At 39.5% G+C, this 72,089-nt stretch overlaps 3 protein-coding genes across 5 annotated transcripts; 2 read left to right on the top strand and 1 right to left on the bottom strand.

The window, feature by feature from the left end:
- Positions 1 to 6,745: 6,745 nt before the first annotated feature.
- Positions 6,746 to 24,736, bottom strand: LOC124290393. The gene is made up of 9 exons (XM_046727098.1): positions 24,654 to 24,736; positions 21,215 to 21,373; positions 20,809 to 21,041; positions 13,604 to 13,739; positions 12,536 to 12,541; positions 9,783 to 10,623; positions 9,374 to 9,672; positions 8,292 to 8,490; positions 6,746 to 8,245 (listed from the first exon to the last, which is right to left on the bottom strand). The coding sequence occupies exons 2-9, from the start codon at positions 21,324 to 21,326 to the stop codon at positions 7,201 to 7,203; spliced, it is 2,871 nt and encodes a 956-aa protein (XP_046583054.1). The 5' UTR covers positions 21,327 to 21,373; positions 24,654 to 24,736; the 3' UTR covers positions 6,746 to 7,200.
- An 11,088-nt stretch (positions 24,737 to 35,824) lies between these two features.
- Positions 35,825 to 50,203, top strand: LOC124290413 (RNA exonuclease 4-like). 2 transcript variants are annotated; one of them, XM_046727114.1, is made up of 5 exons: positions 35,825 to 35,919; positions 36,987 to 37,485; positions 39,033 to 39,121; positions 44,199 to 44,350; positions 46,364 to 46,493. In XM_046727114.1, exons 2-5 carry the CDS (start codon positions 36,988 to 36,990, stop codon positions 46,366 to 46,368), a joined length of 744 nt encoding a protein of 247 aa, XP_046583070.1. In that variant the 5' UTR covers positions 35,825 to 35,919; position 36,987; the 3' UTR covers positions 46,369 to 46,493. The 2 variants fall into 2 exon arrangements, with proteins under 2 accessions (XP_046583070.1, XP_046583071.1); XM_046727115.1 differs by lacking the exons at positions 35,825 to 35,919; positions 36,987 to 37,485; positions 39,033 to 39,121 and adding exons at positions 47,183 to 47,271; positions 48,947 to 49,096; positions 50,074 to 50,203 and having other exon boundaries at positions 44,210 to 44,350; positions 46,364 to 46,557.
- A 7,618-nt stretch (positions 50,204 to 57,821) lies between these two features.
- LOC124290410 (DNA-binding protein HEXBP-like) lies at positions 57,822 to 70,718 on the top strand. 2 transcript variants are annotated; one of them, XM_046727111.1, is made up of 5 exons: positions 57,822 to 57,950; positions 63,778 to 63,936; positions 64,841 to 64,966; positions 67,912 to 68,131; positions 68,904 to 70,718. In XM_046727111.1, exons 2-5 carry the CDS (start codon positions 63,792 to 63,794, stop codon positions 69,034 to 69,036), a joined length of 624 nt encoding a protein of 207 aa, XP_046583067.1. In that variant the 5' UTR covers positions 57,822 to 57,950; positions 63,778 to 63,791; the 3' UTR covers positions 69,037 to 70,718. The 2 variants fall into 2 exon arrangements, with proteins under 2 accessions (XP_046583067.1, XP_046583068.1); XM_046727112.1 differs by lacking the exon at positions 64,841 to 64,966.
- Positions 70,719 to 72,089: the final 1,371 nt, after the last annotated feature.

Here is a 72,089-nt window from a genome sequence, read left to right on the forward strand (position 1 = left end):
TGCTGACTGCAATGTACACACTGAGACATATGGGTCGTGTTCATAACACTAATCACCAGCCCAGAATAATGTACAAAGCATTGGCATACTATATACAGCAGGATGACAATGGTAATTACAGTGAAGGACATACATACATGTAACATACAAATATATCACAACAAACTATACATCAGGTGTACATGGTGTGTTTTGATTTAAAATATTAACACAGACTGATAAAAATAATGTTATTAAGATGGAATTTGAATTACAAATCCTATTGTTACTAAAAATCACACAAAATCAACCCTATGAGAAAATGGCAAGATTTTGTAAAAATAAAAATCTTTATGAGTTATATTATCTTAAGTACATAAACTATCTACAGAGATACTACGGTAAAATTAATAATAACATTTATGATGGAGCAAAACATAATATACTATGACATACTATTTCCCTAAGGCACATTTACAACAATACTATGCAACACTGTAAATTACTTCCTAAAAGCCCTGTATCATCAGTAAGCATGTCTCTGCATGCAGTACAAACTTATTATATACTGAGCCCTAATCTTTAATCTCAAATTAGCTCTTAAACCAGTAATAGGCCTTGTTACAAATGAAGTGTTTCCACATGTTCAACTCTGATGATTACCTGTACAATGTGGATGTTAGGTTTGTATAAAACATTGAGTAACATGTGAGTACAATAAACAAATAGTGTCACTGTTATACGTATTGATGTCCATAGAATGTGGACGGGATTGACACCATTGCTGCAACCTGAAAGTATATATTTAGACCTTGGTATCTTGTGACATTAAATACTTTGTGACTGTTAACTGTAGCAGGTGCTAGTATTATATATCACTCATAGGGTAAAAAGTTGTAGTAACTTTGTTTGTATGCATGCACTTTTAACTTTTCTTCTGACTGGTCACTTTTGTTTTGCTGTTGGCAAAACTACCATACATCTTCCTTGTTGATGACGTCACACATTGATAACATAATGTCATCAGGCTGACATTGGTGTCATTTCCCAGCAACTTGACATTTCAAATGCTTTTCTTCATTTTCTTTCTTTCTTGAGTGAGTGAGTTTAGTTTTATGACGCTTTTAGCAATATTCCAGCAATATCACCACTTAGTAATCTGTTCCTGCAGATCAATAAGACAGATTATTCTCTGGAACTGACATTTCATATGCATACTTCTCAATCACTCAGGACAGACAATCCATAATTCCTGTTTGCACATTGGTGACTCTCCAACCCTGAACTCTGGGACAACATTCCCAGCAGGTGACAGTGAGGATGTAACTTGAGATCTAATACAACTTGGATATACTTAGATTTGGCACAGATAGATGCCGGTACACAACACAAATGAATAAAATAGATTTTCAAACCACAGTAAAGTTATAAAGGTAAAGAAAGACGACTTGTCAGGCCAAAGAACTATGGTTCGAAAACTTGTCAAAAACGGCTCATTGTAATTTGAATATTGTTCACAAATATGTTAAAACTTTGTGTAGTTAATTTGTGCATTTCAATAAAAACACATCTAATGATTATATACAATGTAAACATTTTCAGTAAATTGTTTCAACAGTTGAAAGAATGGGATGTAGCAATAAACAATGTTTTCCTAAAGCTTGAATTTACCATGGTATTACATCAAAGGATAGCACCAAATCAGTGGAACATTTTCAGCTGTGCACCAAAACGATTATGTGCTTTATAACATCGATCAAATTTTTGACAAAGCATTTTATAAATTGTTCAAAGACCATGTCGATCTTAAAGCTATAGGTACTGTTAATCTATCCTTTAGAAGTCATCACAGTCATAATACCAGCAACACCCTAAAGCTCCATTCCTCACGAGAGTGACTAAGTGAGTGAGTGAGTTTAGTTTTACATCACACTCAGCAATATTCCAGCTATATGGCGGCGGTCTGTAAATAATCAAATCTGGACCAGACAATCCAGTGATCAACAGCATGAAGCATCGGTCTATTCAATTGGGATACGATGACATGTGTCAACCAAGTCAGCGAGCATGACCACCCGATCCCGTTAGTCGCCTCCTCACAAGAGGAGCTCATAGTCATTCCCATTATTGTTAAAAATGTTGTATGTTCTAACATCTATGAACATTGAAATTTGTTGATATGTAGATTCAAAGAAATTGTCAGAGTCACAAACAACAAACATAGCACTTGTTCCTGGAATGAGGAAGTAACCTTCCTCGTGACACAGCTGCATTAGTGCTTAGATGAATATTTCATAGATCACCAATCAAGGTCATGAAGGGGGTGGACAAAATATAAGCAGTGAATTGAAACAAATAAACCCTGTAATTATGAAACAAAAATAACACCAAGCAAGAAAGAAAACATAAAAAGCATACAAAAGTAAAAAGTGCAAATAGTCCATATGAATAATGGAAAAACATGTGATGATTTTACACTGCAAATGAAATGTATGTATTTGCACTATAAATTGTGAATATAAAATATGCCAATAATGACTCCACCAAATATGTCAGTTGCATGCATATCTACAAACAGCAGTAACTTTAGTTATAACAAGACCCTAAGGAAACAAAGGAGATATTTCTCTGAAATATAACATGTATATTTTATAGTTTAAGGCAGTTTAAGTTTCATATTGTCAGAAGAACTTACTTTATTAAAATAAAAAAACTAAAATATAAAAAAATATATAAAATTTGGGGTGAGAATGTGACATAGCCGACAATTGCACTGCGTGAATCTCATCCATCACAATATTACACAAAGGAGATCAAGAGAAATAGCAGGACGACGTATCCTATCTCCACCACATTGACCAAGAAGCAATCACAGATCAGTTGACAGAAACACATTCATCGTTCTGGTCCATAACTACATCAACTGACCGCATATAAATTCAATAATTGCATGTCATTACTCATGTTATTAAGATCTTGGTCTGTTTCATAAATGTTTTTTTTGCAACCTTTTCTCTCACTTTAATATAAAAAGCAGCTGTAAATGAGGATGCATCCTGCTTGTTGGAAAACAACACTTAAGATGTCTGACAATAACGGCAAAACTTTTGCAAAATATTCCATTCATGATAAAAAATACTTTACAACAACACAGATCTTTGACACTGACCTTCAACACTGATCTTCGACACTGATATTTGACACTGATCTTCGACACTGATATTTGACACTGATCTTCGACACTGATCTTCAACACTGATATTTGACACTGATCTTCAACACTGATATTTGACACTGATCTTCAACACTGATCTTCAACACTGATATTAGACACTGATCTTCAACACTGATATTTGACACTGGTCAACAGCGACATCTTACTCACAGCATGAACAATTAAAGTAAATCAATAAATTAGATTGCATTTCAAAATGAACATATTACCATACATCAACTGTACAATTTTACATATGTTATGAAACACTGGGCATGGAAAGAAAACCCCTGGCAGATGTTGTACTGACTCTGATGTGGAGGAGTAGTTATGGATGTCAACTTCTCATGAGGAACACAATGTGTCAATGAAGGAATAAGCACAACTCCAACGTGTTCCTTATAAAAAAAGGAATATATGCTGAATATATGCTTGTACCTTGATCAGCTCAGATAAAGGTGTATGCATTTCCACAATATTCATTATACTGACTGACTGAGTTTGGCTTTATGCCGCTTTTAGCAATATTCCAGCAACATCATGGCGGGGACACCAGAAATGGGCTTCACACGTGTACCCATGTGGGGACCCAGGCTTGACGTGACGAGCCAACACTTTAACCACTACGCTACCCCACCGCCCCAATATTCATCATAAGTGTGAGTCGCTTTTGGCAATACTCCAGCAATAACACATTGGAGGACACCAGCAATGGGCTTCACATATTGCACCCATGTGGGGAATCGAACCTAGTTCTGCGGCATGATGAGCACAAATTTTTACCGATAGGCTACCCCACCGCCCCTCATACCCAAGAAGCTCACATCCAAAATTTCTCCACTTTATGTGTATCACTTCTAAATGTCATTTGAAGATATGATGTGGAATATCTCTGACAATGTGCAAATTATGTTAGGTAATACACCAGAGTTTAACTAAATATAGACCTTCTTGTCTGGTATATGTACTGAACAAAACAAGTAAGGGTCATGAATAATTTAGGGGAAATTTTAATGTGCTCAATCTTTCCTATGAACAAAATTTCCCTTAAAAATACTCACAAACTCTAACTTTTATGATCCATTATATGATTTCCTGGACCTTAATTCATTTATACCATGGAGACTCTATCTATTATCAAAACACAGCAGAAAGCATATGGTGACTTCACAGATGTCTCCAGTTCTAATGTACATTAAGATTATATAATCACAATGATGGGTCTATGTTCCCAACATATTTAAATATATTGGGAAATGAGTTGAGAAGCTTCACATTGCCAGATACAGAAGATAAGCATGGATGCTGGATTTTTCTCAAAGTATGACATGAGGCAGTTTTTCAATTTAAATTTTTCAACCCGTAATTGTTTTCCATCTGGAATGATTTTTGAAACCAAATGATTGATGAATTGGAAGATAATTTTTCCATAATGGAAGAACAAGTTTACAATGGTCTGACCAGCAGGTACACAAATGGGAAAAATGTTAAAAGCATTAAAACCAATAGACAAAGCACTGAACCTTGTCACACCCATAGTATGTGTTGTTAAGGAAACACATCTTTGTCATTGCAATGATTTACTATAGTGTAACACAATACTTTGTCCATACAAAACTAAATCAGATCAGGTTACATGGTGCAGGCTACATTTCGGATCTAAAATAAAAATACACATTAAAATGCTGAATGTTGACAGCTTCAGTGAGTGTATTAATTAGAAAAGCAAATGGACAGTCTATTTATCTTGTCTATGCATGAGACTGGCCTGCCTTTAGGTAATCATTTAGAGGAATGCTCAATATTTACATTATATAGTTGAATCACCTACTGTAAATGAGACTATGTACAGATTTGAACCCACTTGCCTCAAGCATTCTCTCTTGCTGAGAGAGGATCAATTTCCATACTTTAAAGGTCACATGCAACGTAAAACACAACTTTGCAGATTCTGATACCTTTCAGTATGGACTTACCGAAACAAATCATCAAAAATGCAAAATCAACTTATAAAGTTGAAAAATAAGGCGATGAAAAAAACCGCGCGAAATCGGAGTTCAAACAATTCACTAATTTTCCCCCAGCGCTTGGAAGCTTGGAAGCGGGTTGTCCGGTGAATACTCGGTGAAGGCTTTGGTGTGAGCTATTTTTCTAATGTTTTGTTGATATTTCACAGGCGCAAGCTTTTTATATGTTATGACAGTAGATTACCGATTTAACTGTTTATATAATTTCACTTGTCTATTTCACCACACGTTCTTCTTACCGAGTCACTTTTATCAGTTCGATACTTAAAAGCAATGTCATTATTTAGCGTTGACAGAATTTCTAACTGGGATATAGATATGTCGTTGTCACAGACTCAATGTCTGTTTTATTGACACCTATGTGTCTGCCTGTCTGTTAATGGCAATATTCCATACACAAATTCGATCACTGACCACATGCAATTTGAACTTAACACCTATCAGGCTATACACAATAAACAAAACGCATTGATTTATGGCCCGAGTTCACATTATGTAATTACACAGACAGGCAGGTGTGATACTTGTACACATGACATGTTATGATGTCTGTTGATTGCAATATGTTATACACAAAAAATGAGCATGTATTTACAAAACCCAACATCTCTATATATACACACACAATGAGCCATGAGGGCATCTGCAAATGCAGCCGTTACACTTGACTGCACACCTACCCGCTCTGACTGGGTTCGGTAACACGGCTGCTTCGTTTCTAGCGAAGTAAACCCAAGTACAAAATATTGCACTTTTGATTTGCGATTGTATGCTTATAATTTCGTTTAAATGTTTTTTTCATAATCACCAATGTATATTATATGTCATGAATAAGTGATAATTGTGTTTTAATTATGTTTGATTTTTTGGTTGCATGTGACCTTTAACACAGACCTACACAGACATAGCACTCAAACATGTCAAATAAGTAGTAATGAAATAATATTCTTTCAGATATCTGAAACATTTTTTCCCATCATAATAATACCCGCAATTGATTCTACAACACAATTTGTAATGGTGTTAAACATTCAGCACTCCAGTATGTAAATGAATCTAATATATCAACATGATCAACAAACTAAATAAGGCAAACCCTGTACCATATGAAGGAATAATTACTGCTTTACGCCGCATCAGCAATATTACAGCTATTCGTGTACTGTATCGAAAAGTAAGAAAATACAAAATAGTATAACAATGTTCGGGTCATGACCGCACCAAGGGAAAATTCCATTCTAAAACTGGTTGTTGATACTTACATATCAATATGTTACTGAATCATTTCCGTTTTGGAAAAATATATTAAAATGTGTGAAGCACATACATATATGATGACCATTAACAGTATTTACACAATTTTTGTTGCCATATTTTCCGTAATAAGCATTTTTTTCACCAGTCACTTGGTATTTCCATATCAGTACTTTGCTGTTTTCTGTGTGTAGTGTGTGATGTACACAAAATAATATGAACAGTCACACAAAGTTTCAGTCCAAGTTGGAAGCTTATAAAGAAATGTATCTCTCTGTATAAAAGTTTAATGTAACCATGGTTACTCATCGGGTCAAGTGAAGGAATGGACAATTGAACTTATTTTGCTTTTGAAGAGTTCTTCAGTTGTGTTTTCAATATGTCAGCTTAAGTTAGAAGGAATGCCAATAAGATGGAGATTTCAATGGTTTAGTGAAACTTTAGTTCAGGTATGGTACTGACAAACCTAGGATCGATGATATCCTTTGATTCTGGCACTGGTTCAGTTTGCTGTATTGTGGTGCTTTAGATGACCTAACTACTTGTGTACCTGTTAAAATATATAAGTGGTCCAATGTGATTCAAATGATGACCTGGTGTCCTTGTATCCCAATGGGAATCATCAGCCAGGAGAATTAGACATCCAAGGAATCTAAACATGGATGTAATAATGATCATTTCAATCATCATTATCATTAAATAAAATCATTAAATTGTTATCCCTGATCACACTATACTCTCAGTCTTGTTCGACTTTGGTCCACTTTTTTCCGATTTCGCCATGTCGTTAAGCACTTCCCATGATGCCTGTCTGGGGAAGGATTTGTCTGGTGGTGGGACAAACTTGATCTTTCCCCCAGAGTCAGAGCTGCTGGAGGAGGCTGCAGAGTGGGGGTACTGGCCACTTCCAACCACACTGCCATAGTCTGACACAGCACCTGGAGGCTGCATGTAAGGTTGGGGCATGTAGGTCCCAGGTGGGGCATAGCCTTGGGGGACGTACTGAACTCCTCCGGGTGGATACTGAACACCCCCAGGTGGATACTGAACTCCGGAATATGGATTTGGTTGTTGTGGCTGCTGATGGCTGAACACAGAACCAGTGACCGACGCCGATTCTGTGTTGTCTGAATTCCTCTCGTGGTCAGTTATAGCACACAAAATGTCCCAGCTCGATTTGCCGGACTTCCCTGGCTGGCCAGGTGGAGCTTGTGGAGGATGTTGAGGAGGGGCTGCTGCTGCTGGCATCCTAGGAACTGGTGCATACATCACTGGTGGGACAGGCTGACCCCCAGGCATCATGGCCCCGGGGTAGGGCTGCATCATCGGCATCCCCCCTGGTGGGATATAATGAGGCTGACCTGGGTAAGGCATTGGACCCCCGGGGACCATCTGGCCAGGGTAAGGCATGCCACTTGCTGCTGTAAATGCTGGGGTCTCTGGCTGGCCAGTCTGTGCGTGAGACACGGGATCACCGGCAGCCTCACGGTCAGGCTGATTTTTAGCACTTAGCGCTTTTCCTTGGAGCGGGTTTAGGTTTAGGCTGAGGTTTAGGTTTATCAGCTGCTGATTTCGTTTTTGTTTTCGGGGTGGTAGGTTCGGAGCGTTCATCTTTCTCTTCTTCATCCTTTGAAACAGACTTCTTGGCTCTGGGTTTCTTGGAGGCTGTAGAGGAAGTACTTTGTTTCCGGGCTGCAGCCTTCCTAGCAGTTCCTTTCTTGGGAGCAACAACCTTACCATTCCTCGTCTGAGAACCTGTCTCACGTAATGTCTGTGTAGAAATCTCCCGTGATTCATACTCAAGGTCCCCAAGGGACCTGTAGCCCTTTCTCAGAGACTCCTTTCTGGACACTCGGCGGCTATCAAAGTCATCATCTGAGTAGGCATCTATGTCATCATGCATGTACGACATGACAGACTCTCCAATGGAGCTACTTCTTTCGCGTCTCCCACGACGACCATACAAAGATGACCTTGAGGCGTACAGTGACTGTCGAGATGCTGATCGCTTCAGTGCTGAAACAAAATAGAAAACCGTCATCATGAATATGGTGGGTGTAAGAAACGTGTAACTTCATTTGTAAATGAGCGAGGAAAATGAGCATGTTTTACACCTTGATGTGGCAGGAAAATCACACAGAGTTAGGAGTGAATATGATATTTTGCTGCTTTTAGCAATATTCCAGTCAAATATTACACCTGCAGTGGGTTTTATATATACTTATGGGAAATCAAACCTGAGCCTTAAGCATGACAAGCAAACACTTTAACTACTCAGCCACTTTAGTGAAAGCAGCCTGCACCATAATGAAAGACTGAAGATAAAGTATCTCACTACGTATATTGTAGTGAGACAATCCCATGTCAGTTTGTCAGTTTGGTCATAATCCTGACCATGAGTGGCAAGAGTGAGTGAGTGAGTGAGTATGGTTTTATGCCGATTTAAGCAATATTCCAACAACATCACTGCAGGGGACACTAGAAATGGGCTTCACACATTTTACCCATATCGAGCATCAAACCCGGGTTTTTGGCGTGACGAGGCAACGTTCTAACCACTAGGCTATTCCACCTTCCCATGAGGCAGGAGACGAAATATACAAAAGTGTTCATTAAATTGTTTTGTAAACAAAAACTTTCAAATAATGTCTTTCAATAAAAACAGACAATGTTAAAAAAACATACTTTCAATCAAGAACACCCTTTTTGCTAGTTTCTCAATTAATGTTATGCTAGATTAATCCATGAAAACTCAAATCAATTGCTCCGTCTGTTATAAATGTCCTCATGTATTTCAGTTCCCATCTCAAGTAAATCAGACAATGGGAGATACTGAATTAGCAAGATTAAGTTTATAACATCTATGATATGAGTATATTTCTGTCATTAAAACACTCACGTTGATAATTGGAATCTAGGTCATCATCCCTGAAGCGAGAGATCTGACTGGTTGGCGTTTCTGGCCGTCCAATTGATTCATTGTCATCAAGGATAGACCCTGTTGAAGGCCTTGATGCCCGCCCAATCCTGGGAGATTTTCGGGAGGATTTTCGAAGACCACTATTTTTCTGGAATCCTCCTGCTGGTCTTCTTCCCTTCTCTGACTCCGGAGCCAGGCTCTCTTGATCATAAGCATCATATTTGGGATGTTTCACTCCAGTTTCACCCTGTTTTCTCTTCTCCTTCGGACTCTTGCCCCTGTTGGGCCGTAACGTATGCTGCGTGTCATGCTTCGGATTGGTCCGGTGTGGGTCAGACACCTTGACAGCAACAACCTCACTGGGTGAAGGAGGGTCTTCTCGATCTCTCATGACCCTGATATCACGGTCATCAAGGTCACCACGTTCGATCTGCTGGATCTCCTCTGAAGATGACGACGGCCTGGGAGCTCGGCGGATGCTGGCAAATGCTGAACGCTTACGTTCAGGTGACTTTGGCACAAAGGGAAGAGGAGGTGGCGGTGGGATCCCCTTCTTCTGGGTGTTGTTAGAATTGTTTTTGGTTCTGGAGTTGGTGGCAACTGGTTCATCAACAGAAGATGTCTCAGTAACAGAGTCTTGTCCAGAACTGTACGAGGAAATCCTCTTAGCTCTCTCGTCAGCTTCAGCTTCAGTAGCTGCAAAAGTTGCCCTGAACTTAGCATTACTGTGCAGTGCACTAAGAATAGGAGACTTAGGTCCATCAGAAGCAGGTTCCTCCTTCTTGGGCACATTCCTTTTCGCACATCATCATAATCAAATGACATGGATTTCTTAGGGCTCGTGGAATAACTTTCAATGAGGGGAGCTTTTCGTTCTCCAGAGCTATTGGAACTGTCAGCCTCATTATCCACTTTATAGTTATCTTTATAACCACGTTTATTGATATACTCGTCATTTTCACTGAGCAACAGCTTCTTGTTGGAACCTGGTGTGTCATTATATGTGGTGTCTCCATTACGGGCATCATTATCATAGCCATATGTTGTGTTGGAATGGTTTTCCAGATTCTGCTTGTACTCCTCTTCCCGCTCGATCTGACGCTTGCGGCGGTAACAGCACACGACGAGGATGGCAAGGAAGACTAAGAACACAACGATTCCACCCACAATTCCAACCACCATGCCCACTGCCATAGGGCTGGAATCATTTTCATTGTAGCCTTGTTCAGCTGGAACAGAAATAGGAACATGAAAATACTGAAAGATCAATGAACAGGACCAACTGTACAACACATTTAACTATCTTTAACAGAAAATGCTTTCAACAACATTTAAATGAAGTCTTTGACTGGCTTTTGGAGGCTGGAAGATTACATAAGAGTACTTTTTTATCACAACTTCTTTATTCTTCGTAATGACATTTCAGGGCAACCTCCTTTCTCTTCATTCATCAGATGAGTGAGTGAGTGAATGAGTGAGTTTAGTTTTACACTGCTTTTAGCAATATTCCAGCAATATCATGGCGCAGGACACCAGGAATTCACCAGATAAAGGGGCAAGACATGGTGAGTGCATGAGTGAGTGAATATGGCTTAACACCCCTTTTAGCAATATTTCAACAACATAATGGTAGGACACATGAAATGGGCTTTATACATTGCACCCATGTGGCGAACTCTTTAACCACTCAGCTACCCATCTACCTTGTGCAAGAAGTAGCCCTGAAATGTTGTGTAATTGTAATAACGAAGTTGTTGACAATAAAAACAACATAAATTACACAAAAATTTGATAAACATACCATAATGAAACGAATTATCAAATATAGATGCTGCTTCCATGGATATGAAGATAGTAAGTGTGCACTTCCTGATTATTTGGTTTCAAAATGAAAATGCAAAATGTTCATAACAGTTTTAACTAGTATGTCCTTTTGATAGTGCCAGATTTGGAATCTTTACCTGAAATAGCTTAACATGATCAGAATAGAATTATTTTGTCTTGGTTTGCATAATTTAGTGCTTTTAAGATATTTTTACTCTTCTGGGCCAGTGATAGCCATAAAAATAGAATAAGATGTTAAAATACAAGTCTTTACTGAGGGACCAGTTCAAAAGTTTGATGTGTGATACAAATTTAAATTCCGTAAGTTCAAGGTGGGTGTTAATAGCCCTGCAAGTTTTCCTATTTACCTGATTACTCAAAAAAGCCAAAAATTCAGTCCTGGTTCAATGATCCTATTTCTACTCTGACAATGTCGGCAGGTAACTCTGGAACACTAGTTCTTGGCACCAATGGCTTCATGAACTAGTACACTAAATGAATCGCAAGACATGCTGTGAGAAGATAAATCTGATGTTTTCACTGCACAGAAACATGACACTGTTATTTGAACCTTAAAAGGAATTCAAAATTTTCAGCATTACGGTTTTTAGCGGTATATGTACAAACTTAAGGAATTTAGTTTTTTATTCTGCATTGAACCATTGAACTGGCTCCATATCAATGTGTATATTCAAAAACTGATTGATTGATTGTTGTTTAACGCTGCACTCAGCAATATTCCAGCTATATGGTGCTTATAATCAAAGAAACATTAAGACAAATTTACTTCCAGATAAGGCTTTTACCACTAAGCTACCCAACACCCTATAAAATACTGAGTGAGAAAAAACAAATAAACTAAATGGAAAATGATCAAGGCATGTCTGAACATAAAGAAGAGGAGATTTCCTTGCAAAACATCGCAACAAAAGAAATGTCGTTCTGGGTGAGAGAAAGCAAATAAACAAAAGGGAAAATGGTCAAGGCGTGTCTGAACATAAAGGAGAGATTTCCCTGCAAAAAACATCGCAACAAAAGAATTGAAGTTCTGTGTGAGAGAAAATAAACAAACAACAGGTTAAAATGAACAAGGTGTGTCTGAACATAAAGGAGAAAAGATTTCCGTGCAAAACATCGTAACAAAGAATTTTCACAAACATAATCACAGCACCAGCATGCAGCTTAAATGACAACCCTTTAATGTCACCAAACATAAAATAATATCATTAATAATAACAGTAAACTCGTTGCTAGTTATACTGTTGCTAGTAATTCCTACAATACAGGGATGTTCTGTAATATTACCAGTTTTCATACCTGAAACTAATAAAACATATAATATGGTTAAGAAACGGCCTTGTTCTGATATAAAAGTAGGCATTAGGATATTACAATTCATAAACAGCCATTATGGTTTCAGTTCTCACTGTATCTCAGTCCATCACTAACTCTGTTCAGACGAAATCAAAATATCTATCCATTATGTTGGGTATATTATACTGATGTCATGAGTGAGTTTAGTTGTACGCCGCTTTTAGCAATATTCCAGCAATATCAAACGAGAAATGGGCTTCACACATTGTACCCATGTTGGGAATCGAAACTCGGGTCTTCAGTATGACAAGCGACCGCTTTAACCACTAAGCACCATGCTATGTCTGTTACAAACAAATGACTGACTGACTGAGTTTGGTTTTACGCCGCTTTTAGCAATATTCCAGCAACATCATGGCGGGGGACACCAGAAATGACAAACAAATGAATACTGATAACACTGTGTCATCATTGCAGTGAGTGAGTTTAGTTTTACGCTGCTTTGAGCAATATTCCAGCAAAATCGCAACGTGGGACACTAGAAATGGGCTTCATAAACTCAAACCTGGGTCTTCAGCGTGAGTGAGTGAGTATGGTTTTGCACTGCTTTTAGCAATATTCCAGCAATATCGCAGCAGGGGACACTAGAAATGGGCTTCACACACTGTACCCATGTGGGGAATCAAGCCCAGGTCTTCAGCGTGAGGAGCGAACACTTTAACTAGTAGGCTATCCCACTACACCTGTCATCAGCTCGTACAAATACAACATAGTGTCACAGGGTTGGAAATAACTTTAAGATTGATAGTGTACTCCGGTACAGTGGCACTTGTAAAGTCACTTGCCCTGATAATTTTTCCACTATACCGACCATTTTCTTGCTGATTTATTAAATAAACAACATAATTAACATGCGAAAGTCAACTGGACACCGGTACAGTGTGATATACAAATTTGCTTGCCAGACAGACAAAAACACTGGACTCGGACGTCGGGCAATGGGTTATTTCCACCCCTGTGTCAGGCACACTCATTATCATAATAACACTGAAAAAAGTTCAAATCACTTACGTTTGTAAGCTCTAAGGTTCAGTGTGAAGGCATAGTTGTTGCTGTTGATGTTTCTCCGCTCCAGACGTAGTGTTGCTCTTCCTGTTGATGACATCATGGAACCAGGCTGTGGCGTCCCACAGGTGTAGCTGGAGCTCTTCATGGAGGGAAATGATAGATATGGTCAGGTGAAGGTGCAAAGGGGTTTAACGTCACACTTAAGATTATTTCTCTCATATGATGATGTGAATGCGTGTGCATGTGTGGCTGCTTGTACTAGCCCAGACTTAAGACTGAGGTACAACGCCACAGTGAAGCATGAATACCCCACTCAGACACATTATTCTGACTCTGAGCCGACCAGTCCTTGTTGTACCCATTCATGCCGAGCGCCAGGCAGGGACCAACAAGTACCATATTTTAACGTCTTTTGGTATGACGCGGTCGGGGATCAAATCCGCAACCTTCCAGATATGGTAAGAACTATACGGCGAGATATGTACGAGGAATGTCTACGAAAGTAAGTATCCATCTGTACCTCCTCCAGAACTATACGGTGAGAACGGCGAGATATATACAAGGAATGTCTACGAAAGTAAGTATCCATCTGTACCTCCTCCTGAACTATACGGCGAGATATGTACGAGGAATGTCTACGAAAGTAAGTATCCATCTGTACCTCCTCCCTGAACTACGGGCCTCGTGAGATATCACCTCCTGAAGATATGCGAGGAATGAAAGTAAGTATCCATCTGTACCTCCTCCTGAACGAAAGTAAGTATCCATCTGTACCTCCTCCTGAACTATAAGTATCCATCTGTACCTCCTCCTGAACTATATGGGCGAGATATAATGAGGAATGTCTCACGAAAAGTAAGTATCCATCTGTACCTCCTCCTGAACTATAATGGGCGAGATATGTACAGGAACGAAAAGTAAGTATCCATCTGTACCTCCTCCTGAACTATATGGCGAGATATGAATGCAGGAAGTGTATCCATCTGTACCTCCTCCTGAACTATAATGGTGAGCGAGATATGTAACGAGGAATGCTCCACGAAAAGTAAGTATCCATCTGTACCTCCTCCTGAACTATCGGGCGAGATATGTAATGAGGAATGTCACGAAAGTAAGTATCCATCTGTACCTCCTCCTGAACTATACGGGCGAGATATGTAATGCGAGGAATGTCTCACGAAAGTAAGTATCCATCTGTACCTCCTCCTGAACTATCTGGTGAGATATGTAATGAGGAATGTCTACGAAAAGTAAGTATCCATCTGTACCTCCTCCTGAACTATAATGGCAGATATGTAATGAGGAATGTCTCACGAAAAGTAAGTATCCATCTGTACCTCCTCCTGAACTATATGGCGAGATATGTAATGAGGAATGTCTCGAAAGTAAGTATCCATCTGTACCTCCTCCTGAACTATCGTGGGCGAGATATGTACGAGGAATAACGAGGAAATGCGAGGAATGTCACGAAAGTAAGTATCCATCTGTACCTCCTCCAGAACTATATGAGATATATCGAGGAATGTCTACAGTAAGTATCCATCTGTACCTCCTCCTGAACTATCGCGAAGATATATGCGAGGAATGTCTCACGTAAAGTATCCAGTAAGTATCCATCTGTACCTGTACCTCCCTGAACTATACTGGCGAGATATGTGCGAGAGAATGAGGAATGTCCTGAACGGTAATCCGTCTACGAAAGTAAGTATCCATCTGTACCTCCTCCTGAACTATACGGCGAGATATGTACGAGGAATGTCTACGAAAGTAAGTATCCATCTGTACCTCCTCCTGAACTATACGGCGAGATATGTACGAGGGAATGTCTCGAACTATGAGATGATAATGTAGAGGAATGTCTACGAAAAGTAAGTATCCATCTGTACCTCCTCCTGAACTATAATGGGCGATATGTAATGAGGAATGTCTACGAGAAGTAAGTATCCATGTACCTCCTCCTGAACTATAATGGGCGAGATATGTAATGAGGAATGTCTACGAAAAGTAAGTATCCATCTGTACCTCCTCCTGAACTATAATGGGCGCGAGATATGTAACGAGGAATGTCACGAAAAGTAAGTATCCATCTGTACCTCCTCCTGAACTATAACGGGCTTAGATATGTAATGAGGAATGTCCACGAAAGTAAGTATCCATCTGTACCTCCTCCTGAACTATATCGGCGAGATATGTACGAGGAATGTCTCACGAGAAAGTAAGTATCCATCTGTACCTCCTCCTGAACTATAATGGTGAGATATGTACGAGAATGAATCTCTACGAAAGTAAGTATCCATCTGTACCTCCTCCTGAACCTCCTGAGGAATGTCTCACAGTAAGTATCCATCTGTATGAACTATAATGGCGCGAGGAGGAATGTCGAGGAATGAAGTAAGTATCCATCTGTACCTCCTCCTGAACTATAATGGCGAGATATGTACGAGGAATGTCCACGAAAAGTAAGTATCCATCTGTACCTCCTCCTGAACTATATACGGGCGAGATATGTACGAGGAATGTCTACCACGAAAGTAAGTATCCATCTGTACCTCCTCCTGAACTATACGGCGTAGATATGTGTATGAGGAATGTCTACGTAAAAGTAAGTATCCATCTGTACCTCCTCCTGAACTATAATGGGCGAAGATATGTCAGAGGAATGTCTACAAAGTAAGTATCCATCTGTATCTGTACCTCCTCCTGAACTATACGGCGAGATATGTACGAGGAATGTCTACGAAAGTAAGTATCCATCTGTACCTCCTCCTGAACTATACGGCGAGATATGTACGAGGAATGTCTACGAAAGTAAGTATCCATCTGTACCTCCTCCTGAACTATACGGCGAGATATGTACGAGGAATGTCTACGAAAGTAAGTATCCATCTGTACCTCCTCCTGAACTATACGGCGAGATATGTACGAGGAATGTCTACGAAAGTAAGTATCCATCTGTACCTCCTCCTGAACTATACGGCGAGATATGTACGAGGAATGTCTACGAAAGTAAGTATCCATCTGTACCTCCTCCTGAACTATACGGCGAGATATGTACGAGGAATGTCTACGAAAGTAAGTATCCATCTGTACCTCCTCCTGAACTATACGGCGAGATATGTACGAGGAATGTCTACGAAAGTAAGTATCCATCTGTACCTCCTCCTGAACTATAATGGGCGAGATGTACGAGGAATGTCTACGAAAAGTAAGTATCCATCTGTACCTCCTCCTGAACTATATGGGGAGATATATGTAATGAGGAATGTCTATTTAAAGTAAGTATCCATCTGTACCTCCTCCTGAACTATACGGGCGCAGATATGTAATGAGGAATGTCTACGAAAAGTAAGTATCCATCTGTACCTCCTCCTGAACTATAATGGCGAGATAGATATGTACGAGGAATGTCTACGAAAAGTAAGTATCCATCTGTACCTCCTCCTGAACTATAATGGCGTGAGATATGTGCGAGAGGAATGTCACGAAAGTGTCCATCTGTACCTCCTCCTGAATGAGTAATGAGGAATGTCCACGAAAAGTAAGTATCCATCTGTACCTCCTCCTGAACTATATGGGCGAGATATCCGAGGAATGTCTACGAAAGTAAGTATCCATCTGTACCTCCTCCTGAACTATACGGCGAGATATGTACGAGGAATGTCTACGAAAAGTAAGTATCCATCTGTACCTCCTCCTGAACTATACGGCGAGATATGTACGAGGAATGTCTACGAAAGTAAGTATCCATCTGTACCTCCTCCTGAACTATACGGCGAGATATGTACGAGGAATGTCTACGAAAGTAAGTATCCATCTGTACCTCCTCCTGAACTATACGGCGAGATATGTACGAGGAATGTCTACGAAAGTAAGTATCCATCTGTACCTCCTCCTGAACTATACGGCGAGATATGTACGAGGAATGTCTACGAAAGTAAGTATCCATCTGTACCTCCTCCAGAACTATATACGGTGCGAGATATGTACGAGGAATGTCTACGAAAGTAAGTATCCATCTGTACCTCCTCCTGAACTATACGGCGAGATATGTACGAGGAATGTCTACTAAAGTAAGCATCCATCTGTACCTCCTCCTGAACTGTCTTTCAGGATCACTGGAGTGCTGCAGTCTACCAAAACAGGACTCTTTGTTGCCAGACCTCAGTCAGTATCCAACGGTATGTGATGACTTGCTGATGACTTGCAGAGTATTCAGTGTATGTCATTTCAGTCCAATGAGTGAGTGAGTGAGTGAATTTAGTTTTACGCCGCACTCAGCGTGACGAGCGATCACTTTAACCAATATTCCAGCAATATCACTTTAACCATTAGGCTAGCTCACCACGCATCAAGTAACACTAAATAACAAGGCAACTGTAACAGTCATCAGAGGTGTCAGTGCCCTTTTCCTTGATATAAAGTGAGTGAGTTTAGTTTTACGCCGCACTCAGCAATATTCCAGCTATATGGCGCAGTCTGTAAATAATCGAGTCTGGACCAGACAATCCAGTGATCAACAGCATGAGCATCGATCTGCGCTATTGGGAACCGATGACATGTGTCAACCAAGTCAGCGAGCCTGACCATCCGATCCTGTTAGTCGCCTCTTACGACAAGCATGGGTTACTGAAGATCAATATTCTAACCCGGACCTTCACGGGTGGTAAGAAAAAGATAAATACATGTATTCTTATGTTTGCAATAAAGCTACAGTATATTGTACCAACATAGCTGCAAGATAATAAGGTAACACAGCAGCAGTATATTCCTGTAATATAGCTACAGTATATTGTACCAACATAGCTGCAAGATAATAAGGTAACACAGCAGCAGTATATTCCTGTAATATAGCTACAGTATATTGTATGGCTTTATCGTGCCAAGAACGCTATCCATTGTCTGATTATATTGTATGTCATTATAGTTGAAGTATAGTATTACGGTGTACTTGCAGTATATTGTGGAAACATAGTTACAGTATGTTTTGGTAGCATAGCTACAGTACATTGTCACGGCAATATAAGTGGAATATAGTTGAAGTATTTAGCGGTAACATGGCTGAAATACATGTGGTAACAGCTGCAATGTTTTGTGGCAAAAACGTTGCAGTACATTTTTTTAACATAGTTGCAGCATTTTGTGGTAAAATAGCTACAGTGTATTGTGGTTACACTGTTGCAGTATATTGTTACAACATAACTACAGTGTATTGTAGTTACACTGTTGCAGTATATTGTTATAACATAACTACAGTGTATTGTGGTTACACTGTTGCAGTATATTGTTATAACATAACTACAGTGTATTGTGGTTACACTGTTGCAGTATATTGTTATAACATAACTACAGTGTATTGTAGTTACACTGTTGCAGTATATTGTTATACATAACCACAGTGTATTGTAGTTACACTGTTGCAGTATATTGTTATAACATAACTACAGTGTATTGTAGTTACACTGTTGCAGTATATTGTTATAACATAACTACAGTGTATTGTAGTTACACTGTTGCAGTATATTGTTATAACATAACTACAGTGTATTGTAGTTACACTGTTGCAGTATATTGTTATAACATAACTACAGTGTATTGTAGTTACACTGTTGCAGTATATTGTTATAACATAACTACAGTGTATTGTAGTTACACTGTTGCAGTATATTGTTATAACATCACTACAGTGTATTGTAGTTACACTGTTGCAGTATATTGTTATAACATCACTACAGTGTATTGTAGTTACACTGTTGCAGTATATTGTTATAACATCACTACAGTGTATTGTAGTTACACTGTTGCAGTATATTGTTATAACATAACTACAGTGTATTGTAGTTACACTGTTGCAGTATATTGTTATAACATAACTACAGTGTATTGTAGTTACACTGTTGCAGTATATTGTTATAACATCACTACAGTGTATTGTAGTTACACTGTTGCAGTATATTGTTATAACATAACTACAGTGTATTGTGGTTACACTGTTGCAGTATATTGTTATAACATCACTACAGTGTATTGTAGTTACACTGTTGCAGTATATTGTTATAACATCACTACAGTGTATTGTAGTTACACTGTTGCAGTATATTGTTATAACATAACTACAGTGTATTGTAGTTACACTGTTGCAGTATATTGTTATAACATAACTACAGTGTATTGTAGTTACACTGGTTAGTATATTGTTATAACATAACTACAGTGTATTGTGGTTACACTGCTGCAGCATATTGTTAAAACATAACTACAGTGTATTGTAGTTACACTGTTGCAGTATATTGTTATAACATAACTACAGTGTATTGTAGTTACACTGTTGTAGTATATTGTTATAACATAACTACAGTGTATTGTAGTTACACTGTTGCAGTATATTGTTATAACATAACTACAGTGTATTGTAGTTACACTGTTGCAGTATATTGTTATAACATAACTACAGTGTATTGTAGTTACACTGTTGCAGTATATTGTTATAACATAACTACAGTGTATTGTGGTTACACTGTTGCAGTATATTGTTATAACATAACTACAGTGTATTGTGGTTACACTGTTGCAGTATTTTGTTATTACATAACTACAGTGTATTGTAGTTACACTGTTGCAGTATATTGTTATAACATAACTACAGTGTATTGTAGTTACACTGTTGCAGTATATTGTTATAACATAACTACAGTGTATTGTGGTTACACTGTTGCAGTATATTGTTATAACATAACTACAGTGTATTGTAGTTACACTGTTGCAGTATATTGTTATAACATAACTACAGTGTATTGTAGTTACACTGTTGCAGTATATTGTTATAACATAACTACAGTGTATTGTAGTTACACTGTTGCAGTATATTGTTATAACATAACTACAGTGTATTGTAGTTACACTGTTGCAGTATATTGTTATAACATAACTACAGTGTATTGTAGTTACACTGTTGCAGTATATTGTTATAACATAACTACAGTGTATTGTAGTTACACTGTTGCAGTATATTGTTATAACATAACTACAGTGTATTGTAGTTACACTGTTGCAGTATATTGTTATAACATAACTACAGTGTATATTGTTATAACATAACTACAGTGTATTGTAGTTACACTGTTGCAGTATATTGTTACAACATAACTACAGTGTATTGTAGTTACACTGTTGCAATACATAGTTGCAGCATGGTAGTCCAGTAGACTCACCCCAGTTGAAGTGCCCTCAAGACTGACGAAGAGAACCACATCACAGTCATCCATCTGGAAGTTGCCAATACTCAGATCAAAGTGGTCTCTGTCATCCGCCACCCGGAACTGTAGCGTGCACGCCATGACGGACGATGAGGCACCGCTTGTTTTACCAATAATCTGCACGGTCGTGTCAGTTTCTACGTCCAGGAAGCCAGCAAAGCTGCAGTCAGCTGACTTGTCCATGGTATCTAAAACAAGACAGCCAACAATCAGGTGCCACACTCCATAGAACAATTGTTTTAGCCTATATTTTATCAGATAATAAAAGAGTAATCATTTGTTTGCCATTGAAGAATTAATACACACACTTTACAAATCACCAGGTTCATACTTCATAAGTTTGAAGTCCAACGTGACTCACATGAACTTCTGGCTGAGCTGGCTTGAGCAGCCTCCAGGAACATCAACAGCAGTAATAGTGTTGCAGTCATTTTGTATCTTGCCTCATCAACATTCAACGACAAATACCACATCTCAGTCGCATACTAGTCTCCAGATTATCTCAGTATTTCGAGGACACCTGAAATGATAAGGGACGAAAAAGAATTTTCAGAAAATAGTATTAACAAATGTCAACATTGTCAGTGCATTAAACACTGCATCCTTCTGAGGCAAGGGAGATAACTGACATCAAAACCCTTGTCAAGCTACACTGGACTTTCATTGTTGATTGTTAATAAGCGCCACCAATGGCTGTTGTGAGTTATGTCCCTCTTTACATTCCACAAATTGACCAATCAGATTCTACCTTTAAACTTACTTACATTTGCTTCAAATAAATGATGCAGATCAGTCAGGACAATTTTATCAATGATCAAGATCTTTATCATAGTAAAAGGGTCATGAAGTTGATAAAGTTATTTGAACACCTTGATTGAAAACATGAAAATATTTTGAAAATATCAAGTTGACAGTGACACATAATGTGCAAATACTGCACTGTCAGTCGCCATGTTCTTTATGACTCGAATATTGTTTTTCTTACTCTAGTTGAGCCATATACTCCACAGTTAATCAAAACTTGAAACTGAATATTTACAGTTACCTCCCTTGACTCAGGAAACTGTCAACGCTCATGGTTAACACTGTCAATGTGGATAGAAATATGATGACATACTGAATCAAACTGCTCAACCTAACCTTTCACCACTTTTATATGTAACAATACCAAATGTTGTGTACTTAGTTCAGGGTCATTTGTCTGGATTGTATCCACCATTTGTCCGTAAGGTATCCACCAAATTGTCCGAGTGGTATCCCTTATCTGTCTGTGTGGTATCCACCAATTGTCTGAGTGGTATCTATCATTTGTCTGGATGGTATCAACCAATTCTCTGTGTGGTATCCCTTATCTGTCTGGGTGGTATCCACCATTTGTCTGGATGGTATCCACCATTTGTCTGTGTGGTATCCATCATTTGTCTGTGTGGTATCCACCATTTGTCTGTGTGGTATCCACCAATTGTCTGTGTGGTATTCATCATCTGACTGTGTGGTATCCACCAATTGACTGTGTGGTATCCACCAATTGACTGTGTGGTATCCACCAATTGACTGTGTGGTATCCACCAATTGACTGTGTGGTATCCACCAATTGTCTGTGTGGTATCCATCATTTGTCTGTGTGGTATCCACCAATTGACTCTGTGTGGTATCCACCAATTGTCTGTGTGGTATCCACCAATTGTCTGTGTGGTATCCACCAATTGACTGTGTGGTATCCACCAATTGACTGTGTGGTATCCACCATTGGTATCCACCAATTGACTGTGTGGTATCCACCAATTGACTGTGTGGTATCCACCAATTGACTGTGTGGTATCCACCAATTGACTGTGTGGTATCCACCAATTGACTGTGTGGTATCCACCAATTGACTGTGTGGTATCCATCAATTGACTGTGTGGTATCCACCATTTGACCATCCACCATTGACTGTGTGGTATCCACCAAATGTATGTGTGGTATCCACCTTTTGTCAGTGTGGTATCCCTCATTTGACTGTGTGGTATCTATCATTTTTCTGTGTGGTATCCACCAAATGACTGTGTGGTATCCACCAATTGTCTGTGTGGTATTGTTTGTGTGTGGTATCCCACCATTTGTCAGTGTGGTATGTGTCATATTGACCAATTGTGTGGTATCCATCATGTGACTGTGTGGTATCCACCAATTGTCTGTGTGGTATCCACCAATTGTCTGTGTGGTATCCATCATTTGACTGTGTGGTATCCATCATTTGTCTGTGTGGTATCCATCATGTGACTGTGTGGTATCCACCAATTGACTGTGTGGTATCCATCATGTGATCTGTGTGGTATCCATCATTTGTCTGTGTGGTATCCATCATTTGACTGTGTGGTATCCATCATGTGACTGTGTGGTATCCACCAATTGTCTGTGTGGTATCCATCATGTGTCTGTGTGGTATCCATCATTTGTCTGTGTGGTATCCATCATGTGACTGTGTGGTATCCACCAATTGACTGTGTGGTATCCATCATGTGACTGTGTGGTATCCATCATTTGTCTGTGTGGTATCCATCATTTGACTGTGTGGTATCCATCATGTGACTGTGCGGTATCCACCAATAGCCTGCATGGTATCCACCAATTGTCTGTGTGGTATCCCTCATGTGACTGTGTGGTATCTACCAATAGCCTGCATGGTATTCACCAATTGTCTGAGTGGTATCCCTCATTTGACGGTATGGTATCCACCAATTGTCCAGGTGGTATCCACCAACTGTCTGCATGGTATCTAGCAATTGTCTGTGTGGTAACCATCAATTATCTGGATGGTATCCATCCCTGGATGGAATATATCATTTCTCTAGATGGTATCTAGACAAATATCCAGAGTCCATGTATGGGTATTATCCATGTATGGGTATTAAGCATGTCTAGCATCCATTTGTTCTTGTATCCATATTCTTCATCCATGTTTAGGGAAATGCATTACAATGGTCAGTGAGGAAGCGATTTAATAAGACTATATTCATCATCAGTATCACTCACTCACTCATTATCATAAAGAATCCACCATGTGAAACGGTTGTGGTTTCTTCACAAAAAAGTTCCAAGTCTTATTAAGTGGAAACCATATTCTGTTCCTCTATATCTCTTTACATTACACCATTACATGGTCAAAACACCTTTCTAGACAATTGCAGGACCACCAAAACAGCTGAAACAAAATTCAAAGACTGTTTCTCACTAATTAGGATGTTATTTAAAGAGCTTATAAAATCACTATATTTGTAGCCTAAATACATGTATCAATAACACTTCCTTGATTGGTCCTACCAATGGCAATACCTCACTCAGTGTCTTGAACGAAACCACTTTGATCCCAGCTTTTATGTTTATAATAACTGCAGTGGTTTACCGTTTCCTCCTGGTCTGATGTATCAACTAGGGACCTAGGGAATGTATCTTCACATTCCAAACGTGTGTCGATTACTCATACCGTGCACATTCAAACAAACCACAAACATTTCACGTGTATTACACAAAACAATGGATCAGTAAATTTACAATAAAAAAACAGGTGAGGCGCCTATTGTCTATGTTTTTAATTATCTAAAATTCATATGAACTAAAAGTCAAACATTTGAGGAAGTTGTGTCACTCTTGTGTTATGTCTATGACCCGTTACGGCATAAGTCTCTTGCTTATTATTATTCAGGTACATAATGCCACGAGCAGACCAGGTACGTTGACAGGAAAGTGACGGTAGAGTGTGTCCCCACCCCATGGCATAACTGCCCCACCCAATATCCAATCTACGAAACACTCACCTTGCATTATGTCGCGTCCATTGTAGTGGCCTATTTCCATAAGGACGCCATTTTGTTGTCCGATATCTGTCGCCTACCTGTAAAGGCAATACTAACCGAGAAATACAGGTGTGCCGAAATATTTACTGAAAACATTGCAAGAGCATGAACCAGTCAAATTTACTATTACTCTTTTACATACATTAGATGTATAAAGTTATTGCAATTCTTATAATTTAATACGTTCTTCATTTATTAATCAAAACAAATGGAACAAGTATGTTGAATTGGTACAGCCTTGCATACCTGGACGTGAATAATCTACGCGTGACAGTAGGCCTCGTGTCACATTGTCAAACACTTCGAAGGTTTCAGTAGAAGGGAGATAACTGCTGCGGTCATTGTTGAAATTTCACCTTACTGGGGAGTCCCCCTTTCCGTTCCGTGGGAACAGGACATGGTTCGATGAGCTCTTTGGGTGATACCAAAGCAGGAGAAAAGACGCACATAAAGTATACAAAAATGTAAACAAGAGTGATTGGGCTATAACTCGTACAGCGACACAAACGGCATTACGAGTAACAGTTTTTCTATTAACGATAATATATAGCTAATATTATTATAAATAAAATAAAGAAATTATCGCTTAGAAATAATGATTAGGAAAGAATTGTTTATTTGAGTTTAAGTTGATTGCTTGCTTGTATTTTCCGGAGGGGTTAGTGTGATCTTCTGACACGTCCCAAGTATTAATTAATCTATGTGACGTAGCTGTGACGTTGTTGAATGCGGCATGACACAGCATTCATTCGCTGAGTTATGGAGATTGTGTGAACATCTGTGTGGGTTTTCAGTTGTACACCAGTTCCTTGTTAAATAGGCTAGGAGAAGAGAATTATGTTTAATCCACGACATGAACATCATAAGTACTTGTATCAAGACAAAGGCATGTACATGACTATTGTTTTTGTTTTCCGAATCTTCTAAAACACTCAGGGCTCCACGGAAGTCCAGCTAGGGAAGGTATGCGGATGTACACGCGTCTTTTACAAATCGTTGAATGTTTTGGGTTTTTCAATGTTACACATTCAACTTTACATTTACTAGTTCTGACACGATGCAGATGCAAACACCAGGGAAAACTCTGCCATTGTGAAGTTTATGTATAAAGAAAATCGGATAAAATCATATACTGAGACGGCCATATAAGGTTTATTTTGGATAATGCTATATCAGTAAAGTATACAGATGCCATAGTCTGTTTGCAGTGAAAACCTACCGGTGAATTGCACTTTAAACAAAAATGTAAATCGAATAAAGTGATATTAAGATTGCGAATCCTCATGATTCTACCCTACCAATTGAACATTTAAATCATAGATTTTTATTTTCAACTTATGAAAAAAGTTGTTTAACAAACAATCATAGTTTCAAATAGCGTATATTGGTTTGTATTACAAGGGGGTAAGCGCAGTAGTTGGAACAGTGACACAAATGCACGTGCGGTACGTGATGAGCGTTACTTTAGACCAACCCTACTTGATCTCGGTGTTTCATTTTATGTGCATACCCCCTTGTAATACAAACCAATAATACCGATTTGAAACTATGATCATTTGTTAAACAACTTTCATCCTAAGTTGAATACAATTCTGAGATTTAAATTTTCAAATTATGAGGATTTGCAATCTTAATTTCACTTTATTTGATTTACTTTTTTGTTTAAAGTGAAATTCATCGGTACGTTTTCACCGCAAACAGACTATAGAGCTAGGTTGAGTCTCATCCGGGATTCGAACCCACACTCTCAGAGTGCACCTACTCGCCAGCACATAAAGTCAGCAATCTTACCCACTAAGACAGCGCGGCTACCTCACGAATGGAAGTCGGACATCTGGTAGTCTAGACCAAGAACATCGGGTACCTCTCTGATAAGGGTAAATGGCACTGTGTATTCATACTAACCCGGCAAACTAAAGTATGCTTAGATAGTGAATATAACAGCACGACGCATGACACCAGGTTCCACCAGGCAAATATTCCATTTTGGCGGGATATTGTTTGGAAACAAAAATGATTTTTCTACTTACAACAGGTTATAAATTTCGAGCAAGAGTTTTTCATGATGTGCACGTGAGCATAGTCATGGTAAAATTCGAAATTTACAGTGAAACGGACAGAAAATTGTTCCGATATTGTTTTAAACTCAGTTAAACGTTTTTTGGGGTGAGAGTTCCTCCCGTTCCCTCATCCCAAATAATATTTATAAATATACTAAAATTATTAACAAAACTTAACACAACAATTACTAGAGTACTCACAAAATGACTAAAAGTCAAAAATTTAAGTTAGGATTAGGTTTAGGGTTAGGTTTAGAGTTAGGCTTAGGGTTGGGGGAACGGAAGGAACTCTTTCCGTGTTTTTACATGCGGCGTCCGTCACGTCAGGAACGACTACGTGCAGTTGGCATGATGGGAGCAGGGGCGGATACAGCTTTTTGAGAAAGGGGGGTGCACACTTCATTTTCACCCGAGTTTCAATGGTCATTTAACAAACTTTCAGCACAAAAGGGGGTGCGCACGCACACACACACACACCCACACCCCACCCCTAGATCCGCCTATGGGGAGTTGGAACAAGACAGATTATTGTGGCAGGAGCTCTTCACGTTTGACAGTCAGTAGTAAGCAGATTAAGATCATGATATCGACAGACAAATAACGTTGTAGACAGACGTCGATCAAGACCGTTTGATAAGAACGTCTTTGTTATGAAATCGTGGTCAACGTACGTGCCTCTCAAACTGGAGATGGTCTTCACAGAGCCACAGGCGTTAGAGTGAGTGGACTAGGGTTGCGCATATAGGGCCTGCAAACGTTATGTTTTCGGATGAATCAATGTTTACTTTGGACTTCCTCGACAGGTGCAACAGAATGTGGCGACGACGGAATGAGCGTTTTCTTGCAGTTAATGTTAGAAGAGTTGCTTCTATGAGTTGCTAAGTAAAGGTGTAGGTTGGGACCACTGACGGTCGTGTCTGGGAAGTACTACAGTGACAACACGGAGGCAAACGTGGTGCCAGCTGGGCGCCGACGTCGACGTCGTCTTGTGTTTCAGGATCACAAGAGCACACAGGGCTTGTATTGTCACCGAGTACCTCCAACAGGAGAATATAACCACCCTACCCAGCACTCAATCCAGAATTGTTACCTATCGACCATGGCGCTACCCTGCAGGAAGAATGGGATAGAATGATTGTCTTGAGAATAGAGTCGGGTTCACGCGACATTGATGGTAAATGACGTGGTGGACGGTGGGGCGCTGTGGCCAATCATCTGACAACATCTAAGGTCATCTGACGTTCAGCGACTAATGCAAATCTTAGTCACATTACCCTGTCACATTGTTACACTACTGATTTCATTAAATATGTGGTGAGTGAGTTTAGTTTTACGGGTATATTAAATATGTAAACTATCAATACTTGGGACACCTTTTTGATTATCCCCTTCTCTCTTTAATTGTATATGTTGTTCAAGGACTATTTATATGGTGACCTTCCTCTCCCAGAAATATTTTAAGAACAGAACTTAAAAAAATTGTTGTCGATGTTTACGCAAGCATGCTGAAACACAGGATATGACATCGAACGAGCGGTTATTATTTTTTTAAATATGAATATATCCAATTAACGCATCATTCGCACAAAATGGCTCACCACAAGCTACATATAAATCTCATTAAAATCAGGTATCACAGTTCGCTATGCGCTCTATGTAACGGTATGGTGCACCGAGATCTGATTTTAATGAGATTTGCTGTTTTCAGATACGTAAGAAATATACCCATAAATATATTCACATCCATGAACATGCACTTTATGTGTGCTATACAGCTGAAAAGGAGCTATATATTCACAATAATACTTCATGTTACAGGGGTAGAGTAACAAATTTTATGCAAGGTACAATGCCATATATATATATGATGTATGGTAAGAAGCCACTTGATTTGACTGAGTTGGGGCCTGAGCAGTTTCTAGTGGTATCACGGCACGTCAACTTGATGCTGGAGGAAAGCCAGACGTTTGCTTATTTTATGTTTAACTCCGCACTCAGCTGTTGTGAGTGGGGGATGGGGTGGTGGTGGTGTGTGTGTGTGTGTGTGTGTGTTTGTTTGTGTGTTTGAGCAGAAAATTCGCCATTTTGTTTTATGACGTCATGGCTCATTCTGAAGGTTATTGTTGTAAATATTGACTTTGATATCTTTTGTATGAACTTTGTATTGTATTTTCGGCTTGGCTTTTATATATGTATAAATAGCATGATGCATGTGAATGTTGAGATGGCACCTTGTGAAGACTATCTAAACGAGATTTATTATGATCCCAAACATCCTAGCAGTTGTGCTGACACAAGAAGTTATACCAAGCCGTGAAAGCTGACCCTTTAGAAGGTAGGCAATATAAGGTCCCCAAACAGTGTTTGGAAATTCATTCACAGCTTAATCGCCAGAGAGAACGCACGGGTTTTAACTCTACTGGTTCTGTTTGCTGTTTACCTCGAAGATATTGGACATATGTGATATTCTCAGTTGTGATAAAGAGGCCCTGGTAAAACTTCAAAATCCGAAATGTCATTTACATCTAGGGGATGATGTCTATGTCACCGCCAAGACATGGAAGGGAGAACTAGAAATTCATGTTAGGAAGTACGACTATACCCGAACGGCCAGTCCTACCCTGCAAAACAAGGTATTGTCCTGAGTTTGAAACATTGGATGGAAGTGTCCAGTGTTCATGTGCACCTAAACAGCAGGGAAGGTACTCACACGTCCATGTTGGAGGGAGCAGGTACGCTTCCTGGAACGACAATGGTATTGGCGTGCGACAGTGGGAGAATGACCAGAATAGTGGTAGAGTGATACCTACCAACAAATGTAGTCCGTTGTCCATAGATCAGTGGGAAAAGCTGGTAGATTGTGTAAGAGTCATGTTTGACTTTGTGCCAGAACTGAAAGAGATGGTTCCTTGTATGCTTCAGGACGATCATCAAAACCAGATGGGGTACCTCATGTGTTCCTTCTGTAATCCTAATGACTACAGTCAGAATGGTGTAAAGCCATTCTTGGTTTGGACACTGTACCACTACTCTCCTCTCTGGGATATCATGGCTGTGTGTGGACATTACCCACTCGACAAGACTGTCGTTGCTGATTGCTGTGCAATCAAGACTCAATGAACTTCATTCAAGAAAAGACTCGATTCGTATGAAACAGAGTCCAAGTCAAATGGCCCAGGCAGGATTTGTGTACTTAATCAGAGGGGGACGCTTGCAAGTGTTTTCAATGTGGTCTCGTTCTCAAGAATTGGGAAGTAGATGATGAACATGAAAAATGGTCTGCAGACTGTCCATATTTGGCCCTGGTGGGAATACGTAAGATAGAAGTGGCCCACTTGGGTAGTCATGTGGATTTACATGTGTAACTAAGAGTTTGATATGCATTGTAAACTATTGTATATATGTGAAACTGTTATTGGTAATAAATAAATATATCTGCATTGTTTGTCTATGTATAGTCCTTTGTCGATGTACGTGTTGAAACATTACGAGTTTTTTAAGGTTCGTGTTAATGTTTCAAGACGTTGAGGAGATTCGACAAGACATCTTAGAAATGAACAGAGAACAGATTCTTGCCGTCAATGATATTATCAATAGGTTACCAGTGACTCGATATGAAAGATAAACAACCCATCATGACTTTGAAACGGCTCCATGAAATAATTATAATTTTCTGGATACATTTGCCTCGCCAAAGTGATGATGGGTTGTTTCGATAGGGTTGTTTATCGATAGGGTTGTTGAACAGAAGCAGATAATGACAGTTCCTTCGTTTTGTGGGATCCTTACTGTAATACAAATTCTGGTTTAAGGCGATCACTGACAGATTACAATGATGACTTCCTTCGGTAAAAATATCTGTAATGTGTGGATCTTTGCTCGCTGTTGACATTAAGTCATCGAGCACAACGCCGTTCACAACACTGGCACTCATTCAGTTACTCACAAAATGATTCCAGGCCGATGAAAAACCTAATTACCCGTCGTCACGTGGGTATAATATCGTGATATCAACCCGGTTGAGTCACTCAGTCAAGATCACTACACGATTACTACAGGTTTTCTTTACCTTATAGTGACTAATCCAAGTTCGGCAGGAAGATTTATACTATCCGGAACTCACGACTGCAGTCATGCACCTGCTTGTATAGCGTCATGGTATTGCTGTGAATGTAGGTGTGCCTCTCTCCTGGCAATAGAGATATTGTCTCCTCCTCTCTCTCTCTCTTAATGTCTGACGCCATTTCGAGGCTCCTCGCCGTGATATTACAGGAATATTGCTAAAAGCGGTGTAAAATCAGACTCACTCACTCATACCTCTTGACTGTTTATGAAAGGTGAATTGGCTCTTTAGTTCCTTATCAGCAGTCGTTAGCTAAATTTATGGTGGGAGATTTGTTAGGATTCCGGATTATTTATTGGTGGCCAGGTAAGCATACCGGTAGTAACAGATGACGAATAGGGTCGTGGGTCGTGAGGTAACTCGGGGGTGTGGGCCGTAGCTCACACTGTCCTTACTAGATCGTCCGGACTCCATATACAGGCAACCGACATGCAGCTTGACAGTCGCTTATCGGGCATTAAACAACCACCCACATAATGATTGGTGCAACTGTGTGTCATCGTAATATTGGTTTTAAGAGTGACTGAACCCCTAAAGTCACCTTGACATGTCCAAGATAAGAGACTGGATTTCAAACAGCTTGGAAGTGTTTTGCAACTCATGCATTTAACAAAATTTAGTCACTTTGCGAGCTGTCTTTAAAGATGATTGGTCTGCGAATTGTGAACTCATTAATACCAGTGTCACTTGAATAGTTTTCATCATCACTTGTCTCCTGGGGTGTTGTGATCCATTTCCAAACCACTGACATACTATTTCCACTGCATTTACTGTGACACTGACAATGTGTTTGACTCTCACAGTGACATAAACACCTACAAGTAGGGGAACCAATATCACAGCATGTATGGCGTGGAGGTGATGACACCGGGGATGTCACAAAGTGTTGCAGCAGTCGTAGTCGTCTACAGACGTTTTGTTTACAATAGTTTCTCATCTGTTTGTCAATATTCCTATCGCCTGATAAACAATGTTTGTATTTCCTCAGAATAGCATGAGATTGTTCTTGAAAATCTCGGCCAGCTCTCCCAGTCTCCTGCATATAGTGGTACGGTGGGGTAGTCTAGTGGTTAAAGCGTTGGCTCGGCACGCCGAAGACCCGGGTTCGAATCCCCACATGGGTACAATGTGTGAAGCCCATTTCTGGTGTCCCCCGCCGTGATGTTGCTGGAATATTGCTAAAAGCGGCGTAAAACCAAACTCAGTCAGTCAGTCCTGCATGTAGTCTTCCACATTGTTAGCAGGTCCATCATGAATTATGTGATGAACCCCTTGTACATCTAGGCCCATGCTGAATGAGGTAGATACTAAAAGCACACGTTTGAAATTGTGTAGGTCAATATAAGCCTCACAAATACTTTAACCGAATCATCAGTTGACTTGTGAAACATATCAAACAATCTGTTTCGATCATCGTTTCTTCCATTTGGGTTGAAGACCACATACGCTTTGTCCTTAAGATTGTATGCAAGGTGGGGATAGAGTCTGTTGATTTGAGACGTTTGTCTGAAGAAAATAATCATCCTGGGTTTATCTGTTCCTTTCTCTCTGATGATGTCCGTTAGCCATGCAAATCCCTGACCACATTACCCGATGCTTCACAAAGCCAGTACTTGGTGGTGTCCTTGTTGGGACTAAGAACTTTGTCACAGTTAGTCATACACAGGCTTTTGAATATTTGTGCTTGTGTTGAGTTGCTGTCAGTTGCTGTCAGTGCAACCACTGGTGCTGTTGCAAGGACCTTAGTTCACCAAGACATCCGCAAGATGGTCTAAACGCATCCTTTCCCTCAGCAGCATTTCCACTTGAAACGCACATCAATGTGTGTTATATTTTGTGGCATTTTCGTACTTTTATGTGTTTTACAATACATTCGTTGAAATATATCTGCCCTGTATCGCCAATTTTGGTGTTGTAGGGCAAACTATAGACGTTCACGCCGATGACTATGGGTGAGGATAGGTCCACGGTAAGGTATACGGCAATGGAGCCGCTGTTAAGACGTCGGCGTACTGTATCAGTACTGTATCAGCCTTCCGCGTGTTCCCAGTCTGGCGTGCTGTTTCGGATGCCTGCATGAAGGGATTCTGTACATGCTTTTGCACAACATGGCGGTCTTGTCGTCTTGTGGTCACCCTGGGTCGATCATTTGTTGTGTTGGTGGCCCGGAAACGTTGCTGCAGCCTGTAGATGGTCCGGACGTTGACCTGGAAGTGATTGGCGACGGCTTGTGCAGTGTGGCCAGCTTCAGGTCTTCCTAGCTCCTGGTTCCTCTGAGCTGTCGTGAGTCGCGGCATCCTGCTGACGTTGTAATGTGAATGTTTCAACCAGGTTTGGTGGTGCATTTTATAGGGCTGGTCCTTGTGAACAGCACATGCAGCATGAGTTGCATGAAAAACATGGAGAACACCGTACCATCTCCGAGATCAGGTTGCGTTTTTGAGACCATTTCCTGGGTTCAATTTTGAGTTTGGGAAGGAATGTCTTTGCCCAGGTAAAGTTGGAGATGTTGTCAGAAATATGCAATCAAAACATTAAATGAGTTTACAGTTATCCGTTTCTGCGAAGGAAAATTCCTTGACGTTTCTTTTGCTGCTTAGTATATAAATTTAACAGTATGATTTTAACATGATAAAAGAAACATATTTTCTTAAAAATGTCAGAAGAAAGAAAAATTTCATAATGAAAGTCTTATTATGACAAATGTAAATGAATTTTTATGTGAAATTACAATGTCAATTTAGATTTTTGTATGTACGTATGGTGTCTTTCTACAGCTTTTAATGTTAAATCTGCTGAATAACTCCTTCATTTGCGATAAACTTCCATATTTTCCGTTGCTGCTATGTTGTACCCATTGTTTGCTAATAGGTCATTTTTGGTATTTTATATAAAAAAGTGTTATTTGATAAACGATATTGCAACAGATTCCTGCTATCTAAATACTTTGACTGATAAATTCGAGCATGCACGAATGTTTGCAAAAATGTACCCTATTATAAATTGAATAAAGAATCATTTCATAAGAACCTGGGGAAATCTAGACTTGCTTCCTTTAGGGCTTAAGCACTGCAGGGAGGTCTAGGCCGTAGGGAAAATAATATGGTTCAGGGACTGTGAGACAGACTAAGCTGGAATATGAGTGCGGCGTTAAACAACAAATAAACAAAATACGTCACAAGTGGTTTTGACCCCAAATCTTGGTTATTATTTGTCTGAAGACATTGTAACATATGATAAAATGTTAATGATTGATTACTTTGTGAGGACTGATTGATTGATTATTGTTTAACGCCGCACTAGTGATAGAGAAACTGGTTGAAAAGAGGCACATGTTCAATGCCATCGTGATGTTAATGAATGGACTTTCCGTAAAAACCCGAAGGGACACTTCATAACTTTTCTTGGTTATTTCCTTGTTCATAGAGTATCTGCACAATGTCTCTCATGAATGGTTTTCCAAGAAACTGCCTATCATATGTACACAAAATATAACCTTTAGTGTCTGCATCTCCAGTTTCAATTACCCGTGAAGGTCCGGGTTAGAATATTGATCTTCAGTAACCCATGCTTGTCGTAAAAGGCGACTAACGGGATCGGGTGGTCAGGCTCGCTGACTTGGTTGACACATGTCATCGGTTTCCAGTTGCGCAGATCGATGCGCATGCTGCTGATCACTGGATTGTCTGGTCCAGACTCGATTATTTACAGACCACCGCCATATAGCTGGAATATTGCTGGGTGCGGTGTAAAACTAAACTCACTCACTCACTCCACTTTCAATACCATTGCATGACTTCCACATTAGATCTATGTAAATCCCTAAATATGTTGTCCATCCATATTCCTTTAAAGATATGCCTCTCTGCATATGATATATATTTGAACGATGATAAACAGAAACAAATTCACTTTGTAAATATAGACACAATTCACGTATAATTGAATTGCTGTTGCCTTGACGTAATTTTGAATAATCAACCTTCAGGTGACCAGCCTCGGCATTTCGAAGGCCACGTGGCATCACAGATAAAAATTAATGTGCCTAAACTCGGGTGAAAATGAAGTGTGCACCCCTCCTTTTCGCAATAGTGTGCACCCACCCACACACACACCCGCCCCCTTTCTCAAAAAGCTGTATCCGCCCCTGCGCCTCTTACGACAAGCAGGGTCGTTGGTCTGTGCTAGGGTATGGAGTTTACGATCACCTTACAACGCTAAGATCGCTTTGTAGCATCACCTTGATCGTTTTGTCTTTCATATTTATATTTTCAGATATCAGACAGATTTGGTATAGACAATATTAGGAGTTGGCAGGGTGCATCAGTATCAGACGCTAGAGTCTGTAATGTTCTAACAGTGGCGAGTCGAAAGCCACATCATTTGGCGACCATGCATAATAGATTGAAGAATATCAGAGGGTGATGGGATAGCCTAGTGGTTGAAGCGTTCGCTCGTCACTCCGAAGACGCGGGTTCGATTCGCCACATGGGTACATGAAACATATTTCTGTTGTTACTGCTGAAATAATGTTAAAAGAGGCGTAAAACCTCATTTACTCACACTGTGTACACTGCATCAAAAAGACTATAAAACAGCACATCTCGGAAGTTTCAATCAATTTCGAGCGATTGTTATCGGGTGCAAAATCTAACCATTCTGCAGCCACATTGGATGTAAGATGTCTTTCGCTGGGTTGCCATGGAAAGCAAAGTTCATTTTGGAGCTGGAATTAACATTTTGATTTTTTAAATTTTGTTTGTTTAACGCCGCCCTCGGCAAACAAAAAAACAACCAATCAAACGTCTGATACCTGCATTACTTCGGGTCTCCCTCCCACATTAACTGACATGCCGTGATATAACTGCAATATTGTTACACTCGCTCACTCGCTGGCCCGCTCAGAAATGGTCTTGTCCGTTATTTACTCACGGCTGTTTTCAGGAAAACTGAGTTATGCCCCCTGCAACATGGCTGCGCCCATATGAAAACATGGTCGTGAAATCTGAATAAGACACTTTACATTAGAAAACAATATTGTCAGGTATGCAATGATTAGTAATACCGTTATGTATTGGATATGTACGTTTTATATATTTACGAACATAAAAACTCAACAGTATTGGTATTTAAGCTAGCAAATCGAAGAGGCCCACGTGTTCTTAACTGTTGGAAGTCCATCGACTCCGTCTTTCCTTTCGTTCACCTGATGTAAATCACACTGGCTCACAGATCTGAGTCAGAGTCACTTTCACTCTGTCTGGGGATCACGATTAAAGGATCTTGCATGCCTTTTCCATTTTCAGGTTTTGTTTATTTATGGGTTTGGGAAGTTTAACCCAAACTTTTCTATCAAACCCTCAGTGATTTTCCTCGGGGTTAGATACTGGTTCCAGGATCTGAACAATCTGTACCCACAATGATTTGTAAGCAAAAGTTTTGACAGACCCTTACCAAAATGTAGAATGACACCATTGTAGTGGAAGCCGCAGTGGCTGAGCGGACTCGGCAACTGACTTTGTGTGCTGGCGATTAGGTGCCTGACTCTGAGTGAAGTTTGTGCTTGCACTGATGACCATGAAGGAACCTGGCCCACGCTAGTGTAGGTGGAGGGAATAGTTTGGTCTCTAGCTGTGTCACAAATATGTTAAAAGATGGTACATATTGTTATGGTGCCTGGTGCTCTGGGCCCACTTATACAAAACGATCTTAGTGCTATGACAACTTTAAGTCTGTGTTAGAGTAAGGGAGTTATGATCATCATAGCGTTAAGGCTGCTTTGTGCAAGGGGGCCTGCATTAGTGAGCATGTAATGCAAGGACTGGACACAGAATCATTATACTGTGTCTAAATGGGGATTTTTAGTGGATTGTATTTTTTTGGCATGTGTGTGAGTGTGCGTGCATGTGTGCCATTGGTCATGTGAAAATATTGGAACCATATAGTTTTACTCATATTCTCAGTACATGTATATATATTCTGGCCATATGTGCCAGTATTTCTAAACTATTGTTTCAGAAAAATATCACAAATCTCTATATCCGCAATAAGAATGAAGCCATCATATTGTTAAAGATTGTCTAATGATGAAGTGTTTTTCTGACATTTCAGCATGGCGTCAGGTAAAAGGAAGCACGCTGAAGATGATCACTTGTCTCTACACAAAAATGCCAAAAAAATAAAGCTGGGAAAAGCATCTCCAGGGAAACAAAAATTGGAAAACACAACCTCTGATCCAAGCAAAACAAAAAGTGTCAATGGCAGAATAACAAACAAGCAGAAGAAGGTCAAGAAACAGAAAGATGCAAAACCGAAAGACTCGCATCCAAAAGAAGAGGACATTGCAAATGAAAATGGTAACATTGAGACTGAATCAAAGCAGAACGGCAAAAAGACATCCAAACATTTGAATAAGTGGCAGCGATATAAGAAAAAAAAGAAACCACAGCCTGGAACTCCTAAACCAGCTTCCACAGGAGGAACAGGAAAGAAAGATGCCGCATCTACAGATTCCACTTCCAGAAAGTCTGGTGTTGCCATTGTTACTGGGAAGCCACATTTGTATAATCCAACTAAGATCCCATCGAGCAACTGGAAGCAGCTTCAAGCGGTAATGATCTTTCACTTCTTTAAATTCAAACATTACTGATAGTCTGTGCCAATGAATTTGTGTCAACTTGCCTGAACCCGTCTCTTGACATTATTTGGTTGAACCTCTCTCTGTGGATCTTACCTGTGAAGATCTGGGTTAGAATTGATCTTCAGCAACCCATGCTTGTCGTAAGAGGCGACTAACGTGTTCGATTGGTCGGACTCCCTGACTTCGTTGATACATTTCATTGTATCCCAATTGCGCTCATCGATGCTCATGATGTTGATCACTGGATTGTCTGGTCCAGACTCAATTATTTAGAGACTGGCGCCATATAGCTGGAATATTGCCAAGTTGCGGCATTAGTGTATGGATCTATAATAGCATAGCTTACCATCCTTACAAGGCTGAAAGAAATTTGACTTAAGATGGGTTACGGACTTGAGGCTAATTGACTGTACTGTTGTTTCAAATGTAGGAATATATTTGAATATGATCACCGGCAGCTGTGACACTATCACTGATGGTGCTGATATAGACATTGGCTTTGTGGTACAAAATCTTATTGGAATGCCTCATGGGTAAAGCATTTGCTTTCACGGTTTCTGTTCTGTGAATATAATATGTGAAACCCTTTTCAGTATTTCAAGATGTAATATTACGGGCTCATTGCCACAAGTTATTTAGAACCACAAAAAGTCTTTTTGTCCCTTGGGGCGGTGAGGTAGCCTTGTGGTTAAAGTGTTTGCTTGTCACGCCAAAGACCCAGATTCGATTCCCCTCATGGGTACAATGTGCAAAGCCCATTTCTGGTGTCCCCAGCCGTAATATTGCTGGAATATTGCTAAAAGTGGCTTATACCATACTCACTATGAAGAACTCTTAATTTCTATACAAACCCACAGAGAGCCCAGATATCCTGCAATGCCATGTGGCTCAGAAACAACAGCACAGACTTGCTTTTCCTTACTCTCATTTAACATCAGAATTGAGAGACAGAAATCATACATGCTTGTCTGTATGCTTATCTCACCTGTTCTGAGAAGTAACTACCCGTGATGCTGATTATCTGTTTAATTCACATGACCTGCCTATTTAAGGGTTGCACTGGTGAAGATCTGGGTTAGAATTGTCGTAAGAGGTGACTAACAAGATCAGGTGGTCAGACTTGCTGACATGTCATGGTATCCCAATTACATAGATCGCTGCTCATGCTGTTGATCACTGATTTGTTTGGTCCGACTTGATTATTTACAGACCGCCACCCTGTAGTTGGAATATTGCTGAGTGCGGCGTTAAACTAAACTCACTTACTCATTCATTTAGGGGTTGTCAGATCTTCACACACAGATTATTCTAACCAACAGAAATATCGGCTTGGCTTTAGATAAGGTTGTCAACCTGTAGACATAGTAAACATTGACTAGAAACTAGTAGTATTGGTGATTTGCATCTTTAACAATTGAATTCTGCAAACACACTTTAAATATGGTTGCATATTTTTCAGAGTGAAGGGGTTATTGAATATTGTGGATGAATATTTTGCACAATTCTTTTCTTTCAAGGACATTCAGAAAACAGCACCTAAAAGGAAACATCCCAGGAAACACCTGAAGAAACAGACCAGTGATGACCCTACACCTCAGAAGGACAGGTGAGTTGTCATGGACATTTTCCATGATGGTCCAACATTTAGAGACAATCCATTGAGGAATTGCTGATTATCTGCCCCTTGCTAATGAATCACGAGTCCCAAACCCTAATTGTTGAGAGACAGGTGATTGTTACTGTGTGGAACGAGTAGGTTATCCTACTCTGCACTGGAAAAGTTGGGGATCATAATCAGTTTGGGGATATTTATTTGAAGTTATGTCTTCCATCTTCTCTCTGAAAGTGTAGTGATTCATGATCCATAATGTTTCTTGTTTAGTATATTTATTACTTATTCTTAAGGAAAACAGTCTTGAAAAATGTTTGAAATATCACCCTTACAGAGAAAGACTTGTACTGTCAACCAGGGCTCTGACAAGTAGCAAAAGCGGACTCGAGTACCCGGGGGATAAAACCCGACCCGGACTCGAGTACCGGGGGTCAAAACCCGACCTGGACTCGAGTACCCGGAAATATAGTATAAAATTTAGTGAGAGCTATGTGCATCTGTTTTAGGCAGTTTACAAAGGAATTTCACACAAGAATGCCGCACTTATAATTTATAACGTCTGTATTGAATTGAAAACTTACACGAATTCTTTCCTTAAAACGCATGGTTGTCAATAGACCGATCCAGTCTGTCAATCAAAACTGGCGCATGCGTCAATTTTGGCCAATCAGCAGGCCGGGGGCACTGTGTGGATTTGTCAGACTTATTTCCGGGGTCAAACGATGCATCAGAAGCGATGTGCTTCGAATTATGCCATTTACACTCGCTATATTTATTACATATTGCTGCGATTGGATGTGTACCTTAACAAAACCATTACGGTCAAGACAACAAAAATGGAGGCGAATCAAGAAACGCGATAGGCCTCTCGATCAGTTAAATGTCTGCACCATCGTTCAGGAAACCTACGCCTGCCTGCTGATGAGAATTTGCACGAATTTGCACACTTTTGCACATGTGCAAAATCATTACCAATTGATGACAACAAATAGCAGTTTAAGACTTTGCAAGTGTTATAAACACGGACAATTCTTGTAACTACAAAATTGTTTTTTATAACGTTTTTAGTCACTACTAGGCATTGAGTTGGTAGCACGCCACAAAGCTCAAAAGAGACAGGCATGAGAAAGCCGTGACACAATGTCAAACAAATCTTCATTTCGGTTAGGTCAACCAAATAGCAAACATGTTACATGAAAGAACAATGTGGCGGATATTGTCCCCTTCGCTCTTAGATATTCTTCAATTTGTCACACATTTTAGGATGTTTTAAGTTTCATAAGCACAGTCTGAAGGCCTACAGTATCTTGTTAACAGAGCAAAATATTCGAGGAGTAATATTTTTATTCAAACGGAAATATTGTCAGTGTCAGCAGTTGCCTATCATGCAATATCCAAGTATTAAAATTAGTTCATATGAGTGCCTATAAAACCATGATTTAAATATTTCAGATTTTTATAAAGAATTGCATGGGACTTTGAACTGAATTACCTTCCTCCAGGTTGATCGAATCTTAAAACTATGTGAGAAGAATGGTGACTTTCTGGAGTATTGGACGGAGTGAAATAAAGTGTATATCTTAATTATGAGAACATTATTTGAAGTTTTGTTACCACATAAATTATTCACATATAATTGTACATTTTAGAGTAATATTACAACTGTAATTTTGATTAATTCACTAGAAATGATATCAAGGTATGTTTTAAGAATCTTGCTTTTTTAGTAAACGTGGAAGGGTAATAAAATTAATAATAATCTAATCAATAATAAATAATTATTTAATTGATTGACATATCAGATTTGTTAGATTTTAAGGCAGAACTAGGCAAACAAACACCATACATATCATGGCAGGACAATCACTTGGTATTAACTTAGTTTCTTGGCTCCTGCTTTTTTAGATGTTTTTTAAATACTACATTTACTAATAAGATAATTCTGAAAGTGATTGCAAAGTATCATAACTCATTAAAGTTATTTCAACATCCAGAAAATTTGAAAAGCAAAGGAAGCATGTTTTGGTCAAACCCTGGTCAGGCATTATCTGGTCCTGGAACAGAATAACTTACAAAAATCTCAGGTGACTTTTCATGTAACGGAATAAAGATTGAAACATATATTTAACCCATATTTGATGTAATTCTTCTGATAAATCATAAGTTTTTTTAGGAGGTTACTACTATTTGAAGACTGAGCCAAAGCTAGTGTTTATTAATATGGTGGATTTGGACAAAATTTAAATTGTTCAAGGTTTGTTGATTGTTATTTGCAAAATGAGCTTCATATTAAATTGCACACTGGTTTGTAGGAGGTGAACGCTTCAGGACATTTTCATGTCTGTTTTCCTAAACCTTTGTTATGACTTTTACCAAATTTTGAATCAACTTTACTATAATTTTTATGACACCAGTAAGTATCTCAGAAAAAGGAAATAGATCAAAATCAGTGTGTTATGTCCCCTAGGGATATGGTCTCAGATCTAATAAAACAAAGATTATCATTGTTTAATTAAGAAGCAATAATTGTATTGACAGAAGGCCTTGAACATAGGATATATTCTTTGCACCTTATTTACACTAGTAGTTAGCAGTTAAACATCTCTGATGAAAAACAATAGATCTACATTTGTATTTTGTGTAACATTCTATTTCAATGCTAGTTAATTGTTCAATAACTGTGGATTCTCTGTTCCAAAATTTTGCATCACATGTTTCCTATTTCTGGAAGATGGGTCAGCTAGTGTACAGGTGCAGACTGTATCTTGGATCTTCTTTGTGTTCTGGTGCTGTGACATACCTGTACATAAACGCTGGCAGTTCATGAAGTCCAGTATTGTGGAAGTTTGTATGTAAATAAGGATTCCACAAGAAAGTACATATAGAAAAATTAAATGGAAATGATGATTAAAAAAAAATGATTTCCTTATATTCAGTGTCATTTTATCATGGTGTACAGGTTTTGAAAGAGAGAAACTTTACTGAGTTGCTGCAGATCAGCTGTTGAATATTTGTTTCTGGGTATGTCCAGATCGTCCATGGAAACATATTGTTTACAAGCCCAATTACCTTTTCCAGATTTCCAAATAAGATCAAATAGGTTATGCTGTGATTGATTTGTTTACATTAATTGTACAGACAAATAAGGTGCATGAAGTAGTAGACGGAAATATTTTCTGCTTTTTATTTACCATTCTCTTAATTCATTAAAAGATAGAAACCCATGTTTTCAGATTATTGAACTAAATTTGAACAGCGCATAAACGGATAAGTAAAGGCACGCAGCGACTGTTGATAATCTATTTATAGATACCGAAGCGATATGCAACATGACCATGTGGTTGTGTTTCACGAGTTCTAAAAATTATAAACCCAAAACAAAATTCAGTTATCCTTTCCCTGCTTATATCTCAGACGGAGGTGAATTGCCAGATAGATTAATTGATTCAAAGAAATTACGCTTCCTACAGTCTCAGCAGCTAGTCGAGACGCTTGTTCATCGGGCATGTAACTCATTTTCACTCGCCAGTTGTAATCTGCCAGCTAAAATGTATTAAAAATCACATACGTATAACTTGCCTCTTTAAATAACATTCACAAACGACGGATACCAAAGTATCACAAGCAGAATTCATCAACAACGTTCGCAATCACGTAACGTTTCGCCGGCGGTGACGCCATTGTGATTTGCCAGTGGTTGTCCCCCCTAACGTCAAAAACGAAGTGGGCGGGGCTTATCGGCCGAGACTGGATCGGTCTATTTGACGAAACACAAACCTAATATCATTGACGTATTTGACTAGCATCGGTCTATGCAGGGCCACATTACTCAACTGAGCACTGGCGCAACCAGCCCACAGCAGAAACCAGTTCATGTGAAGTATAGTGTCACATGTCGCAAAACGTGGTTATGAATACACAAAATCTAGAGTTTGAAAAGCTTTGAGACTGGGGTAACACTGAGGTTCAACCCATAATGCAGAGAACAAAACTCAGAAAAAAGCCATTTTCAAAATCAGAACATTTATTAAAGCACATTTCGTTTAACCAATATCAAATGTGAAATTCTTTGAAAAGATTGCGCATTGTAACAAGGTGCAGCATGGACGATCCTCCACGCATCTAGTAGCAAGAATGTATGATTTTAGATCCCACTCGTCTGTGATGTAATGCCCTGTGACGGTGATGTAACTGTGGGTGGCACAGCTGGTCCACACATCTGTTGTCAAAGATACGCCAGAGGACTGCTTTAGAATATCCTTCAGCTGAGTTTTGGTGTCTGCATATTCCTTCATAAGGTACTATGGATAGTCTTTGGACATGGTACAATATAGCTTGGATTCAGTGAGTGACAAGAATCACGAAAACCATTACCTTTAACAAAGTTCAAAGGTCTCAGGTCTCTAACGCACATCATCATGGCCTTGCGTGTGAGTGTCTCGTATGTTTTTGAGTCATGCTTTTTCGGTTGTAACCCCCCAAATATCCCTGCATCAGCATGGCTTGCTTTTAGACTGGATTTTGGGAAGAATCGTCCTCACTGACGGACTTGTGTTTCATGTTAAGATGTTTTCTCATTGAGCTTGTTGAGCTCCCTGCATAACTCAACATAATGCCGCAAAGGCGACACTTGGTTTTTTGTTTTAAAGTGTCAAGATCAAAATGGGCCCATACGTTCGACCTTTTATCATCCATGACACGTGGTCACGTTTAGTTTAGACTAGAGTTATTTATCTTTGTCGGGTACTCGAGTCCTGCCATACCCGACCTGTTGCAGGGTACTTGAGTACCCGTCAGAGCCCTACTGTCAACCTTAGGATTATTGGTTCAAAATGATACTTTCAAAGTAAACTGTTTTTTGTACATTAGTTCACTTTGGTTTCAGAACTTGTTTTTGATTTCTCTACACTTTAGAAAATTTCAGTTGTGAGTCATACATCAAGACTTGTGTACATCGAACCTTGTCAGAAATGGGAAGCTATGTTTAACACCTGACTACAGGCTGTTGACTCAACTGTGTTGAGCATCTTGTTGAATGTAAACATTTTCAAAATGGCCGCTTCTATTTCAGCGACAAGCCAGACATCTGGTTTGATGATGTGGACGAGGAACTGATCTACCCGACAAAAGAAAAACCGAAAACTAACATCAAGACAAATTCTAATCTATCACCGATCATCTCAATCAGAAGCTGGTCTTGTGAAGGAACATTAAGTTTAAAGGGTAAGGGAGTCATCATTATTCATCTCAATGTGAAACACAATGTGAACCTTGTATTGCCTCCATGTTGTAGTGGTTAGTCCGCCCGAGGAGAGCGGAAGGTCGTGGGTTCGCCTCCCCTGACCACGCCATACCAAAGACGTTAAAATATGGTACTTGTTGGTCCCTGCCTGGCTTTCGGCATTAATGGGTACAAGGACTGGTCGGCTCGGAGTCAGTATAATGTGTCTGAGTGGGGTATTCATGCTTCACTGTGGCATGGTATCTCAGTGGGCTAGCACTATAAAACCAGCTTAAGTCTGGGCTAGTACAAGCAGCCGCACATACACATGCACACGCATGCACGTCTTCATATGAGCGAAATATTCTCAAGCATGACGTTAAACCCAATTTCACCCCACCTCACCTGTATTGCCACTCACAGCCTACATGTTGGTTTCTGACAGGTGAGGTCAATATTGATCACATGACCTGGCAATAGTGTTCATATGAGTCAATGTTTGAAGTCTCTGTCACTCGTGATTTGATAGGTTTAGGTCATGTCTCTGTTGTGTGGTCAGTATTGAAATAATTATTTTGTCTCATGGTATGAATTGAGCAATTAAATTCAAATATTCTTAACTGAGGCACAAAAGTCCATAACACTTGGCACCGTGAAATGCGGGTGCTTGGCCCAATCTCATTAAAGTCAGACCTGTAAATGATAGGGCTACACCAATTTATGGTGGATAGTTTTGACCAGTGTTTCCACTGGCATTTTTTACAGCTTGACATTGTGACCGGCTGGCATTTCAAATACCGGTCATTTGTAAATTTTACCGGTCAAGTGATCACGCTTTTCATTGTGCATGAGACCTTGCAACCTAACAACCAATCAGAAATGTAGAGGGTATTGCGATGTGTCAATTCTGCTATTTTTTATATTCCAAAACTGCTATTGTTTATTTGACAATAGCTTGATGTCTTTGTGAAAACATAATCCGTTTTCAAGGAGAAATGGAATTGACAGAGGTAATTAGAATATTGATTTTACAATTTGCCGGACACAATGACCAACAGCCTTTTAAATTATTGGACATTCTAACTTTGTACCGGTCTGGTGTATGCGAATAACAGAAACACTGTTTGACAAGCGATTATTTCTATTGTTTTACTTTTGTTTGTTTGCTGTTAGCGCCACCCTCCGCAGTTTTCCATCTTTGTGATGGTAGTCTGTAAATAATTAACTCTGGACCAAACAGTAGTTATTTCTTAGCCCCATGGAAAACTGCGCGGAGGGTGGCGTTAACAGTAAACAAACAAACATAAAACAATAGAAATAATTGTTTGTCAAACTCTCACAGAACATAAATATTTCCTTTATGTGAGAGTCTTGTATAGTTAATATTCAAATTTCAAAATCAAGGTCGTTAAGAAATGAAGCCAATAGTGAGATTATTAGCAGTCAGTTTGCTTGGTGTTCATCTGTTACGATCTTCAGTTCAGGTATCTTTGTAGAAAGAGTCTGTATCTGAGTGAAAGATCTCATGTTAGTGAGACATGCAGTCTGACCTATTGTGCATTCTGCTGTGTGGAGTTGCCTCCCTTGGGCACAGCAGCAATCTATGACTGTGGCTTCAAACCCACTTTGTCCTGAATATATTTCTGGGCCTGTGAGTACCGTACCCATGTTTGGGGTTTAACAAATGAGGAAAATGTCCAAGAAAAACATAATTCAGACTTTCCTCCAACATCAAGCGTACCTGCCTTGACTGTAATACAGTTTCAGGAGTGATTGATTTAACGCCACTTTTATGCCACTTTATCAATATTCCAGCAATATCACGTGAAAGCACACCAGAAATGGTCTTCACACTGAACCCATGTTGAGAATCAAACCAGGTTCACGGTGTGATGAGTCAGTGCTTTGACCACTAGGCTACCCACGAGCCCTACTGTTCAGATGATGTTAAACTATTGTAGCTCTGTCCACGCTGAGGATATGTTTATTCAATGTTCACATGATATACTTTTCAGCGTGACAAAGGCTGTAGCCTTGGACTGTGAGATGGTGGGAGTGGGGGAGAAGGGCAAGGAGAGTGTCTTGGCTAGAGTGTCTGTTGTCAACCAGTTTGGGGAGTGCCTGTATGACACGTTTGTCCGCAGTCGGGAGGAAGTGGTGGACTTCCGGACACAGTGGAGCGGAGTGACCCCCGACAAACTGGTAGACGGTGAGTTGGACACACAATGAGTGAGTGAGTGAGTGTAGTTTTATGTCACATTTTGCAATATTCCGGCAATATTATAGCAAGGGGACATTAGAAATGGGTTTCGTACATTGTACCCATCTACCCGGATCTTAGCGTTTACTTGTTTAGGGTGCATACTTTACACACACATTTACGGATGGTCTTGTAAACTATGTGTGTACATGTTATTATGCTATGACCAGCTGATATGACAAAGTTGATGGTATTTCTTCAATAGAATAACACCACCACAAGACACAGATGGTTTACAGACTATATGCAGTAATCTTATTCCATTTAACATGAAGGTGTGTGTGGGTGTGTGTGTAGTGTTAGTGGTTAAAGTGTTCACTCTTCACAATCGAATATCCAGGTTTGATTCCCCACATGGTTACAATGTGTGAAGTTGATTTCTGGTGTACCTGCATGATATTGCTGGAATATTGCTAAAAGTGGAGTAAAACTCGTACTCACTGATAATCATATTACATGATACAATACTGAACTCTTCCTTTTCTATAACTGTCTATGTGTGCTTGGGGAACTTTCAAAGGGAATGGAGTACTGGACAGCCAGGGTTTATTACTGGCCTGTTTCTGTGTTGCAGCATCCGACTTCATGGATGTCCAGAAGAATGTGAGTGACCTCATCTCTGGACGTATACTTGTAGGTCATGCCATTCAGAATGATCTCAAGGTAGGTTGCTCAGTGTTAGATATTACCTTTAGAAGAAAGTAGATTAACTGATCATATGGAGCTCAGTGTTGACGATTCTGTCCTAAGAACATTACCTGAAGTATGTATGTTAAATGATGATCATATGAAACTCGGTATTGAACATTATTCTATTGAGACTGGCATCCTCATTGATGAAGTGTATCATATCTTCATTCTTTTTACGGGACGGTGGGTTTGCCAAGTGGTTAAAGCATTTGCTCGTCATTAGGGATGTCACGATGCATCCATGTCACGATTCATTACGTATCACGATACCTATTTTGTGGCATTATTGCATAAATTTAGTTACATTTTGAACATTAATATTTCATATTTTATAATTGTCCATGAAAAGGTCAACATTTTCTATTCTAATTTCCCATCTTTGTGCATGAAAAATAATCATTTATAACTCTCATAACAACGAAAAACATGATACAATTGCAAAATGTAAATGATACATAAGTATATTTAAACCGATACTTTCCAAACTAAATATCAATACAGTTTTGAATGTATTGATAATTGTATCATCTTAGAAAAAATATAAATGCATCGATGTATCGTGGCATCCCTACTTGTCATGTCAAAGACCCATGTGTGAAACCTTTTCTTGGAATCTTGCTAAAAGCAGTGTAAACCATCCTCACTCACTCCATTTCACTACGGTATATACCCTGGCTCATTTCCCAACCATAGCTTCGTTTCTGAAGTGACAGCACCATCTCCATTTGTTCACATTGTCTTATCATGGAACATCTTCATGATTTACCGTAGATCACTAACCTATGTTACAAGGTGATTTCTAAATTGAACTTAATTAGATAACCCAGAAATAATTCATGCAGAAATCTGTGACCACACAAGGTCATTGAATAAACAACAAATTATAGTGACACAAGAGGAATTTGTTGGTAAAATAAATGGCAGCTGCAATAAGAAACAGGCCATAGAATTAGTATGCACTCGTCTCCTGACTGTCGAAACATTTCTCAGTGAATTGTCTTGCAACAGATCTGTCTCTGCTCTTGAATCTACAATAAATTGGTTGGAATTAAGAGTTTTGAGACAGGTATCCCATCTGATCTTTGCAAGTAGATTATAAGCAAGAAGGGTCGAAAAAGTTCTTGAATCAGTATCAGTTCACCACCTTGTGGGTACGACCATAGCGGGAAACAATGGAGACTTACAACACTTCTGGTTTTCCTCCCTCAGGGATTCCCCTGGGCAACCAGATGGGTGAAAAAAAGGGGCCGTTTTTGAAAAGAAAATTGATGTTAGAAAAATATTCCACTGATTCAAAAGCAATTAAATATCAATCAAACCCATGTCAGTATGGGATAATGATCTTCATGTTGAAAATTAAAGAATGTCAATTTGCATTAATGAATTCATATATTACCTTAGTGTAATTTAATTTTAGACTTTTTGTACATAGGTATCCAAGTTTCTGTTTATGTTATCAATCATGAGAATCAGTGGCATGCTGTTGCATCATATCAACCAAACAGCAAAACAGACAGTATTTCTGTGTCAGGGCAGTCTCTGCTCCCGGTATCTCTCGAACACTGATTGTTTCCATGCTGGACCACTGCGCTCGTGTCATCAGGTCAAATGAAAATGTGTAACTGAGCATCTCATTCTGTGTCTCCAGGTGCTGTTCCTGGATCACCCTGCCAAGGACATCCGGGACACATCTCGATACAAGCCGTACCGCCAGATGTTCAAAGGCAGGACACCATCGCTGAAAAACCTCACCTCCAGACTCCTGAGTGTGAAGATCCAGACAGGGGAACACAACTCTGTATGTCACATGGTCTTGTATAATTGCCCATCCGTGTATATCTCTGTCAGTTAGCTACTCCAGTCCTGCATACTAGTGACCCAATCGTTTATAGAGTCTGCAATTTGCAGTGCTGAGTTGTCTCCCTTTGGTATCAGTGTTTGCCCTGGGCATAGAAATTTAGGAGTCATCATGACTCCCTGGTGTCATGAGAGGGAGTCATGGACATGTTTTTGGGAGTCAACTTCAGTTTGGACCTTTCATCAAGACATCAACTGTGATTGTTTAATTACAACAAAAAACAAGTTAAGGCAGGTCAGGTATTTAATCAGCACTGAGCAGTTAATAGGCAAACATTTAGTTTTAGAAGTTTAGATTATCTGAACTAAGGGCTCAGTAGCATTGCGTCAACAATGACGCAAGCTTCTAAATTCACTGCTTATTTGAGATATTTGTTAGTCAAATACGCTGGTTTTCTGCGTCATGGCAAACACTGGGCATGTATACAACTTCCAGTCATGGGTTCAAATCCCAGATTTGTGCTCATCGGTTTCAAGCGGGAACTTTAAAGACCTGTATCACTTCAAGCTTTCCTCGACAGCCGAAGCTAACACGGGATGCAACTGAAATACTGTTCCAAACAGCCTTTAGCTTTTTATATTTGCTAAATCGGGCTTACAGATGGTCTTTGTAACCAACATATCAATGTCATTGTATCCCAATAGTATGGATCAATGCTCATGCTGTTGATCACTGGATTGTTTGGTCCAGACTCGACCGCCATCATATAGCTGGAATATTGCTGAGTTCGGCATAAAACAACAAACAAAGAAACACCCACGAATATGCTGAAAAATAACGGCAAGTATGCAGTTGGTGTAGGTGGGCAAAGTTCTGGTTGAAATTTCCTTTATGAGACTTTTTGTTGTGATATATGCTGGTAGTGTGAAACTACCCCTCACTTCACTTGCAACTAGTGACTCTCTCTCTGTGTGCAGATAACTGATGCCCAGGCCGCCATGAGGCTGTACACGCTCAGCAGACAGACCTGGGAGAAGGATCTCATGAACAGGAGGAGACGCAGGAGGCCAGACAAAAAGAAGAAGAAAATAAATGATAAATGATGAATTTGTACTCCATGTTTGTTTTTATTAATGAGATAAGTTTACACAAATGAGGCTATTTGACATGTAGGATCTCCCAGGTCACAAGTAAACCAAACACTTTCCGATTGCCTCCGTGGTCTGGTGGACCCTGCATCTGCATGGAGGGCTGAGTTGAGTAAGTGAGTGAGTATGATTTTCTGTCCCTTTTAGCACTACTTTAGCAATATGAGGCCAGCTGACACCAGAAATACACTTCACACATTGTACCCATGCAGAGAAATGAACCTATGTCAGGTAGGAAGGCTCAAGACAAGTGGTTCAATTGTCTTTGAGAGATGATATTTGTTACCATCTCTGGTGCTCTGTCTGTCCTTAGAGCATAAGGTGTCTCGAGGCAGTGAGGTCGCAAGCCAAGTGGTTCCAGCAATCGTTTATGCTGAAGACCTGGGGTTTTATTCCACATGGGTAGTATGTGTGGAACCCAATTCTGGAGTCCCATGCCGTAATATTGCCGGACTGTTGCTAAAACTGGCATAACACCTCACACACTCACTCACTCACTCTCACCCACTCACTCACTCAACAACCATCAGTTGGTCATGTAAATATGTCCATCCAAAATAAATCCCCCAAATCATTCATAATCAATTTTGATCGGTATCAGTGCAATACTCTTGAATGCGAAGTAAAATCTCATGACAACCCACCTCCAGATTATCCTGCATCCCCCAAGTATTATCTAAACACAGTCAAAGTCACTGTCCAATCCACCTCTAACTTATCTGAAGACCAGTCAACTTTAAACAAACCCTTTCTTGTAATCTTGAGTGTAGGGTCTTAAAAGAAACCGCGGTGGTAAATCTTCAGCATACATATGTATATGTTCAGATGTTTACCCATTTATCATTTAACTAAAACATTTATCCTTACATGAGGTTCTTACATAAAACCGTAAGTCATACCCCAATGAAATAATTATGCAAATTAGATAACCGGAAGTGGAGCGCGGTTTGATTTGAAAACTAAATAGTGAAATTATACCCGAGATGAAAGTGACAGAGAATCGTTGTTTTCTGTATTAAAGTATTCAGCAAAAGTACTTTTCTCTCAGCGAGTGAATATGCCAAAAATAAGGTAACAGCTATTTTATTTTGGTTCACATGCCATGGGAAAACCTATCACCACTACGCTGCCTACGCACAATATACGTAATATTTCGTCATGTTTCTCATGTCATTTATAAAAGGGGAAACAGTAATGAGAAACAGAGGTATAATATAGGAAATATATACCATGTCTCAGTTGATAGGTCATTGTCAAACCTTGTTGGTGATGGTTCCTCCATATATCAAACAAGGACCCTCTAGAGAGGTCTCTTTTTTCAAACTTTTAAGTCGGTTACTCCAAGTGTATGAAGCTAGAAGATAGCATGATAAGTCTATTCATAGCGTATGGACGATGAGTTATCGTGTTATCTCAACTCCATGTGAAGTGTGTCAGGCAAGGTGATCCCAGGAGTGGGTCATATGGTCCGCTGTGATTTGGGTCAGATTTTCGAGTTGACTTTTGAAGTGTTATTCACTTCTGGATATGTACCTACAAATTGGTTTAACGAACAGTTTATACTGATTTGTATACCACAGATTGATTCTGCGTGAGAAACATTTTAGCTTTGATAGCCTTTGTAGGGATGTCTTTTGTGTGTCATTTAGGGAATTTTGTTTGCATTGATCAAAATATCTAGGACACAAACTATAAAACAACTGAAAGAAATGGGTGCAGCCCAAGTAGATTAAGATACAGGGCTACTTAACGTAGTAAGTAATAGTTGCAATATTAATCATTACTGACTCACAAATTGTGGATAGTTTTATAACTATTCAGGTCTAATATCTGTAGATTTTGAATACAGAAAACCACGAGTTCGGTAGAAGATCTATTTCCAAGAATGCCCATTGTTAAATTCACGTGGGAAAATTAACCAGATTGGCTTTCATGCCTCAACGTATCTCTACTTTGTTGACGATGCAGTTCAAGGATTTTACGACGCTTCACACGGTAAACTATTCGCCTCTGTGGACAGCGCTTGTCTTGAGAGCGGTAAGTTACTGGGTCGATCCACATGGGCTTGTCACGCCAAATATAGCACCAAGGTAAACCTGCCTAGATGCCTTTTTGCGTGACAAGCCAGAGACGTTCGATCCTCTGGTAACGTCAAGCGGAAGACGTGATTAGCGAAAGATTATATAGATCTACCAGCTGCTATACTCTGTCTTCCGCTGGACATTACTGGAAAACAAGGACAGTCCGGCTCGGAGCATAATGTGTCTTCGTGAGGTATTAATGTTAAAGTGTGGCATGGTATCTCACTGGGTTATAGCACGAAAAAACTGACACAGGTCCGGACTAGTACAAGCAGACACGCACATGCAAGTCTGTGCACGTACTGAGTGAGTGAAATAGACGACGCTGAACTCCACGAATCACCACACAATAAATCATGCGTCTTCGGAAACATCCGCATTATCTCTCTAGTTCATGAGCGCGGGGTTTGTAACTGGTGCCATGTATCGTCACTGACTTGGCCTTGGCATCATATGAAGAAATTGTGCTGAGACCAATTGGTCTTCAACAACCCATGCTTGTCGTATAAGAGGCGACTAACGGGATCGGATGGTCAGGCTCGCTGATTTGGTTGACACATGTCATCGTATCCCAATCACGTAGATCAATGTTCATGCTGTTGATCACTGGATTGTCTGGTCCAGATTCGACTATTTACAGACCACCGCCATATAGCTGGAATATTGCTGAGTGCGGCGTAAAACAACAAACAAACAAAAACAGTAACACCCTTGTCAATGATGTATGTTACTACCAGGGTGTATTTGGCGTTACGTGAAGCTATGGTTGAACGCCTCACTATGCAATACTCCATTATGTGACAGCTGTCTGTCAATAATGCTGATCATACAATCCGGTGATTAATATCATAAACAACGCCCCATTGAGGTACGATGGCACACATCACTCAGGCCATCGAGCCTGACCATCGGTCCATTTGGCTGCATCTCCATGCCTCACGAACGACATTGATTGCTCAAACCTTAAGGAAGGATGAGATATATGGATGAATGTCTTCTATAGTACAATAGGAGCGATGTGGCCGTGTAAGTTATCGAGCAAGTGCGTGAATCTGGTTTTACGCCGTTTGACAATATTCCAGTAAGTTCAAGGTGGGGACACCAAAACTAGGCTTCACATTGTAGCCATGTTGGGAATCGAACCCAGGTGTTCGGTGTGACGAGGGAACACTTTAACCACTAGGCTACCCCATCGTCCCTCATCAAGCAAGTGATGTACAGATTATGGGTTGAGAGACTTAAATGAATAATATATGCCTCTCAATCCGTTCTCTGTACACCACGTGCTTGATAACAGTGTTAGAATCTGCATAAAAACGTCGCTCATAATGTATAAATATGTTATCTCTTATCCTTCCTTGGTTGGTTGGTTGGTTGGTTCAAATATATATCATATGCAGAGAGGCACATCTTCAAAGGAATATGGATGGGACAACATATTTAGGGATTTACATAATGTGGAAGTCAATGGTATTGAAAGTGGAGTGAGTGAGTTTAGTTTTACGCCGCACTCAGCAATATTCCAGCTATATGGCGGCGGTCTGTAAATAATCGAATCTGGGCCAGACAATCCAGTAATCAACATCTTCAGCATCGTTCAAGGCAATGGGGACACCATGACATGTGTCAACCAAGTCAGCGAGTTGGACTACCCGATCCCGTTAGTCGCCTCTTATAACAAGCATGGGTTACTGAAGACCAATTCTAACCCGGATGTTCAAGGGTCCTTCCTAAGAACTTCTACTTCTAAATGCTTATTTTCTGTAAAACATGTTCATTTCCGAGACTAATAAGTGAAATGAACTTTGAAGTTGTATTTGTTGACGGCCATGAGCTCCGCGTATTATGGAATTTGCTCACGTCTTCATGATGTACTGCTGATGATATACAACTTCAGTCCCGCATTGGACGACACGTCAGGCGTGAGTTGGTATTAACGTGGTTTGTGCCACTTTACACAACTTTCCACCACTTCCAGTGATGTCATTTCTACAGGTTACATTTAAATGGGGTTTACAACGAGTCATTGTACTCATGCCGAGCACAACACGTTTCAGGCCAGGGGTCAGTTTGGGGATGTATCGTCATTGTAAGATTAAGCACATATTTTCATAAAAGATATACCCCAAGATTTTCAAAACTATTTAATCAGTATGCAGATGGGTACAGCATAGACAGCCATCAGTCACAAAGGTGAATGAGTTTTACATGACTGGCACTAACCCGACTTGCACTAAACTTGCTTGGAGTGCCAAGCATTCGGAGCCAGCTCGCATTTAATGACTATGATTGTCAATATTTACAAAATCGCCTTCAGTCTTCTTAGGAATTCATCAACTTCATGCTGCCTAGTGACTGATAAAATTACTTTTTTTAGCTTATGCCTACGTATTTCGCATTTTCTGATAATAGGGACAACATTCTTACAACATGTCATATTTTTATAACATGTTTTATACTTCAGTTTAAGTACGCCACACTCGCTCTGTCCCAGTCTATCCCAACGTCCCATACAGTTACACCACATGACTGTAGATCATGGTATCACAGATTTCCGCATTTTTCTCATGAAAATATATTGTTTATCAAGTTGCATCATGAAGGTGTTACCCAGTTGGGATTCCGGGTTAGAATGAGTCCCTGGGCCTTATAAAGTGACACCAGTTCAATCGTAGGTTCTTCATGGACTATAGAGGTCCCCATTAACCTGTGATGGTTGTAAGTGGCGACAAAATGGTGGTCAGGCGCGGGGATTCGGTTCTTGGCCCATCGACGTATACCCAGACTGCCAGTGATGGTGATCATACAAGTAAGTTACGTATCTTTCGTTGTATGGTTTGTCTGACTCGACTTTCTACATGCCGCTCCCACACAGCTTAGCTGGAATAGTACAGAGTGCAGCGTAAATAAATATACAAACAAGGCATCGTGCCTAACAGTTTTATCAGGTCGACTATTAATGTATTTGTAATGTGAGTGAGTGAGTGAGTTTAGTTTTACGCCGCTTTTGGCAATATTGCAGCAATATCACGGCGGGGGACACCAGAAATGGGCTTCACGCATTGTGCCCATGTGGGGAATCGAACCCGTGTCTTCGGCGTGACGAGCGAAAGCCTACCACCACTAGACTACCCCACCGCCCCGTATTTGTAATGTATTAATAGCTCATGTTCGATGCCTTTTAAAGTCGATGGGGGCGGTGGGACAGCCTAATGGAAGCGTTGAGAAGCAAAACGACTTAAGTCCCTTATTGTAGGTTATCAGGAGAGGCGAAAAACTGGTCTGAGTTAAGGTCATTTTTTCATAAATCATGCATATTCAACACTCTGTAATTCTGCGAAATATTTATGTATCAATGTGAAATTTCACCAAAATGTAGATCTCAGCATGACGATCGGTGGGGTATTATTATGTCAAAACAACTTAAGTCTCACTTTGGTTGTTCTGCTTCTGAGCCCTTCAAATTGATTTTGGTTAACGCGTTCGCCCGTCACACCGAAGACCCGGGTTTGATTCCCCACATGGACAATATGTGATGTCTATTTCTGGTGTCACCCACCGCCATATTGCTGAAAGCGGCGTAAAACCATATACTCATTTACGTATGCCAGTGATGTTACTTTTCAAGGCTGTGATCACACATATCAAGTAATGATATAGTTTTCAAGGTTGAAATAAATAAAGCCCCAGCGTGTTTGCAAGCACATTTATTAGTCCACTCTTGCGTATATCTTTATCAAATGGCTTCATTTATACTTTCAATTTTTTAGAAATATTCAAGTCAACACCCCGGCGTTTTGATATCATTTATCGATCAAATAATACGGAAACATATTTTGGTTTGCATGATATGTTCGTGCAGTTAAATATAACAGTTTATTCATTGTAACATATGTTATAGTTGGGATTACACTTTCTTAGTGCTCTTGTTGAAGCCGCGGGGGCTGAGCGGGTTAGGCGGCTGACTTTGTGTGCTGGCGATTAGGTGCCTGACTCTGAGGGTGTGGGTTCGAATCCCGGATGGGACGCAACCCAGCAAAGGTACTAGAATCTGCACTTTACTAAGAAAGTATAATCCCAATTAACATATGTTACATTTGACCACTTTCTTAATGACATTGTGTAATCCTAGTTTATTCATTGCACAGCAATTACAGAGATCATCATGGCTTCTGAAATAAAATTATTCTTACGGTCTTCAGATTGTAATATATTCGAAAAGTCATGCATATCCCACTCTAGCCACACCTATGACCCACAGGAATGAGTCTAGCTACGCAGTCCGCTCTGGCGGACATGTTTTAGAAGGTGCCACCCCATTTTCTTACACACCATACCGAGCCCTGTTATTGAATGGTATGTTTTTAGAGCACCGGATGCTATGAACATTGATATTCATAGTTAAGCGGATTCCTGTATTTCAGTGTTAATATAATATGATACAATCATGGAAAGGTATGAGGGAACACATTAAAGTACAAGTGTTCCTTTATTCTTTTCCAGGTTTCTTTATAAGGCGTGTATACTGCAGTGGGGTGAAATTCTGGAAATAAATAAAGGAACACTTGTACTTTCATGTGTTCCCTTATTCGTTTCCATGAATATATAACATAATATAACATCACATAACATAACATAACATAACATAATATAATAGTCTTTTATCATGCAAACAATGGCAAACCTTAAAACATTAAACCATTTTAAGGTGAGCAACATGCATGACTATGCATATACAATATATGCGACAATGGCGTTCAGCCTAATTTACCGGTACCAGCTGTGTACGCCGATATGGCTCAAGTGTGTTAACTTAATGCTGAGACAAATTAAGTTATATCCGGATGCAGATAGGTTGGGGATGTCACCATCATTTAGCCGACAATTAAATCTTTACTACGTCGTCTATTTATGAAGAATCCGAATCTAAGCGTTTATATACACACTTCCATTCTACATTTATAAACAATGATTATTTAGCTATATGATCATACACAGATAGAATATTACATGAATCATGTCCAAAGTCTAACGAAAATGAACTACAACACTGTCACTTCCTTGTGAAGAAACCTCTCCATTTCTGTGTCAATACACCCTCCGACCTTTTCACATTTCTTTGTCAGCTTTATTTCATTTTTGAAAAATCCGCTAGGAAATCCATGAATACTTCGACAGAAATAATGTATCGTTTTTTCAGACAAGGAAAATGTCTTAAGTTTTCACATGTCAATTGTGACGACGGACATTCCCTGCGCTTTTTCGATTATAACAGCTTTATTAAGCGTATTCAATTGAAATGTTAGAGTATGTTGGTCTATTTAAGGAAAGAGGCCCCGCCCACCTGTGATGACGTCACCGATATCGTGAAGTCGGTCAAGGTGGTGTTTTCATCTTCGCGCAAGAGTCTATCGTCCTGTCGTATTACTATGTTAGATCAACCTATCACATTCCTGTATAAAATGTGCTATTACAGTGTTAGGGGACGATGCGAGCCGTGTGCAAACGAGCTAGAGGCGTGTGCAAAATGTGTAATCTTCAGAAACGATAGAAGGAAACCGTGTGCAAAACATATAAACGACGCGCGAAAATAAGCGTGGTGAGGGGAGGTCTAGGTGTTTGTGGGTGAGTTTTTCATCATTGTCACCTGTAGTAACATTGCCTAACTACGAAATATGCTTCCATGCATCAGATATCATATTTGTTTTGTCGTAATAAAGTTTCTGTGAAGCGTCATCACCTCGTGTTGATCGTGTTTGTATCGTAAAAATTCTCGTGGCCATCTTTCATGTTTTTCACGATGTGGTTCAACCTTGCGTACAATACACACTACAGGGATCGTGCCTAACAGTTTTACATGGGATCAAATAGTGGGATGTTATATAGTAAAACGGGATATTAGTATTTAGTAAACTGATATTTGGTGACAATTGTCAAATAAGGGTGTAAAGTGTGATGAGTGGTAAACACGTTTGAGGAAGTCGGTCACAGAGTGGGTTGTTCCCCCTTTCTCAACATCGTAATAAATCGCTTGTTACTAAGAACAAGATCATCAAATAAATGTTTGAATGTACATAAGAAAACGCTTTCGTGTTGTAATTAATTTTAATTTGGTCTCGTTTTTCATCTGGACATGTATCAATAATTTCCCTGCTCTACGTGACGAAAGTTGTAACACATGGCCCACGTGAGCATGGCGAGGAAAGAAGCATGGCGAGGGGCCCTCATTGGGTGGGGTGTAATGTCTGACTGAAATATCCATTGTATTGCGTGTCTTGTGGTGAAATCGTGTAACATGAAAACTGAATTTAATATCTTGTGTGTTTCGTATTGAAGATTAACTTTAAAAGACTACATCATCGCATGTTTTGACAACCTTTAGAGCTGTAAAATGCCAATAAGCGGGATATCATTCTAAGGAGTGTCCCCGAAAGACCTAAAGGTGTAAATGCCTATCCTCTCTAAATTGTTAAGAACAGCCGCCAGTTACACTTTGAACAATATCAGGAAAAGATATCTTGGTCTCCCCCAAGCCTTGACATGTTCTCTGCAACCTGTGCTGGAAGTATGAAGTATAAATGCACAGGTGGTGAAACTATTCAATAATACAGCAATAATTTCAGCATCAATTGGCAGTGCATAGACCAGTAAATGACAAATAGGATTAGTCAATTAATGCAAAGAAGAGGTCCCTTTGACTTGCCTTATTGGTAAGAGTTCCTCCCGTTCCCCCATCCCAAATAATATTTATAAATATACTAAAATTATTAACAAAACTTAACACAACAATTACTAGAGAACTCAAAAAATGACTAAAAGTCCAAAATTTAAGTTAGGGTTAGGTTTAAGGTTAGGTTTAGGGTTGGGTTTAGAGTTAGGTTTAGGGTTGGGGGAACGGAAGGAACTCTCTCCGCCTTTTATTTACTAATTTAGATGGCCAGCATTGCAGAAAAGAAATGTATGGAGATAGAATCCTAATATAAAGAGCATTATGAAATATCATGTGCTAATTGACATCTTTATGTGTGCTTGCTACTTATATGGTGGATTGTTTCAGAAAGGTAATATAGGCCATAGACCCAGGTTACACTTTGAGAATTACAGAGTGAGAAAATATGTTATAATGAAGACTCTCAGTAACATAGCTTGATATATTATGCTGATAAATGCTTTTAAGATACTTGCATTTGATGATTGCAGAAGCGTATTACGTTTTTGGATTGTTGGATATTCATAAAAGTGTAAAGGGATGTACAGCCGCCGCAATGCTTGATATTTATTACAAATATGTAAGAAGTGATATTCATCTTCTATATATGGCAGTTTACAGATATTACATAATCTGTCATTTCTAGCCTCACCAATATACCTGCCAGTTTCTATTCATAGTTTGAGACCCCGATCTAAACTGAGCAAGAGCACGTCTATCTTTTAACATAGCTAACTATGGAGATATAAGATTCAACACCGAACATAGATTTAAACAACGTGTATCCAAATGTTTTTGTGCCTTTTATTAGTACAGAATGCCAGTCCTGTTGATACGAAACAATGTCTACCAAGAAATTCATTCAAAATAGTGTTTCACTTTGAACCATCTGTTCTTGCCAAACAAATCCAAATCCATAGACTCCTAATATATGCTTTATCCTAGATGCCCAGCTCCTGCAACCATTACTTTCAATTTGTACAAGCATGTTATAACATTTCCTTACATATCGCTCATTTGACATTTTCAATATTTTACACCAATATTTGATAGACCTTTTGATGGCATAAATATACAATGGCTATCTTCCACATTCGCCTCGCACAACATGCGCTGAAACAGAGGATTTCATTCCTAGAAATCGTTTACAAGCTGCTACATGTATAACTTAACAACATTCAGTCCCCATATTTCTGCACCGTATAATAAAAATCTTAAAGAACAAGTGAAAAGGTAATGGCTTAAACATTGACAGTGATCTAAAAATACCAAAAAATTCTTGGTGAGCCTGCAGACATACATTTTCTATGTGTTTGGTCCATACTAATGACCTGAATAAAATACCTAGATATTTGTACCAGGAAACACATTCTACTTGTACACCATTATAGAACCATTTTTCATACCTCGACAGTCTTCAACCTTTTTTAAAAACTGTTACCTTTGTTTTTTTCCATATTTACCGTCAAACAATTCTCAGAACAAAATATCTTTAGGACATCAAGTCTTTTCTGTAAACCAAACACTGTATCAGAGATAAACACAACATCATCAGCAAATAAAAGAAGAAATAACTGTACAAGTTCAGGATGAAGCTGAATTCCTGGTACGCAACATGCTTCGATTTCATAAGCTAGTTCATTGATAAAAATGGGAAAAAAAGGGCTTAGGATACACCCTTGTCGTAGACCCAATGGACAATCAAAACATGTTGATAAATTATTATTAAATTTGACACACACTTTAACACTTGCATAGAGGGCTTGGATTGATTTAAGCATTTTGCTTCTTACTCCTCTTAGCCTTAAAATATTCCACAGTTTTGCCCTATTCACGAAGTCAAAGGCTTTGGAAAAGTCTATGAAACATGCATACACTTTACCTCTCTTTTTTGAGAGATAGCGTTCAATAACGGACTGTAGGATAAAAATGTTATCAATAGTACTGTAACCTTTGCCAAAACCCGCTTGCGATTCAACGATTTTTCATAGCAAGAGCACCAAAATGTTAGTCTATTATTCAGAATGTGTATGTACAGCTTGCTGAAGATACTTGTAATTGATATACCTCTGTAATTGTTAACTACACTAGTGTCCCTTTTTTATGTATATGTACAATAAGACCCATACACCACGATTCTGGAAAATATGCTCGATCAAACAGAACATTGAATAGCAACTGAATATAGGGAACTAAAATATCCTGTGAGGACTTTAAAAATTCTGCTATGATATGATCAGGCCCAGCACTCTTGGCTGATTTTAGTACTGTAATTGCTGCACAGATCTCATCTCTTGTAATAGGAGCGTCAAGTATCCTAGGGCTGTCTTGAACCATCTTCTCTTCAATATCATGATCGATAGAATGTAATTCGACATTAAATGTATCCGTATGTTGAAATATGTTTTTGAAATGTGTATACCACGAGTCCATTGTTATGTTGGGAATAGAATTCTTAGATGAAGAAAGCCTGCACATGGTGTTCCAGAACAATTTTGAGTTATTCAGATTTGTAAGTAATTTATCTTTTACAGATCCGTAGTAATTTCTTTTTTTAGATCTTAAAGTACAATTGTACTTGTTTCTGGCATGTACATACTTTCGTAGCGATGCTCCATCGTTAAAATGCCTAAAACACCCCAGAAGTCTGTCTTTCTCATGTCTTAGAAATGTGCACTCTTTGTCAAACCAAGGTTGTGAATTTCGTCTATTTATGCCATGTTTGCGTTTAATACACTGTGCAGCTTGACATATTGCATTTGTAAGAAATGTTACTGCGTTGTTAATATCTGAAAGAACATTATCACAAAAGCTTTCAAGCAATCTAGATATATCCGGTGAAAGTAAATTCTCCCTGAATTGGCGACCTTGTCCACATCCCACTTAAATCTAAACTTCGCACCCTCGCCACGTGCATCCTGTGTTACGTTACCATCCTTGCGTAGAGTGGCGTGTATGCCACGTGACTGAAACGTACATCGTACAGGTAGATGATCAGACTCAGACCTCGTAACATCGATTTCGTGACACAATGTGAATAAAGAACTTGAAGTGATAATATAGTCAATGACACTTGTACCCACTGCTGAAACAAAAGTATATTCACCAACAGCTGCATCTGAACCACATCTTCCATTCATGATAATGAGATTGAATTAAATACAGAGCTGTAGCAATGAACGCCCGTATTTGTTTATCACCATGTCACGCGAATGACGTAATAAATTATGGGTATCGTGTATATATTCTTTTTCATGGCTACTGTATTTAAGATCATGGAAGAATAATGTTATTTAAAGTTGTTCACATTGGATATTGATTGTTTTCTTGGGTATTCAGCATATGTTTACATTTGTGAGCCCAGTTTATTTGGTTTTGTATACTGTTGAGCAGACTTTCATGAGATATCAGTTAAAGGTATTTCTAGCTCTAAAATTAATTATATGCAAGATATTACATGTCTGTACATTTTATAACCCATGTTTGTCGTAAGAGGCGACTAACGGGATCCGGTGGTCAGGCTCGCTGACTTGGTTGACACGTCATCGTATCCCAATTGCGTAGATTGATGCTCATGCTGTGAATCGTGGAATTGTCTGGTCCAGACTCGACTATTTACAGACCGCTGCCATATAGCTTGAATATCGCTGAGTGCGGCGTAAAGCTAAACTCACTCACTCTATACATTTTACAGATGCAATGGCATTCACATTCATTGGGTTAAACTGCATATCCACACAAAATATGCTAAGTAAATTGGCATAGCTTACTCCACATCTTTTGCTTAAAATGTCAACCACTGATTTATCTCCCCTTTGCTGTGATGGTTCTTTGCTGATGCAGTAGAAGAGTTCAGTCTTAATAACACAGACATGTGTTTTCTAACTAAACACACCTATGGAGAAATAATTGTCTCTGGCATTTAGAATTTTGAAATTATATTTTTTACAATAAATTTCCAGTTTGAAATCATGTCCAAGACAGTTTAGGACTCTGCATTAAGGCCCCCAAAATGTTGTGGTTCCGATTTCCTACATTTCAGAACTAGGGTAGGTAGGTAGGGTTTGTTTTTTTTGCAAATATTTTTACATTACTTGTGTCAGAAAATAAATTTAGTTTATAATGTTGTGAGTAAAATTGTTACCCTCGGCGGGAATATTTAGGGTCGGTCGGGAAATCGGAACCACAAGTTTTGGTTTTTTTAGGCCTAATTATTCTTCGTAAGACATGGTATGTTTACCGCATTAATCACACTGTAAGACATGGTATGTTCACTGCAATTATCACACTGTAAGACATGGTATGTTTTCGCTTTTCCCACACTGTAAGCCATAATATGTTTACCGCATCTTTCACACTGTAAGACATGGTATGTTTACCGCATTTCTCACACTGTAAGACAAGGTATGATTACCGCATTTTATCACACTGTAAGACATGGTATGTTTACCGCATTTTATCACACTGTAAGACAAGGTATGATTACCGTATGATTACTGCATTTATCACACTGTAAGACAAGGTATGATTACCGCATTTTATCACACTGTAAGACAAGGTATGATTACCGCATTTTATCACACTGTAAGACAAGGTATGATTACCGCATTTTTCACACTGTAAGACAAGGTATGTTTACCCCATTTTATCACACTGTAAGACAAGGTATGATTACCGCATTTTATCACACTGTAAGACATGGTATGTTTACCACTTTTATTACACAAATGGCTACTGTTGCAGAGGTGTTGAGGAGGATGAACTCAGACAAATGTTACAAGTGCGGAATACGGGGACACTTTGCCCGAGAATGTAAAAGTGATGGAGGAAGCGGAGGCGGTGGCGGCGGCCGTGGAGTCGACGGAGGTGGTGGTGGCCGTGTCCGTGGAAGAGGTCGTGGAGGTGAGCTGTTTGCTGCTTTGTTGAAAGAAGCATTATTATTGAACCTTGAGGAACTTCATGCACAAAATTATTTGATACTTGTCTGCTTTCCCTGAACCTCCCTGTCATCCATTTACTTTGCACTTCAATCCTTCAATCATGCAAGTCCTTCCATTTTGTTGGGATTTGTTAAACTTTGGACATTTACTTCTGATTGCTGCGTTAAGCAAATTTGTTTCAGAGGATTGTGAAACTGCAGTTTTCGTACACTGTATAGCAAATATGGTTCCTTAGACGTAAGAGTCCAAACTTAGTTATGTGTTAGTAAACAATACCATCTTTCTCCACTTTGAAACTTACAACACGTCACAAGAGAAGGTATGCCATGGTCACTTACTGCGTCGCTGTTCCTACAGTTCCTACATGTTGACTATCAACGTCGGTTGTCAGGAACTTAAACATTTAAGTATGTGAAAGTGTGTCCATAATATTTTCAGACAGTCATGTGAAAGAAGTTTAGGGCAAGGCCATTATGTCCATGATCATTAGTTACAACTGTGTATATGAAAGTTCACTGAAACAAGTATGTTTCTGGAGTCACTGTAAAACCATGCAGGATGCAGATGCAAGTATTCTAGCTTATTAGGACAGATTGACACAATGTTTTATTGTTCATATGTTCCGACTTAAAATTTAGATGGCTTTGATAACATATTTCCATATGTCCGACAGTAATATTGAGTTTAAGAGTTTTAAAAGAAATTGTAAATTCATTCTTTTTTTTTCCTTCATATCTTTTTGCACAAAAAAGGGAAATTTCAGTGAGGTGGTCGGTTTACATTTTCTGATTTTGGCAGGTTAATTTTGAATAAGCACTTGTCTTTGTTAAATCCTGGGTTGAGAGAGCCTCTGTGCTTTATTTCAGATAAATGCTTCAAGTGCTCTGGTTACGGTCACTTTGCCCGCGAATGTAGGAACAACTCGGAGCGCTGCTATAAATGTAATTTACTAGGCCACCTTGCAAAGGATTGCGAGAGCAATGTTGACTCAGGTAATCAGGCTTTTGTCCAATATGGTGAAAGTAGCAGTAGAGTATGACGAGGTTTAACAAGTGCACCAGCGCAGAAACTCACTAGTCCAGTTCCTACATTATTTTGGAATATATTTTTATGGTGGTGGGTAGCCTACTTGATCAAAGAGATCATGTCAAAATTCTGGATTTGGTCTCAGCACTGGAACAGTTTGTTGTACAAAACAACCTTAGAGCTAAGTCTACCTTAACTCAATGTTAAGGAATGGGAGTTACGGTCTCCTTAGCGCCAAGATTGCTTTGTACAATGGCACCCAGTACTGCAAATCTTCATTGTTTCAGTGTAATTTCTAACCCATCTATTTGCTTTGGTTCTGACCATTTTTTACTTCTGTAACCTTGGCTACAAGACCGGTGTGGAGTTGTATAAGGTGATCTTAGCGATAGGGCGATCACAACTCCCATAAATCAACACAAGCTTATGACAGCTGCAGGGATGAGGGTGTTTTTTGTGCAGCACCCAGACCTTTGGTCTGAAAGATTTTGGCAAATTATGATAATTAAGTAATATAATGATATAGATTTTCACAAACAACGCCTCTAGTGACTGAAGTTTCTGCACTGGTGCACTTTGTGGCAATAAATGTAGGGACAGTGGTACTAGATTTATATGTATGTTGTGACAAGTTGTGGGTTTTGTTGGTAGCAAATTAAGTTTCTTTGTGTCTATTTTGGTTGCATTTTGTTATCAGTGTTAGTTGGATAATTCTTCTTGTATCTCAGCTATGCCTTTGCTTGTGTATTCACGTGTACAGCCATTGACGTTTTGATGTAGTAAGATTTGTTGGACAACTTCAGTACCAAGTGATTAATGCATCCATATTTCTTCCTGATATGCACATGCCCAATTTAGGACCTTCTGAAGTGTCAACATTGAAGTCAGTTGTGTGGAACACGCTTTCCCTTTCCTAGCATTGCTTTTAGTAAAATGGCCAAACATCACTTCCGAGTACCGCTACATCTTAACTATTCTTCTATGTGTCTTTACTGTGACCCAAATACATCCAAACTGCAGGATATAAGGAATTTTTAACAATTGTACAAAGGTTTCAATTTGTTAGTACCTTTTCCAAAGAAATTGGAACTTGAGAAACCAGGGCTCAGTTTAAGGAAATGAAACCTACTTGCACCCAGTGCAACCGTAGACAATAACCTTGTTGCACCAGACTAAAACAGGCTGCACCATGTGATAAGTATAACATTATATGTAATGCTTGAGTTGTGGTATTGTTGATGTATAGCATTATGACAAAAATTATTTTGGGTCTGATAAGATCATTTTATTTTGCCTCATAATATTTCCTGACATGAACAGCAACTGTCATTCAATCACTGCCATCATCAGAGTTGCTGCTCCAAACCACTTCCTCCTCATTCTGTTTTCCAGCTGAAGTCTTGTGTGTGTTTTAAACAGCAAAACATTAACATGCACTGGGTAAAAATATGACATATTACAGTGTCAGTGTGCACCAGTTCTAAATGGTAAATCGAGCCCTGGAATTGTAATGGACAACTTTGCCGATTTAGAATAATTTAGTTTTCAAACTGAACATCTAATGACACAAAGTTAAATTTCCATTTTCAGCATAAGTTAAGTTGTTCCTGTGATAGCTTGTTTCTTGCTTGAGTCAGTGTCGGATTAGGCATGTATGAGAGTATAATTATGTTTCCAGACAGAAGTACATATTATACATGATGAATGTTGATTTAGTTCAATACAAGTCATGTGGTGGCTTGTGTGGATTTGGGGCCAGAGTAGGCACTTTACCTGATGCATATTGTAACAGCTGATAAGTATAACGACAACTGTCTTTGCCTGTACCATGCTTGCAAACAAGCAAATAGACTGGAGCCATCATTCAATGGGTGATACTGAGTAGGAGCCGTGCAATGTTAGAACAAGTCTTCAACACGAAGATATGAAGGCATACTCGGATATGGCTGAAATATTGTCACAAGTATCATTAACCCGCTCACTTCAGCCAGACGTATGGATGTCTAACCTGGCAGCCAGACAGTGTCCACATCCTTACATTGACCGATTTTGCCTGTTCCTGCACTGACTGGTTGTGCCCCTACACTGACTGGTTGTGCCCCTACACTGACTGGTCGTGCCCCTACACTGACTGATCGTGCCCCTACACTCGCTGATCGTGCCCCTACACTGATTGTGCCTTTTCCGTTTGATATCTGATCCTACATTAACAAATCTAGGTGCCCACATCCCAACATGGTCCGACTGTGGTGCCCGACTGCTTGTATCTTGATGTAACACAAATGATGAACAGTCCAACCATATGAATTATATCTGATGTGCCTCCTGTGGGAGATGCTGTTCATAGCCTCATGTCATCCAAGCTCAACACGCATTTGCTAACAATGGGCAGCTTTGTCACTAACAGATGCAAAGCACCAGAAGTCTTACTCATTCTCACTGTACATGAGGAATTCATCTGTAAACCTTTCATGTACTGATCCTATGAACATTATGTCTCTGCTTCTTTAACAACACTGGTTGCCAGGGTTACTATACCACATGCTGTCTGCTAGTGTTGTGAATATGGTTGAGTCTTAGGTTAAATTTGGTTGCAAATAGTTGTTGTTGCATCTCTCCAATTTATTTGGCAAACTCTTTATTGACCTTTTTCTGAATGTGAAAATTTTAGATGTTTTTGTTTCGTATTCCATGTATTCAGTGTTTAAAGTTAAAGCAGTAAGTCTTGCTGTTACTTGATAACCTTAATGTTTAAAGATTCAGAGACAATTCTGTTTTAGTTACCATAGCAACAACCTACAGTGACCACAGCATCCGTTTATTTTAAGCGTCACATCCCCACGGAAATGAGACATTCCATGATGGAGGTCCATGTGATCACTTGAATAATCCTGGTCGCGTCTGCTTTCAGGGTCCTGCTACAACTGTGGCAAGACTGGCCACATCCAGCGTGACTGCACGCAGCCCGTGACCAAGAGCTGCTACACCTGTGGCAGCCCAGGACACATCGCTCGGGACTGCACCTCTGGGGAGTCTCCTAGCAAACGGGACAAGAAGTGCTACACATGTGGCGAATCTGACCATCTGGCCAGAGACTGTCCGCAGTCAGAGAAGACCGGAAATTGCTTCAGGTTGGTTGAAGACATTTGATAGATTTCTGGTGATATGATTGGCCCAGTCATAAAGGTGCCGTAATTCACTGCAGAGTGGCACCCCTTGGGTGTTTTAGGAACCTATGATGGTTCCCGAGTTTGTCAACACCATATCCATGCTTGAAGGTCTCACCAAAATAGTCATCATCTGGACCCGCATCACTTCTGGCTTCTCTAACTCGTAAAGCTGACGTGCTGTGATATAACTTGAATACTGTTCAAGGCAACATTTACCCAGTTAACTCACTCTCTCATAGTTCTCCCAACCCGTGAAGATTCAGGTTAGAATTGATCTTCAGTAACCCATGCTTGTCGTAAAAGGCGAATAAGGGGATTGGGTGGTCAGGCTCGCTGACTTGGTTGACACGTCATCGGTTCCCAGTTGTGCAGATCGATGCTCATGCTGTTGATCTCTGAATTGTCTTGCCCATACTCGATTATTTACAGACCGCCGCCATACAGCTGGAATATTGCTGAGTGCGACATAAACCTAAACCCACTCACTCATAGTTCTCCCATTTAATGTGAGACGAAGGTCAGCGGGAGTGATGGTATTTTATTTGCGTTTTTAAAGAAACTAAAACAATCTGTATCACTGGAGGGAGGTGATCCATATGCCCATTTGTGATTTGCTCCAATCTAGGAGATATGTTGTTGCTTCATGACCCTTCATTCACTGTTACATTACATTGTTGTGGTTCACTTGCTGTATCATTCTCCTGCTAATTCCTCCTCAATGTTTCCTCCGCAGATGTGGTCAGCCTGGCCACTTTGCTCGCGAGTGCCCTGAATGCCCCGATGGGCCCGATGACGAGGAATCTGAAATTATTTGCTACCAGTGCAAGAACAAGGGCCACGTAGCTCGCAACTGCCCCGAGGCCTAAGCTGGTGTCATGCTGGGGCGGAGCGAGACGGGAACAGCACTGCCGTCCAAGGTTCACCCACATGGTTCATAATCAGTTTCTGTGGTGTTCTTAAAATTTGGTTAGGTTTGTAAAAAGATACGCCTTAATTCAGGGTTTGGGGAGTTTGATGTTATGTCTATTTAATATGTTCCATATAAATTATCCATGATTTTATGGTTGGATTACATTAAGTTGTGATTTAAATTTAAATTTCTTGACCATGTGGGTAACACGGAAGGTGCACAGTGTCCCTGTCGCGGAGTACCGTCTGGATGAGGGCGACGGGGGAGGTGTATAGACCCCTGTCCATCCTGGGTTCCACCCCAGTATGTTGCTGGTGTTGTAGTGTGCATATTTTCTGAATATTGAAAGGTCTGCATGTAAAATGCACATCAATTTTCGTGTTGTTGCCCGATGCATACATCGTCATCTTGTCTTGTGCTTCACGGGTCATCGCGTATGGGACCCAGACTAGAGAGTTTGCGTGTTTACCCAGGTTCAAGGTCATTTCCTTTGTGTTTCTTCATGATCCAATTCGTTTATAGAGCTGCAGACAACTGAACAATTTTGGTCCTCTGGTTCTGAATTAGTATCCTGTAAAACTTTGACAAAATCTATTTTCTTCTTCACTGTTTGCTTATTTTGGTGTAAAGTTTTCAGGCAACGTAATATGCCTTCAGTTTAATGGTTATGGAATTTTTATTATAATCTTTGAACCTTGTCTGCAGCAAATGTGATTGTTATTTCATGATTATGATGCTCATTCTTACCACTGGGAAAACAAATAGAATAAACAAAATTAACCATGTGGTTTGGAAATGCCATTGTCCAGGTCAGATTTGTGCTTTTGTTTAGTTATCTTGCTGTTCATTTCTGTATTTTGAAACTGTTTGTCCGTCAACTACACGGTTGATTCCCGTTGGTCAGGTTTTGGAGGTGGCAAGCAGGTGGCGTTAACCTTGTGGCCGTGCATGCATCAGACATTGAGGTGTAGTGCGCTAGGATAGCACACGATGGAGGAAGGGGCTTGGGCGCAGGGTCAGGGAGCAGCCATCTTGGCAGAAAGGGTAGATTGCTCAATGAAGTGGAAAAAGTATTGCAGTAGAGAGGTCCGACGTTTGAGTCGGTCAATTGAGATACTGGCTATATGATGAGGATAGCCACTTTTGGAGGGGTCGTGGGTGTCGTTATCAAAATCATTTATTTGGAGGACAAAGGATGAACTGTTTTTGTACTAATGTACTTAAGACACCCAGAAAAACTTTTCTTTCTTTGGTCCAAAGGGTCACACGTCCTTCACCTTCACCTTCCATTGCTTGCTTCCATATTGCTGCCTGAATTACCAGCCAGTCAGTACTGAAGCTGCTTCATGTTCACTGGACTTGTTGTCTTGTCTGGCTGACGTAGTAGTCGAGAGAGTGTTATTACTATTTCCCAGAGGTTTGAGTGTTTATTATTGTTTATTTGACCCCTTCACTCCGAGTGAAGGAGCAGACCCCATTCCATTCTCACTGTGTTGCATTACTGGTGGGGGACTCAGCCTTAGAAATTCATGCTTGTGCTAGACTGACAAATATTACCTTAGTCTAGTAAACACAGACTTGTTGACTGTTAACAAAATTGCCATGATTAGTGACATATTTGGTATCTGAGCACTTTGAATCAAGTGCTACCTACTTTGAGATGAATTATCGAAGCTTTATGAATAAAAACCGTTTAATTCAAATTGAAAACAAATTGAATTGATTCAAATTGGAATTTCAGTGTTTTTACTGATTGGACAGTCTAGACTGAGGTCGAATGAAATCTATTTGGTACTAGTTGTAGTTACTTGTTTAGAAAAATAAGAATTTCTAGGGCTGGGTGCTCGGGTAAAGTCTATACACAAGTGAAGAAATTCATGGTACTGAATTTGGTGTTCAATGACCATGCTATTCAGAGGACTGTCAAAACATTATCCTGGCAAATGTTCTTCACAGAGACTTTACCTCGAGGTCCCTTGACAGGCAATCGAGGATCAAACATCGATCTTGTTTAAAGCTGGAGAAGGAGCTTTACCCATCATACAGTGTGGAGGTATCTCTCAGGGTTGACACCGAGACGCTGTGGAAAAAGAACCATCACTTCAGATGGCAGCACATAAATTGACAACATAAAACTCCTTACATTTACAGGGATTGGGAAAGGCAGGGGCCATGGGCCATTTTGAACATTAGAATAAAAAATGGCACATTAAAATTTTGAAATTTACTATTGATACAAGGGCTGTTTTCTTTTGGGGCCCATTCTAAATTCAGAAAATGGCTGATAATCCTGAAAATGGCCCATTGTCAAAGTTCTCTATCCTAATCCCTGCATTTACAATCTGTAAGGGAAAGATAGCATTGATATTTGTTCTGATCACAAGTTTGCTTGTTTGGTTGAAAACTCTAATTGTATTGCTGTTATCAAATGACACAGAGTCCTTGGCAAAATATGAAATTTCACTGGTTGAAGGGATAACTTAGAAGTAATGCTGATCCCTTCTCAACAGTGATAACAGTTCTTGTGGCATTAGAGAATCGTGGTCAACCTGTATAAGCTGCTTGACTTAGTGATGGTTCTCGAGGGCACCACAAGCTTCTCTTCAACCAAGTATATGGTGAACAATGTTTAACTTTGAAGAATTCGTTGTGTGTTACATTTTTCTTGCTGGAGACGAGGTGTTAGTCGGAGGTCTGAGAAATCAAAGGCAGCATAGTAGAAGATTTGAGGTGGAAAAGAAACAGTCAAAATCCTCCCCCAGCATATTTCCATTGTACCTGCTGGGTGGAGTGTAGTTGATGACTGAGTACCAAAAGTCAAAACAGCATATTTTGTATAATAATGGTCAAAAGATTTTTAAATGTGTGAGACGCATCAATTGGGACCTTTTGATAAAATTATGTTATTTAGATCCATTTATCTACGATAAATGTAAATAACATTAAAAGACCAGATTTAATTGAGCTTTACACTTTCTTTTTTTCCCCTATGTTTAAATTGCTGTTCAG

Source organism: Haliotis rubra, unplaced genomic scaffold, assembly GCF_003918875.1.
Source record: "Haliotis rubra isolate DU_JTF1 unplaced genomic scaffold, ASM391887v1 Scf464, whole genome shotgun sequence".
Classification (NCBI taxonomy): domain Eukaryota; kingdom Metazoa; phylum Mollusca; class Gastropoda; order Lepetellida; family Haliotidae; genus Haliotis; species Haliotis rubra.

Bases quoted from the DNA above. Each gene is read 5' to 3' on its own strand.
- LOC124290413 (XM_046727114.1), top strand. From the start codon at position 36,988: ATGGCGTCAGGTAAAAGGAAGCACGCTGAAGATGATCACTTGTCTCTA. The intron at 37,486-39,032 runs GTAATGATCTTT...TTTTCTTTCAAG, and splicing joins ACTGGAAGCAGCTTCAAGCG to GACATTCAGAAAACAGCACC. The intron at 39,122-44,198 runs GTGAGTTGTCAT...CTTCTATTTCAG, and splicing joins CCTACACCTCAGAAGGACAG to CGACAAGCCAGACATCTGGT.
- LOC124290393 (XM_046727098.1), bottom strand. From the start codon at position 21,326: ATGTGGTATTTGTCGTTGAATGTTGATGAGGCAAGATACAAAATGACT. The intron at 9,673-9,782 runs AGAGATCGAGAA...ACGGCCCAACAG, and splicing joins ACCGTGATATCAGGGTCATG to GGGCAAGAGTCCGAAGGAGA. The intron at 8,246-8,291 runs GTCCCTTGGGGA...ATTTCTACACAG, and splicing joins TCTCTGAGAAAGGGCTACAG to ACATTACGTGAGACAGGTTC.
- LOC124290410 (XM_046727111.1), top strand. From the start codon at position 63,792: ATGAACTCAGACAAATGTTACAAGTGCGGAATACGGGGACACTTTGCC. The intron at 63,937-64,840 runs GTGAGCTGTTTG...GCTTTATTTCAG, and splicing joins CCGTGGAAGAGGTCGTGGAG to ATAAATGCTTCAAGTGCTCT. The intron at 64,967-67,911 runs GTAATCAGGCTT...GTCTGCTTTCAG, and splicing joins CGAGAGCAATGTTGACTCAG to GGTCCTGCTACAACTGTGGC.